Source organism: Papilio xuthus, unplaced genomic scaffold (genome assembly GCF_000836235.2).
Source record: "Papilio xuthus unplaced genomic scaffold, Pxut_1.1 DF827680.1, whole genome shotgun sequence".
Lineage (NCBI taxonomy): Eukaryota > Metazoa > Arthropoda > Insecta > Lepidoptera > Papilionidae > Papilio > Papilio xuthus.
Window position 1 is genome coordinate 100,789 of NW_013530969.1, and position 67,494 is coordinate 168,282.

A 67,494-nucleotide genomic window follows, 5' to 3' on the forward strand; every position below is an offset into this window, starting at 1 on the left:
ACTAGTAAATCAAATACATGACATTACAACACTATATGTCACTAGCGTGCTCCGCGTGTTGCGCTCGATATTTTGTAGACCAAGAAACAACATTGTGATCATGTACCACATCATGAGTTTGAGTTGTGTGGTGTTGGATTCGAGTGGTGAGCGCCCGGGCGTGTTGCAGGCGTGGTGGCTCGGGACGCGGTGCTCGTGTACCGCTACGAAGACACCGCGCCCGACGCCGACCTCACCATCTCCCTCCTTTGCAAAGTTCATTTAGGAAAAGGTACATCGATGTGGTGTTCACCGAATGTAACGCTAATCATATCTGTCACACGTGCAACGACATCGCATGCTCTTGTATTTTCTACCACGTCCATATCATTGCGTAGTAATCATCAGTCAATAACCAATGTCTTCGGTAGCGCTTTTAATTGTGTCCACATTGATAAGACGCGATAGTCGTATTGAACGAGCAGATGCTAAAGGGTACTGATAATCTAATCGAGGCATCTTGCCATTAGGTCTCTGATAAAATGTAAACATGGGATTTGTTGTTTGTTGTCGACAGCGTTTGACTACTCGGGGGGTTATTTCAATCCTGTGTTGGCAACGTCGCTGAAGGCGGGATGCGCGGGGCACTCGCTGGCGGAGCACGCGGCGGTGTACTGGGCGGGCGCGGGCGCGGGCGCGGTGCTGGCGCTCTACCTGTACCGAGTACCGGGTGTGCAGCGACTGCTGCGCGGCGCCGGCACAGCCACAGCTAACGGAGACTCCTTCTGGCCGGACAAAGAGGACTAACACGCGCGCAAACTATCCTTAATCAAAGCTAGTCAAATTGTTACGGTTGCAAGGTTTATTGTATTTATAACTATTTATTTTATAAACAACAAGTTCGGAAACCGTTATTTTTGATTTAGGAATTTGCAACGTTCATATTTTAGAACGACGTAAGAATTTCTACCCCATACTGTTTGTACGATTATTTTGTAATAAACTCTAAAAAATTAAGCTAACAAGGAGATTGTTAAAGATAAGAGAAAGTTTTACTCTCAATGGTATGAGTAAGCGATGTTAACATGTCGTGGTATCAATGTACAGATGTCAAATGATAATATAAATGAGGTGCTGTATAGTATACCTATTAGTTGCTAGTTTTATTTTGCTAATACGAGTGTGGAGTGACTGTGAGAGCGCGGAGAATGTGTGGAGTTTGTGTTGGCGGCGCGGCGGCCATCTGATCTATTACTTTGTTGCCGGCGTTTAATTAGTATTTAGCATAAAACCTTATGACCTACATATTTGTTACATTACATGATAATATTTCCTGCTGTTCAAAAATTTTAAGTTTGTGATCTGTAAGTTACAAATCTAGTATTTCAAAATATTATTATTGATAAAAATGTACAAGCTCAGAATATAGGTGTCTGTTAGTTTTCGTACAAATAGAAAAATCAAAATTTAAATAGAGGTAGGAAGCGGGGTGGTGGGGCAGCGAGGGAGCGGGGTGGTGGGGCAGCGCGCAGCGGAGCAGAGTTTTGTTGAGGGACGCCTAAGAATTTGGTTAATTAAAAAGTCTTGTCAAGTTTATGTGGACCTGTTACTGTAGAATTGAGGAACTAATGAAAAAAGACGACGTGTAACACTGTGACACTTCCATTTAAAAAGTTTTTATTACAGTTGATTATACGTAGGTAAGATAAGCAATAAACTTGGCATTTTCATGAAAGGCGTGTAGCTATGTCTGATTTAATTATGTTTGTAAGATAAGATAAATCATAGCAGCAGTGCGGTGATGCGTGAATTTCAGCTCTCAGGTGTAAGCTGTTTCGCTCCGAGTTACATACACAATGCGCACCTCTCCTGTCTGGATATTTGCAATGTTGTGTGAGTACTAGATAAAATGTATATTGAGTTGTCATAGATAAATTATGAAATCACAGTGACAAATGTTCCTTTGCGAGCTCGCGTTAAAGTAAGTGATCACGTCGGCTTCTAATTTTTCCAGTGCAATTGCAAACGGAAGGAATAAAGGGCGCAGTTCCCATAGAGGTCGTTGCCCAGAAAGTGGTGCCGCTGAAGTGGGCGCGGGCGCCAGCGATAATACCCATGATCCCTGACAAGGAGCCCATCATACCGCCCAGCAGGCGCGCTGGAAACGCGGACACGGCGGTGGTGCTTGAAAGAGGTGTGGGAACCAAACAACATTACTCAGACTGGACGGGACACCGACAAGAATTGCGATCACGAAGGTTTCCCGTGGAAGCTGTCCGCGTGTTACCGTGAGACTGGGCGCTTTCTCTCATAAAAATCCTGCCCTTGTACACTGTGCGAGAAGATAACGTTCTGTTGTATTTTGTTATTTTAAAATTAAAGCAATGAAAAGCTAACTCTAGGTTTCCCTCATTCTGGTGCCCAGATTTAAAAATTAGCCTTGGCATGGGCAGACATTGAAGCGTCCCCATTCCAACAAAAACCATTGCAGCAGAGAGGAGGGGAGGGTGCGGGGGCGCGGGGGAGCGCAGGCAATCGGCTCGGTTAATTGAAAATTTGATACAACCACGGTGTTTTTAATTTAGCCGAAGTAATCAAAACTTGTGAGTGCAGAGTACGAGTATAGTGAGCAGGCGGCAGACAGATTGGTCGCGGCTTTATCTAATATCAAACATGACACGTCATTGCAAATACTTTTAGCAAAGTAAAGTATTACATACTCGTACATACATACAAGTCCAAATTTAAATGTGTCAATTATAGATCTGGATAGTAATAAGAATCTTATCATAAATTCTGACTGCGTATTTATATAAAAGCCTTTATATAAAATCCTTGTTGAGCGTTTCATGCAGGTACGTGACGAGCATCACAATATCAAGATTATATATATATATATATATATATATATATATATATATATATATATATATATATATATATATATATATATATATATATATATATATATATAATCTTATACCTATACTTGACAATATGTAATATTTAAAGTAAGTTCAACAGCACGTTGTCAGCTGCACTATGATCACAGACGAATGTGAACAAGTTGGTACAGTTATTTATTTTCCTCACTATTTTGTAGCTCAGTAATAACATAAGCAAATAAGTTCAAACTTAGAAGTACAATTGCTTGTTAACGTTTCCAGGCAGTTTGTAAAAGCTCCTTCCTTCCTCGTTAAATCGAGTAACAGATCAAAATTTATTATACAGGATTACCTTATTCCGACCGCCAATCGCAATTATTTTAATGCCCAAAATAATCAGTTTAATTTAGAATGGGGCAGTTTGTGTCTTCATTATATATGAAACTATAATAGAAATGGAGCAGTACTTAAATACTTGGTAATATTAAAGTTGTTGCTGACAATAAGCTCATGTTATTTCTACAGCAAGACAACAGTATCTAACAAACTTCACTACGTGCAGTACTTGCTTAGTTGTTCAAGTTGTATTAAGTTGCAATTATTGAACGCTAGCGGACGGAGGCGAATTCGATACAAATAAAAAAGCCGCGTTTTTGACTATTTATTTAATTAAACATTAATTTTATTTTGCTATGAAACTTTGTTCTCATTTAATAAAAAAAGTTAATTTTATTTATTATTCATATTGATATTCTAATCAGCCTAACCATATTGTTGTTCAATTATGTCAGTCTTCGAGGCCGCAATTAATTTTTATATACAATTTCTACAAGTTTCAGCACTTAGCCGATTGCGCTGCAGGATTATTCTGATGCAACTGCACATAAAGCTCTGTACTGGTAACTATTGTTTCCTGAATCATTATTCCAGATTAATAGAAAAATGTTTTTCTATCCTCCACTAATGCAGTCTATATAAATTAAATACAGCAATAGAGATTGGCGTCAGTGGCAGCAGTAGCGGTCGCGGAGATGAGCAGCGCGGCAGTGCAGCAATGCTGACGCAGGATTGATTATTTCCGCTCACCCTTGATGACGTCACAACATGTGTATAATCCTGATTTCATCTATTAATTACTCTTTCTTACAAACAACAACCTTATTTCGTTCTCTCCACCTTCTAGTTCCAGCGACTTGTTACCTGCCTACAATTGCCAGATTCTAAGTTTATTTTCATAACATTTTATACGTTTTCAGTTTTAATTGCCTTGAAAACAATTAAATTTAATTGAAAATAACAAAGCGATATTTTTTTGAAATCTAATTGCTTTGGAATTTTTATGTTATTCTCATGGAATTGAGTTTGTAATTTATTAACAGGGAAGTTAATTTAATTGAAATATTTACGACAGGCCGAGGCGGGGAAGCGCGCACACACTTTCGTTGACAATATCACTGTTCTATTGAATTTGCTCCCACTCTTTTTGTTAATTCATTTGTAATTGGAATACGGCGAGTCGTCGTCTTTGCTTCGTCATAGATTTAAAATAACAAATAACGACTTATCACTTATTTATAATCAAATAAAGAAAAAAACTCTAAATTGGTTTAGTATCAGCGTTGTATGACAATGTGATTAAATTATGGAAAACTATACAATTACTGTTACTGTTACCAATACTTGTTATACAAATATAAATGAACGCAACGATAATATTATATTAGATTAGATCGATTTGATCAAAAGTTCGTTTCACAAAATAATTTATTATTTACATACAAACAGCGGCAGCCTTTCAGGTGAACTCGGCATTACACGGCGCATGAACTGTACACTTTGGTAAACACAACGATACAAACCAATCCTATTTTAAAAAATGAACACAAACAGAATGGCAGATAGTTTGACGAGTAGTATTTGTGTAGCGCTGTTTGCGCGCCTCCATATCCACATCTATAAATGTTTTATCTGTGTTTGATTTAATAAAAACTAACTAATATATTAGAATTGATTTATAAACCTATAGAATTATTACATACAGATAGGTGACATATTGAAGATGTAGACGGATGTAAGAATTTGTATGTATAACCTTATGAGCGCAGATTTTTATGATGATTGAATGCAATTGATTGCTGTTACGTCACAGAACATTAAAATGAGATAACGAGCTACATTTTTATTAATTTATATTATAAAAGAAAAGTAAAATATACAAACGTATCAACAAAAACACTTTCAAAAATATTTTGTTTTAACATCTAAGCCTGAAGGTATTTGCAACAGCCGACTATTTCTAAAGCAGATCTATCAAAAGATATATCAAAAGCAACCAGAAACTATTGACTGCACAGTTATATAGTTACACAAATAATCGGCTTATAGATATATTATAATAAAAGTACTAAATAATTGATGATGTTAGGAAGATAACAAATGTAATCTAGATCTATATAAAATAATTTTATTTATACGCGTAACTAAAATGATAATGTTCAATATGCATTAGATACCTGTCATTACCTACCTACATATCGCAACTACCCACATACCGCAACTACCCACATACGTGCAACGGCATAACCGGTGGATTGTTCCACAAAAACAATAGAAAACAATCTCTCAGAGATCGTAACAGACTCGCTGCACACCTGTTCTGTAAAAATCAAATGTCGAGAAATTGAAGTCAAGCCTACGCTGAAGTCTACGACAAGCGCTACGCCCTGCTCTACGCTGGCACGTGTATACTCGTAGCGTGACGTGACTAATTGGATAATAGTAATAAGAAATAATAATGTCAAGAGTTTGCATTATAAAATTTAAACTAAGTTCAGTTTGTTTGTTTGTTAAATTACGAGAGTACTAATAATCAGAGAAATCTTCATTATTTTCAAGGCAACATTTCAAGATGTCTCGGTGTCGATCTATCTTTAATTATTACACAAAATATAATGAAAACGTAAGTCAAATAAAACAGCAATAAAAAAAACATCGAACGCTATATTTCTTAGTCTAGAAACAACATTTAAAATCACCTAAATTACTGCTTAGGGTAAAAGGAACATGTTTAGACCAGGGCGCCGCTAAAACATATCCACAAAAACAAAACAATATTAAATGCTGTCTGTACAGTTCTCTATTTGTTATCTGTTCTGTGAGCACATGGTATTTAAACTAATCTCACTTTTACTATAAAAACAATATAAATTGATTTATGTATAAAAGCAAGATTAGTCTCACATGAAAAGATAATATTGTAATAAAAACCAAACTATGATATGTACAGTTTCTTATAAAATAAAAGTTTAGGAATTTCAAAGACAAAATGAACCAGAAGAAAAACTAATGCAACGTGTGATCGCGTACATTTTACCTTTATTCATTTCGGTGGGTTTAATAGATTTAGTATTTAGTATTGCAGGCAATCATTTTGACAATAATCAATATATGTATATTATGGAAACATACTCGTAATTGCTTGATATATATAATACAACTCATATAATATTTAAATAAACATTAAAGTAGTTTTTACTCCAGCAGTAAAAGTTTTGAGACATTTGCATTAGTTTTGTTGAACATAACTAAATAATAATTGTTTTAAATATATAAATACAACAATGACGTTACACGACTACATAATTAAAGCTAACATTGAATTTAAAGCTTGATATCGACTTGTTCGATACAAAATCAAAAGTTAAATAAATAATATAAATATTAAATATTCATTTGTAAAATTTAATTTACTCACTACACAATTAGAACCATAACGTTGTCTTTACGACGGATTGTTAGCGTTTTATGGTGGGTTTCCACTGCCGCAAGACATGTACAAAAACATTGCTGTCATTACTTTATTATATTTGTTAATGACAATGTGATTTGTCAGTGGTGTCAAAAAATGTACACATATAATAAGTAGGAATCAATTCGTAAAAGAAACATAATACACTTTAGGTCGATGTGTTAGACTTATTTGTATACACGTTTTCATATTACAAACATTAATGTTGTTCACTAGTTACATTATAACATGTCACAATTAGATAACTGATGAGTGCAGCGAGCTGACGGCGCGCTATTCACATTCTATGTCTTCTGAAGCTCGACTTGTTGTTGACTTTGCAGTTTAGGGGATTCTGTCCATTTTATACAAAATTCCAGTACAGCGAGGAGATATGGACTGGATACATTACTTTGTACAATCATCAAAAGAACGATTGCCCAAATAACATTTTTATATCTAAAGAAGTTTTTTTTTGTTATAAAATGTACAATAAAGTGACACACAGTTAAACAGCGAGCTAGCAAACAATGCAAGCGACACCGAGCGTTAAGAAACGTACAAAACTACAGCAACAGCACGTGGACGTGGCTGTCCGCCAGTGGACCTCCTTTGTTATAATAAATATGTATGTATGTGTGTAGTATTGTCCCTCGTTGTGCATACACTTACATATAATACGATACATTACGTATTGCTATCACAACTGCTTCCTCTCCAAACCCCCGCCCTCTTATTTACAAAACTAACTTGGTCCTACCAAAACAAATGTGACGAAATTTGCAATTTTAAACATTTCACAGTACACATATAATATACACATATTGTATCCTCGCAACGCGACTTCAATAGAAAATATTACTTATTGTATATGAAAACACATATATTTGTACGCAATATAAATTGTCTTTACAATTAAGTATACACTGTAAATACCATCTTAACATCTAGAAACCGTCCGCGTGGCTCGCTGCGTGTACGAGCCTTTCTCTCTCTAAATTTAAGTGTATCACAGGCTCGCGCGCGCCCCTGACCACGCTGCAATACTCCTTGTCGACGACATGTCCCTGCCGTGTCCTAGTCGCGCTAGTCAAACGAACTTTGTTCCACTTTCAATTACACTATAGCGGCCAAATGCTTCAAATAAATTAACTAATTAACTAATAAAGTTTTCAGATATTTGAAACATCATCATCACCAAATTTGAGCTTTTGAGTCGATTAATGTACTATAAAGTGTCACTTTAGTACTCATTTAACCATCGACAGTTCGGGGAGACATCTCCGCAGGACATGGAAAGTGTTGTGCAAGACGCGGCGTGTGTAAACTACAGGTCGTGCGGCCACCGCGGGGGGTGGCCGGCCGCGGATCACATGACGCAGCAACTGCGCGCGCGTCCCTTCAGCTCGGCCTTCAGATCGCGCTTGCTCTTGCTGCGACCCACTTGCTTCTGCACACATAATAATAATCACAGATTACCATCGCATCAAGTAAATTTATTGCTTACTAAACATTACGGCTGAAGGTGTTCCGAACGTGTGTGTGTATGTACCTGCTGCTTGTTGAGCTTGCCGAGTGCGGCGAGCGCCGCTACCTCGAACGCGTCGCGCACACCCTTGCCAGACGCGCGTGCTGACGTTTCCACGTATGTCGTTGCGCCCAACTGCCGCGCCACCGACAGCGCCTGTCACATTTTATCATTAAAATATCTATTACACCAACAAATTGTTCATTTGCAAAAAATCATATCAACCATTTTTGTGCAATTTCAATTAAATTTGCTGTGTATAGAGGGCACCCTTTCGCTGGCTGGAGGCAAGTGAAGGCTTACCTCCTCGCTGGTGACGGGGCGCGTGCGCAGCTTGGAGAGCACGGTGAGGGTCTCCTTGTCGTGGCGCAGGTCCGCCTTGCAGCCACACAACAACACCGGGGCACCCCCTGCGCCCGCCGCGCCTCCCGCACCCGGCGGACCACCGTGCGTTCGCACCTCGCGATACCACTGAGGATAAAAGTAAGTACCTACATGTAGAAATGATGTCGAAGTTATATGATTGTACTATTGAGATTTATGGTATTTTTTTAAATTAGTGGAAATAGTAAGTAAAGTGCAAGCGCATAGTTTGCGTGTGCCGTACCTTGGCAGCGGCGTTGTGCAGGGAGTCGGGCTCTGCTATGTTGAAGCAAAGCATGAACACTTTGGCGTCTTGGTACGCCAGAGGGCGCACTGTGTCGTACGCCGTTGTTCCTGTGTGCAGGGAAATCACTTACACATTAGAATATGGGCTACTTTGCTGCTATTATGAGGCCCCTAAGAATCTACAATATGCCTTGAAAATAAGAAAAACATCTTGTAATAGCAATTATAACAGCAGAGACGCGGCATCATTACAAAAGTAAAAACGTCCGCTTTGTACACTATAAATAGTGGTGGGAGCAAGTTCCGCGACCGCAGACTGCGGCCGGTGCAGCTTCAGCCGGTGTAGAGTTGCCGCCGTGTTATATTTCAATATCTTGTACTACTTTTATTAATTACACGCAAAATAGATGCAAATCATCTTCTGAGTGGTCATCACTCAGAACATTCGGGCTGGATTATTACAACTTTACATATTTCTTCCAAAAACTCAACTTGAATATGTTAAGATTGTTGGCGAGGGCGTTGGTGGTTACCTGAGGTGTCCCACACAGAAAAGTTGACCCTGCAGTCGGCTACTGTGCACGTGTACGCGTACTTCTCGAAGCCTGTCGGCGTGTACGCCTGGAACAATAAGCCAACAAATACTTCATTTATACTGCTTTGTATGTTATTATACAATTAAAGAAACAAGCAACATTACTCGCTCACAGTATTTAACTGGAAACGCTGCAATTTCGGTGTCAGATGTATCTAAGATTTTGTAGGTTGGTAGACTCAGCCCACTCGCACTAGGAACTACCTGAATGGAGGGGCGCGGCGCGGCGCGGCGGGGCGGCCCCGGCCTGGCTCACCGGCAACAATAGCGAAGTATTAGCAAACTGCTCTGTTATTGCGTATTATCGTTACTGTTAATAAATCAACTGTAAACTGCGGCGCAATCTAAACGCTGAAGCGGAAACGGTTTATTTTTCAATGTTTCCGAGTTTTAAAATTTAATTAGACAGTTTCACGTTTCCGGAGCTGAATATAAATATATTCTAAGAATTGTCGGGACGTAATGCTACTTTTAATATAACATTTCATTTTAATTCAAAGCGAAAAAGCGAGTATTAAATTCCCAGAATTTTGTGCAAATTAATGTAATTAATAAGACTTCAGAATAATCATAATGTTCTCAATTGCAGTTCAATTAAGTTGAACTTGAAGTGTTATTTATTAATTTAATAATAATTTCATTGCGTACCAAATGAAATTAGACATTTATTTATTAGTCATAATATTTGTGTTAAATTACTCCAATGATGAAATAAACTAGGGATTTAATTTGTGACCTAGGTCATTAACCGCATGACCTGTAGGCCTTCGCCCGTGCCTTGGCCCGTGTGAGAAGGCTGTAAGTGCATTGCCCTGTAGTCGTCTGTAGCCCGTAGCCTGCCATCTAGCGGCTTCTTGTTACATTCACAAGATGTATGCCCTCACTGATCTTACTAAAAACTTTTTTCCCAATGACATTTCAAGTGACTCGCACAAACTATTGCATTAATATTGTGTCATAAAGAACAAGTGCATACGTAAAAACCACCATTATTTAAGGGTTCCAATTAATAATCTTTATATTTTTTCTAAAACAGCTTTGCTTCAGTTTCCAACAAATAGATAAAAAGTTGTGCTTAAAATACTACAACGACATGAAAAATAAAACAAGCTTTTTTTCAAGCACATGCAGAAAGTTTGCAATTTACAACAAAATGTACAACAAAGTGTAAACACAACAAAGTTTGAACACAAAGGAAATGGAGACAAAAATTGAGCGCAGAGTGAAAGAAGCGACGCTAACATGAGCCGAACAATCTGATCTGAAACAATGTCGACTCAACGCTCCGTCTCACTTCATATTTTTTACCCTGCCCGTGAGCCTGAATTTAATTAAAATAATAAATTAAAAACTTGCAGACATCGTGTCCCAGTTAATTTTGAGATCCATGTACACGACGCTGTCGTCACGCGCTAACATAGAAACTTAACTGAGCTGTAAGCGGAATGCGCTCAACTTTGGTTACATGTAAGCAGGTTAAGTGATGTAAACGCTCGCTACCAATGTTTGACGTAAACTACATTTTGGCGCATCAACGGACGAGTGTGCATCATGATGGCGGGAAAAGAGATGATGATGTGCGTTTTAAAGTATTCATGTGGTGCTTTAGTGCAGATATTTGGCTATATTACGCTTTCCTATTTTTTATTATTTTCTTTCTATTTTTTTTTCAAGAACATTTTTCTTTTCATATACATCTACATATATAATATATATAACGGTCATCGATTGGGAATACTTTACAACTTATTGGACGATCATCTAAATGTAATGCTGTGTATTTACGACTTACGTTACAGATGTGCACCAAAACAAGCGAGAGAGTTAATAATAATGGTCGCGACCACACGTGGCGGACGCGACGTGGGTCTTCCGCCACCGTATTCTGTCGAATTCGCCACACGGCGCGCTCGTTATACTTTGGTATGAAATTAAAATAAAGATGATTTACATTGCGCTAGAATAAGTACCTACGATGTCCTCTTTCAACACGCTGTTTGTAAGGTAAATGTGTGTGAGTCGACTGTAACATTTATTTTGGCGCCTTGGCGTATAAGTGGTAGTAGTGGCTGACCTCGAGGAAGGTCTCGGAGACGAGACGCTGCACGAGCGCGGTCTTGCCGCACTGCGAATCGCCCACGAGCACCAGCTTGACCTCTTCATGCGCGGGGGGCGTGCCGACGTCGCCGCCCTCGCTGCCCTTCTTGCCGGACCACATCGCGGCCTACGCTCTACGCCCGGCACCCTGATGCAGCTCTCTTCTGATCTGTGGACAAGTTGTACAATTTTAATAGACTGGCAGGAAGGCATATTTACAGTTTTTGATAACTAGTAGAGAATAACTTTTGCTTTTTAGTAAAGAATAAAATTCTCGATGGAAGTGATTGGCAGCATTAGCAAGATCAGTCGGTAATGAACAATTTTATACAAGTCCGGAATAAAATACTCTTAGTAAGTCTTAAAGGTTTTATTTTTCAATAAATCTGCAGGTTTCGGCTGGTTCTTTTAGTACTGATGTTTTCATTAAGTTCTCGAATTCACTTCGTCGCTGCCTCCTCCTTCACCTCCATCCAATATTAAAGTAAAAGGAATTCAATTTATTTTAAAAATTTCTTCCCTGTAAAATGAGTGTACTGCTATTACGAGACTCTTTAGGTTTTATTTCAAGTTCTGTCGTGATTTCTTTAAAAGCTCTTGAAATGTATATAACGTCCACATCGCAGCGGCTTGCACTTACACCGTCACTGAAATAGTTGCCATAAAAAGCTTCACTTTCTTAACGTAATAAACCCAGCCAAAGTATTATAAAATTAAATATGCAATACTTAACTATTGTTTGTCTGCAGTTTGTTTATTATGAATTATAGTCGCAACATAAATTGCTTTACTTTAAGTATGTTTGTGTGATTTTCTATATTAAAATTCCTATTACATATATTTTTAATCAACCCTAACATAATAATGGTTATAATTACAATTTGAACAATAAATATCGCTTTAAAAATTAAACGGCTTTCAAAAATGTTCAGAGTTGATGACGATTAAAATTTAATCGCGTACAATGAGTGCGGTGATGCATACAGTTGAGGTTGGGGGGGGGGAGGTGGGTGTTAGGGGAATTTGATAGGTTTACTTCAATATGATTGCAACGCTGAGTGCTGCTGCAGAATGGACTCGCAATTGTTTACGAGCGACAGCAGCGCCGCACAAACTGTCGCACAACGAACTAACACGCAGCCAGCCTGCCGGCTTCTTATTGAATGGAATTGGGACACGCGCTGTTCCAATCCCTATTTAAAATACATAAATGTCGTGTCATCGACACTTTGTGAGAACTTTTCACTCGCGTAACACAATGACAATTCATCAAACATTCAATGAGCTTGAAAATTAGTATATTTTTATTATTATCAGTTCAGGGAGAGCTTCAGATTTAGTAATACTTTAGGGCTTCTTTGAAGAAATCAAAATACGAAATTATAATCTAGGAATATAACTATATATTATTATTAATTTAAAATTGTAATGGCGTTTTCATCGTCCAGATTCAAGAGATATTGTGTTAATACAGAGTAAGTAAATATTATAATTAAATTTTACGATTGAATTAAATCATATTTATAGTCTAAATGATATGTAGTCTGTGCGATGGTGCGGCTGGCTGGTGGATCGCACGCCGCGACAGTTGGCGACGTTTAAAACAACGTGTGACAGCCCGCTGACGTCCGCAGCGCTCCGCTCCGCACACTTACAATCACAAATAACAAAACCAACAAAACTTTACATCTCACGATGGACTTGAGCGAGGACGCTATCAAGGCGGAGGTGAGCAATTTCGTGTCCAGCCTGCAGCGGCTGCTGCCCAAGAAGAAAGACATTATCGTCCTCGAGCCCGCGAAGACGAACCAGACGCGACTGAGCGAGGTGCACGCCGAGGCCAAGAGCGTCTTCCCCAAGTGCTTCGTCGGCGCCCGGTTGGTCGTGCTGCGGCAGGTACTCGATAAAGTGAAGCTGCTGCAGGAGTACAACTACGGCAAGACGCGGGAGACGTACCAGAGCTACAAGCGATACCTCAACAAGGAGTCGGAGCCCAAGTTCGTCGGGGACGGGCTGGTGGTGGATGCGAGTGGATCCGCCACCGCCACATACACGGAGCGCATGGACGGGGCATGTACGCTCCGCCTCACCTCCAGGATCCGCGACTTGGTGGCATCCGAGACCGAGGTGGAGCTGGAACGTGAGGGCGAGCGCTCGGTCGCCTCCTTCACTTTCAAGATGAACGACATGGAACCGAACACACTGCGCACGGTGACGCAGTGGATGTACCAACTGCGGCCCGAGCTCAGCGTGGGCACAGAGCTCAGCTTTAAGCCGCTCGCGTGCCCCGCACTGCCGGAGCTGTCACTGAGTGCGCGCTATCGCGGACCCTCCTACTGTGTGTCCTCAACGGTCACCAAACTGGGGTTCCAGGTGTGCCTGTTCAAGAGACTGGCGGCAGACCTGCGGCTCGCGGGCGTGGTGAGTGAGGGCCGAGCGGGCGCGCCGCTCACGGCCGCGCTGGCGCTGCACAAGGCGTACGAGGGGTGCGAGCTGAAGATCTTCGTGGACAGCCAGCGCTGCGGCGGGTTCACGGTGCAGAAGGAGGTGTATGTGCGTGACGCGCAGGAGGAGGAGCGCGTGCTTCGGCTGGTGGGCAGCGCGCTGCTCGACGGCCAGCGCCGGCTGCGGCTCGGCTTCGGATTCAACTTGAACTTTTAAATTTTTTGCGACGTCCAATTTTAAATGGAAATTTTAGTCATCGGATATAGGACGGCGTAGGATGTAAAGTTTTTGTAGCTTTATTTTTTGTAAATAAGTATACATAATTTAGTTATGGTTTTATGGTAATCATTTGTCCTGTTTTATATGTTCATTAAATTTAGATAACTTTGTCAATTTTAATTTAACGATCGTGTTTATATTTTTTTATTTCCATTACAATGAAATTTTCAAAGATGTAAGCTATTGGCAATCATTATAGCTAAACGTTTTCTTTAATCCTGTACCTACTTGTGAAGGGTGTAAGGCGATCGCCGCGCCGGAAACGGACACGCTTATCTAATGAAATAGTTCCTTGTTAATTTTATCTGAAAAAATATTAAAGTGTCTAAAAAGTGCGATCACTTTGTATTCGCCCGGCGTTCGCGTTTATATGAGTGTAGCGGTTGCGGCGGGGTGGCGGGGTGGCGGGGGAGAGTAGTGAACTTTTCGTACAGATCAGGAGCTACTGCGGACAGATTAGGGCTGCTATACGTAGCCGATCATTCAGGGGCACTCAGGGTATGCATTATGTTACTTTGCGTCTCGCATAGGTAAATACTTAAAAATGTGTTAGTGGGTCCGTGATGAAGTTGGGAAAACAAGTCGAAACGAGTCCAATGAAGTGGCGACAGGTCACAGAGTAATTAACACACGTGTGCCATGAGGACTCTGCTAATCTTACCCAAATAAACACGATCCCGCTTATTGTAAAGGATTTCTAACACAATTTGCGAAAGGTTGTACTCGCAAAATGGCCCCGACTCCCATAAACATGGACCGTTCCTATAATACGCTGTCGCAATTTAAATTCAAATTGACGTAAAGAGGATTTTTATGGTAATTTCAATTTTCATGTGTTTGCCTGTAGCAGTTTATAGCTCTGACCCTTGACTCGGGTTATGTTGAAGGAAACGTGAAGCGGAGACCATTGCAAAATAAAACATCACAAATTCCCTCTTGTACACTTTAAAAAACACCCTTTTAAGTACAATTTTATGAAAACAAAATCTTTACATAAAATTCTTATTAGATATTGAGAACTGAGGTAATTAACTTTTTCCCAGATTTTGTCGATTGCATGAAATGTAAATATTTTTTTGTTTATTTATGCGTAATAATTTTAAAGCAACTAAAGTGAACAACAAAGTCATCTCTAAGGTTTAACCTTTTCGTTATTTCTATTGAATTTAATATTCCAATCTGCAAAGAACACTATATTATCTTAGAACTAAAATTTATTCTGTCCCTAAAGATATATAAAAGGACGCTCGCTGAATTTATTTAAAAATTCTATCTCACGGACAAATTGGTGCGGCTTTGTCGCGGACTCGTCTGCAAATTATATTATAAAGTTATTCAATAGATGTCGCTGACTTACTTAAGAATACTTTTAAACGTTTTAAAAGCTTTCTTAAAGATACAATTGTATGTACATAGTTCTGTTCATGTTGAATAATGTTGTAAGACTTTAGCCGAATATTTTTTATGTTGAATATAGCGCATGGCGAGGAACGACGGCAAAATGTTACAACAGGATGAACAGAGTTATAAAAAAACAATTCAACGTAATTAGGAGATTTCATTATAATTTATTGAAGAAAAAAAGGTTATTTTATGGACGGCATCTAGTCAAAGTTTATTGAAAAACTGGAGTCAACTTTCACTAAGCTTTTTCAGCTTGTTTCTCATAATAAAACAAGTAACACTTCGTTTGTTTCTCATAAAATTAAGTTAAAAAATATATCATCTGTAAAAGATGTCGAGTGTTAAGATCAATGTTAAAGTTAACTCGGCTGCATCGTTAGCTAATGCGCCTTCATTTTGTGTTGGTGCAAGTTTAGTCGGAGGAAGTGGTCCATCTTGTTGGCGGCGAGTGCACAGATTATGTTGTGATCGGATAAGCACAGAGCACCGAACACGAGAGCCGTGGGACAAAAAGCGAGCGGTGAGTGTACGCTGCGCTGGATTCTGCGCTGGACGCTAATGTTCACTGAACTGGAAACCTATGATATCATCGAGGCTGTCAGATGTTCCACAGTACTTTGAAGGACTTAACATCGAGTGCATTGATGTTCACTTCGCTGTGAAGATAAGATTAAAGATCAATTGATAGAGAGAGTGTTATTATACTAAAATTACTTTATTTATGAGACGATTTTAAAAGAGCATTAATTAAAGCACTGATACTTATCATAAATGTATATAGTAAAGAGGCTGCTGTTAGGAAACAATAAACTTGTGTGTATATTGAGAATTGTTGAGTTTTCAAGTATTGCCTAAGAAGATAATAAATATTGTCAGTTTTTGTTATTATTATAATATTAATAGAAAACATTTATTTTCGGTACTCTCTTTTCTATCGCTTTGAATATTCAAAAGCTATCTGACTATATAACATACACATGACATACTATATATGTATGTACATACGGAGGCACATTAAAGTTGTACATATTGTTTGTGTACGATGGTCAGACCGGATGTCTGCTGATGCGACTGCTACATACATACATACATGATTTATTATTATGTAAAGAGGACGCGCTCAATGTTTCTCATATTTAAAAAAAAAAACATTTAAAAAAGGATTTTTGGGAATTAATATGTACCTTAAAAGTATTTTAATAGGATTAAAAGATCATTCGGTTTGTTATTTTAATAAAGAACAAAAGTCTCGGTGGCTATTGAATTTCCTTGAAGAATTCGGTAAAAGATATTCAATGGGCGGGGTGGATGTTGAGGCACTTTGTAAGTATCTGAAACTTGGCCCCGCTCAGCTCTGTCTCTCAATGTTTACTTAACTTTGTTAGCGAGAGCTTCATTTAATGGCTGTTCAATAACAAAGCTTGAATTAGGATAAAGTTAGCAACACTCATCATACACAATACATCTCAATACTCTTATGATAATTAACTGTGTGTAGAGCAAACATTTCAGTTCAAACAATTATTACACTAACATAAGTGTAATTTAATGTCTTCACTGTGTGTCATTTATTTGAGTATTTAGAGTTTTAATTTAACTCAGCTATGACTATAAAGTACATTTAAAGCGGCAACTTTTGCAGCAGTCGTCGTTTCATTTATTGTGTGGCGCATTACTCGTGCATACACTCGCTACAACTTTTCCGTTTGCCCACTAATTTATTGTCGCGGCGTTTCAACTGAAACTATGTAATGTTTCAGTATAGATTAATGTTGTTAATTGTTCTTTATTTAATAAATTGTTACGACAGTTGCTATGTTTTCAGCCATTCATTTAAAAACTTTGCAAAATTATGTAAAAATCAATCGTCGCTAAATTATCGTATTAGTTCAGTTGGTTTTAGTTTTACTCTTATATTTAGTTTATTATACATGTAGTAGGTTATAAAGTCCCCAGAAGGTAAATACGAAACTTCTTGTATGTATTCAGAAGACCCTTTTTTATCATTTCCATTTGAAGTGTTTCGAAAGGTTTTCCCCATTATCGGTGACATTTGATCGCGGAAAATATTATTTGAAGTGTTTCCGAAAGAGACGCGGAGATATTCAATGTATTTATAGCTTACAAGGTAATAGAAGAATTTGTTTTTTGTATAAACTGTTACAATGTCTGTGTGTGGATCAATTGTAGAGCAGATGTTGATACTGAGATAAATTTGTCGTTGGTAACATCGCTCATTGGAAGGTCGCTTAAATGCTAGTAGCGCAATAGATAGGCAGCACTGCACTGAGCGACGTGTGAGGCAGCCTCAGCACAGAGTAAGTATCACAGAGCGCTGTCTACAAGCAATTACAGCCGCCATAATGCTTTAACGGTCCTTAAGCCGTATATTGCCGCGGACCAAGACATCATTGATATGGCGACACATGCACACCATTGTGAACCTTGTGACGTTCACTATAAGTATACGGTTTGTCAGCGGAGAAAGTGATTGGAGTAACGTCCTATAATTGATGATCGACAGAGTAGTAGTTACAATGCCTACCTCACAAATAGCAATTTCCTCTGAACCTTTTTGTCCGAGTGAGCGAGTGAATGGGACTTGAGATACGAGCCAATGTTCAATTACGTTTATTGCTTCTTTTCAACATTGAAATAATTTAGCTATTAATAGAAGTCGAGTGAGTAGAGAGCACATTATGTGGATTATTTCCTCTTTTTGAATTCAATAAAGTATCATTTTCTACAAATCAAAGGATAGATATATATTTTAATTCCATAGTTACAAGTCGCGGGTAACCGTTTATATTAAAAAAGTGCAATAAATATTTAATATCTATTTTAAAATACTATTATAAAAGTGTTAAGCTAAAACAATACGTAATATACATCTCCATATTATTAAGGCAAATGTTTGGGGATAACTAAATTGCAAGCCTTGGGGTATCCGATAGCCCCCGGCTGATACTCGATGCAATTTCAAAGTTGTAGAATAACTTGTCCTAAACTGCTAGTGACCCGTACGCCGCCGCCGCCGCCGCCGCCGCCGCCGCCCCCGCCCTCACAGAATGTCTCCACTTAACTTAATTAGCTTTAATTAAATACTGGAATGGTATTGTTGTTATCAGTAACAGTTGCTGTACAAACAAAACTTTGTTTTTAATATAACTTTAACAAAGTTCTCGATTAACAACGCTTCATCTTTCGACTCACAAAAGAGACCGGAGCAAGAACCGGTAATGATAAAATTGAATATTATATGTAAAAACATAATTTATCTGTATATTAACGTGAAGTTTAAAGTTTAGATTTTAAATAAATGTTTTAGAAAGGCAGATTGAACCTTACAGCTGTTTGTTTTGCAATCCGTCAAACTTTCGCACTTTAGAAGATAATTGTTTGATCAACTTTCCAATAACATGCGTCAACCTTTCCTTATTCAATTTATTGTATTTTCATGTTGAAACAATTTAATGGTTGAGAATATTATCATGTTTATGGTAAGCTCGAGTGACTGCAGTTCACTGCGCGGCCACGGTGATGTATACCTAGAACAAAGAGAAATTGAAATTAAATTTAATGTTCTAATTTACATTTATATGTAAACTAGAGTTTTGTTTACATAAAAATGTAAAACAGTCGTTATAGTAAGTTATTGTGCTCAATAATATTCCGGAGACGGCAACACAAATTGTGCACTGATTTACATTTGCTAAGAAAATGGCGGCATGCAAGTCAACTGTTATTGAGTGAACGTTTTCAAATAATGCCGAGTTTAAGCAACATTAACTTACTTTACACTATAAGTTGTCTGTTATATGTATACGTCATTTAATATTTTTTTTAATTCAATTTTAAATCCAAACTAGACGGAAATTCAGCATTGAATAAATTGCAACCTAATTTGATCGTACAAACATATTGTAGTGCACGCAGATTCAATTGGGATACAAAACAACATAAATAGCAATTTTACTCTTTGTTATTCGTATTAATATAGCAAACAGTAGATATAAGTATTATGATTTGCAAACAATACAATGAAATAGCAACAAAGAGCCCCGCAATTAACTACATTTTCAGTAAAATTTCACTGCGAGTAATAATTCATTGCAACTCCAGGGAATAATATTGTTATTCTCTGCAATTCTAACAAGGAATACTCTTGACGAGCGCAATACATTTCTCCGACGGACCATTTCTCCGACACAAAAATTGAAGCAAGTCTCAAAGTTTACTAAGTTTACTGCGCCTCGGCCACTCCTCGTCTCTCTTCCTGTCCGCAGATCGCCGCCAAACACGAATAATGCTCGCGAAATATTTAACGGAGCCTATTTCGTAATTCATCGCGCAAAGTAATTCCGTGTTAGATTTATTGCCAAAAGTTTGGTCTCGAGAGCTACGCTTTTTTGTAAAGAAACCGAATTGTATGAACCAACTTTTTAATATTCCTGCATAAATCAAAAGATGAAAAACTGTAATTGAAAACAAAATCAGATACTTTTAAGCTTATCTTATCTTGAATTTCTATCCAATTATAGGCAACGTACGTACTGATTCAACTCTCAGGAGAAACATTCGTATCTCATTTCCCCATAAATGTATTTAACGACATGATCTAATATCAGCTGTCGACTAATTTAATATTGTTAATTATTATTACATGCTCAGAATAAGCACTTCTCTACGTATTGCCAAAATGTGGAGGGAAACAATTCCATTTCTAGTCGAGCTATTGTAGCCATTACATTTATTTTCACCGAGAACACACACACACACACAGATTGTTTTTACAAACATCAACTCTATAGGGTTTTATTATTCGTAACACAGCAAAATAAGCAATATAAAGTTGACAGGTTGCACTGTGACAAGTTACAGTTGGGTTCGCGGGGCGGCGCTAGCGGCGCGGCGAGTATCTCTACAATGACATTGACGTGATGGACTGCATTGAAACGAAATTTTGTTATTTTCGCGGTTTTAAATGCAAATTAATGTGATGTTAATCTTGTATATTATATTATATTACTGTTAATACAAATAACATAGGTACATAAGTGAAAGGTAACGATATAGTACATCTCTCTGACAATCATTATTATTGTGTAAGCAATTGTTCTTGATATATTTCTTTAAAATACAGCTCTTTGGCTAGATGATTTGTAGAGTCAAACAAACTATATTACAATGTTTTATAGATATATATTTGCCGCAATATATCTCAACTATCGACCATCTATGTAATGTTTATTGCTTATAGAAAGCGTTGGAAGTGTTCCAATGGAACACAATTTGTTCCACAACATGGGAGGCGATACTTTGCAGCTTTATACTTTCACGTTTTCTTCACGTGAATCAACTTCAAAAGTCGTAAACTTTAACCTAACTTTGACTACTATTCGTAATGATGTAGGTAAACAGAATATTGGCAGAAAACAGACAATCATGTGTGAGTTAAGCCGTTCTTAATTAGTTTTTAAAAATGTGTAACGAACATTTAAATAATTTTATTTTATTCGTTAAATAGCATTAATGTAAATACCATGTCTTCATAACAATTTAGCACGACCGAGTAGATGTTGAATTAAAGGAGATCGTTCTAAAATTGTCCTGTTTCTACACAAAGTATATATTTATAAGTCTGTAGACAGGATAAACATTCTCGAAGGCAAGCAATGGGATCTCTGAACATGTCAAATTGTCTCTATTATGCATTCCAGCCGCGACGTCGATAAAATGCGACGATCGAATCAGTAGCTCGAGCTTCCAGCTAAAAGCTTACAAAGACCGAGCTTCAATCGCATTGGATGTCGTTTTGATTTTTATCTTTCTAAAGCTATACCTTGTTACCTCTAAATGTTTGAGCGACAATAGTCTGATAGCTTAGCTTCAGGATTGTTCACATGCTTAATAAGAAATAATAATCACCCAACACCCGCTGAGAGACAGTACCTTTTGAGATTAGTAGAAGAAAAAAATCCAGTATTCGGCGATTGAAATAGACAATCCTTCTACATAATCTGTGTCTTAGCTCCAAGCGTCAAGCGAAGAAAAATTATTTCAAAACTTGCATTAAAAACTAATCTCCGACCTTTGGGATGACAATTAATAGTTAAGGAAAGCTACCAGTTGATAAAAACATCTTGAGTATTAGTTACCTACCATGGTAGAGTATTAGTTAAATTTTTGCATGAAACGTAGTATTAGCAGATTCCACTTTGTGTTTTATGAATTCTTTGTTTGGGGCCAGGCAGTAAATAGAAGAGGGTACGTTTTATAGTCTGTTCACAAGTTAAGCGGTTTGTCGGCTTCTTGCTTAATAAAATAAAGATGTATGTCGGAAGATTGTGTCCGGACACTGATTTACTCGTAATATACTTGTGTTACTTGTTTACATACGAGATGTCGATGTTTATTGAATCTACTGACACATTATTTTGTACTAGTTCTTGCCCACGACTTAAATATTGGATTTTCAATACAGACATTTGACGTTAATATATTAATCATTTTATGTAAGACTGTCTGACTGTCTCTATCAAATATAATTGAATTTTTAGAAAATTTTCTTTTATTTTTATAAAACATACACCACCACTTCACATGACAACGAAATGTATCAAAACTGTTCTCACATAGAAACGTATTTTATTTTCAATTTTCTCTCAACTCCCAGCATGCTGCATAATCCAGTCTCCGCTTTGAGAAAATCAATTTACTTACAAAGTTGTCTGATTTATATTAATAGTGGAAGATCAACTTAATGTTTATATTATCTCCACTTAATATATTTTGCAAAAATCATTTTGACTTCAGTTAAATGTTTGTTTTTGCAGACGATTCATAATTATTCTCTCAGAATTTAAACAAGTGAAATACGCTGCATTGGATTTTTCACTTCACGTTTATATTTTTATAAGTTTAATAACAACATATAATCATAGAATGAAGCATCTGTTATATAGAAACAAAACAGCTTTATATATATAATATAGGATCAAAATGAAACTGAGAAACACTTCTGGAAGAGGGAGAGTGGGACATGGCAAGTAGCCCAAGTTCACAGAATGTAACACAGAGAAGTAACACTGAGCTGAATGTTGCATTGAGAGCAATCCTGTGGACGGAGATATTCTAAAATATCTGTAAGCTATGAATCATTGCAATACTTTTGTAAGCAAATTTACAGGTTTTTCATTGACTTGAATTTAATATAATTACCACATATTAATATAACAATATTTGTATTATAATTACAACTAAAAAGCACTAATTTATTTCAGTGCATTAAAGTAAACGTAATCTTTGTGAACAACATTATGATATAAAATTGCGTAGTTTATATAAACTGATACACTTTTATGTTTAATATATTTTGATGGTAACAATAAGTCGTCATCCCTCGGGAGCGCAATGTCGAACAGGCTCGTTAAACTGAGCCACAGTACGTAACTAAATAAAGGATTGGCGCGTATACATAAGTGTATATCGTAAAAGCTAAGTCTGTTCAGTGGAGGCGCGATAGGCTTGAGGAGATGCGATGTACTCGTACATATAGCTACAATAAAACTGATAATAAAATAAAGCTGAGCGCGAAACAATGCCGCTTACGTCCGATTTCCGATTCATAAAGTTTGTGTGTCGGCGGCGCTGTCCGATGTTGCGACAACAAGACAACTTCTAAGTTACGTTCACGTTGTGTTCGGTTCATTGAATCTGAAAAAGATACGAAGAATATACCAGAACGTAAGAGGAAGACAAGTTAAGACTTAAGCCTTTATTTTCTAGTAATTATTTATAATGCGACAAATGTACTCTACATTTTACAAAGGCTTAAGAAGGCCAGACAACGCGATATAGTTAAAATTTGCGTTATTTGTGGGTGTTGCAACGAGAGCTGTGTTGTGAAAGGCCGTATGTCGTATGAGCCACATCCAGTGGTCATTAATGACTTGTAAAATTATCAGCTAAGCGAGTGCTTAATGCGGCGTGTAGAGATGCGCGCTCGTCCCAGGATGCTCAAGTTGCACGCGGCGGAGGTCCCTTTTGCTATTTCAATGGTTCTCTAATAAAACTTGTCTTTTAAAACTTATTAATTCAAATTCAAATAACTCTTAGTCACCTTAATATAATCAAGTGCACAGCTACCGAAAGTGTTAAGTAACGAAACTAAGTTGCTAACTTGAATACTCTTATTGCATCTGGGAGAGAAAGAGACAATCGGACGATTGTGGCGGAACATTTCAGCAGCGAGGGCCGCGTCCCGTTGCTTGTGCATTAAAATGAGTTCTCTCCGGCAGCACTAGTTACATTGTAGTTGGGCTGCATCTTCGTTAGCTCTGTAGCCGCGACTGCAACTCCTTCTTTGTTCCCGCTTTTTATTTTAATTAAAACTTTTCTTAAGACAAGGAAGTCAATTGTGTGCTTTGTGTTCAAAATGGTTGATAATCTAATTAATTGTATGTTTTCACTTGTTATTTTAGAAAGTTTTGTTTGTGCCATGAAGAATATTTTGTATCAGATATGTACATTTTACAGTGACGTCTGATGCATGACATATTTTAGCAGCACAATGCTCTCATTTTTTAAAACAGTCTATTCACAAATCTTTTTAATGATGCTCTCGCATACTTTACATCTGTGCAACTGCAGTCGCAGTCGCAGCAGAACAATCTGGAGCGGAGCGATTACATTGTGACAGGAGACATTGTACCAGCAGCTACTGCTAGGTAACATCACATCGCTTGCAATGAACCACATACCCATATAAAGTGGTTTTACAAATTCATGTCGTATGTTAGTTTGTTTGATTTTAGAGCGTTCGTTGTGTATACAGTTAGTTATTAATGTTATAATTTATACCAATGTGTTGTATGTTTTATATTTTCAAAACAAAAGTGTGTGAAGTGTTAACGTAGATAATATTACAAGTGAACTAGTGTTCGCTGGAGGGCGCTGGCAGCGAGACCGCGACACCGCGAGACCGAGCGCGCAGACTTAAACTCAAGTCTTTAATTAAACACAAGATCTGATAAACTTCGCCTTTTGTTATAATACATAAAGTATTACAACTGAGCATCTTCTTTGTTAAATAATTTACTTTGAATAGTTAGTCTGTTTATATATTTACTTAATATCATTATTGCATTTAATTTAAAGTCAATTATATTAATTTTTCTTTTGTACACCTATATCCTAAAACGTTATCAGACACCATTGCGTCCCGGAGGCCTAATTTAGTCCTCTTTCCCTTCGCACCTTTTTCCTTATAAGGAAAGGATGGGAAGTGGAAGTGGACTTTCCGGATGAGAGGATGCATGGAACCTTTCCAATATATTTTCTTTCTGTGCATCCTCTCCTCCGTCGATTAAAGGTAGGCAACGCATATGCAATTGCGTATGTCTATGGGCAACGGTCACTTCGCTATTTCAGCGATTTCAGGTAGCCGCTCGCTCGTTTGCCACCTTATGATATAAAAAATTTAAAAAAACAACCATTTAAAATATGCACTACTTGTAAATATACATGTTAAAATAAATGCAATAATGTTAAAAAGAAAATGTCTTCCATTTAAAAAAATAGCTAAGGTCTTGCAGTTTTAAAAGCTAAAGAATGTAGACAATATACAAGCGCATAGCGCAAGTGAATACCTGTGTATGTACTAGTTCATTTAAATACGTATTTTTCTGAACACAGTTCAGCGTCGCGTCGCCTGACAGCGAGTCGCTGCCTCTGTGCGGAGGAAATAAATCATTTAGGCTTTATCACGGCTCACAGCGCGGCCGCCGGTAACTAGGGCTTATGCACCTGATGGCTGAGCTTACGTGGAAGCAAGATTTGGCGCCAGGGGTGTCAAACATTTTTGTGTAAAAGTTCCAGTTTAGATGAGCGCACAAGCGCTCTTGAATTCGAAGCCGCGACGACTCGACTCAATTTCTGACGGACGATGCGGCGACACTAATTGGCCGACTGCCGAGGCGGGCGGAGGCTTGACTTTGCCGCTCAAGAGACCTATCGGTGTCAACAAGCCAATGCAATATCAATGAAAAGAAAATGAAGCCAGCATCTCGGTGAGATATCTTTTGATATGACATGATACTTCAACTAAAGTATAAATGCAGGAAAGATAAAGTAATGTATCGATACTATTAAATGCACGACATAAAAAACAAATAAACATCCTTTGTATGTATTACTTAATAATATTAGAAGTAGAAAGAACCCTATGATATTCAACAAATTGCCTAGCACTTGAGGTAGTTGCAGTAAGTGGCCGCGCACAGCACAAGTTGGCTTCCTGTAACGAGGGATTTCACTTAGCCTCATTACTGATGTAAAGACGTCGCAGTGCATTTTAACTTTAACATATTCTTCAAGAAAATTATAATATTATATATTTATTCGTTTTCAAAATAGTAAACTAATTTCAATAATTTTCCGTATGTTTCGTGACATATGTATAATACATATATTTGATGCATAAGACAAATTGAGACAAATTAATATACTTCATAATTACTTATTCGTTTATTGTTAAAAATCATATTTATTTGGTAAACACATCAAGATGTTACAACAAGATAGATGTAATAACACAAAAGAACCTTAATCATTCACATAAATGTTATAAAGAGAGGAAAATCATTCTTGGCAAATATTTGGAATATAGCACGATGTCAGAAGCAATTCATAAAACATACAATGAACGAAAAATAGTTAATAAGCGCATTAAATTACTAAATTATAATATAATTACCACAGGAAAGCTAGTTCTCTAAAAACAAAAAAAAATACCGCAACATTGTAAGCATTTTTTTCCAGAATATATTTAATTTATTTTCTGAAAGCGGAGGTATAAAGTATGCTCCTACATTACGAGGCAAGTTATTATTTTTTGAAATAAGAGTTAACTGCGCTACTTAACCTGAATTATAATATAATGGAAAAACCCTTTCCAACTCCCCGAGATAAATATGTTAATATCTTGAGCAAAAATAAAAGGAAAGAAAGCATAAAGTTAGACAAAGATCGACGCGCCTTTGTAAATCACCAGACTTCTTTCAGCTTTTTATATATATTTCTCATTGTTAATGTTGTTCCTTTTTTGTGATATTTTAATAGTAATCTTATTTGGTTTTGAAATGATTTTGTGTAACATTTGATGGATGTGGTATTTGTGTCAGCAATTCATTTAACTATCAGAACTATTGTGTGTGACTTCATCGCACGACAAAGTGCCAATAAAAGGTGTAGTAAAATAGAGCTGAACAGTCGCTATCACTTTAATGTCATCTCTTTCGAATCATAAAGTTTACCTCATCCTTATACTGTCCAATTACTTAAGGATTTTTGCTTACGTTTCGTTTAATGCAATTTAATCATTTTCCACATTAATGTATAATATATAAAACATAATCGAAGTTCATTTCGTCTTTCTCGGACACGTGTACTTTAAATGTAATTAAGTAAACTGTGATTTAAACACGTGTCAGAGTTATCAAGACTGATTAACACTTACTGCAAAGAAATGTAATCAAGTAATAAATGGGCCGGTAAATGCACATTTTAGTTGAAATTTTATATTTATTACGAGGAAGAAGGAGCAATTTCTTTCAAGGGCTTTTCATGAATAGCATTCCGTAGAGATGCTTAGTTAATTCTAATAGCTACGTGATACGCCTATTCCGATAAAAAGAAGCTCGACGATTTAATTTTCATAATGTAGTTGTTCGTATTCAAAAAATGTCGCATAAAGCTGTAGTATCGTTAAGTTGGTCCTACAATTACATTAATAAGCATTTAAACCTGCGACCCCCCCCCCCCCGCCACCTCGCCATTTGACAATAGAGATATCTCGCCGCGTCTGTAATTGCTGTTCCAATTACTAACGATCTAATTAATGCAAATTTATCTTAGGCATTTAATGATCGCAGAGTCATTTGGCGAAGTTAAATTAAAAAGAAATCATAAATTATGCAGATCTAATAAATAAAGTAAAACATTCCCTCTCTCTGGTCAATGACATATAAATATATAATATTGTAAACAAGTTTATATTGTCGCTCAAAACTTTAGTATTACTTTGTATTTTATTATTTCAATTCTGAACAATACACACACACACACACACACACACACACAAGAAGTTACGTACATACGTACGTTGAACCGGACACAAGCTCGGTGTTTAATAATGCTACAACATAGTCTAAAAACAAATTTATATCTCAATAGTTTGCTTTTGTCATTAGCTGGAGAATTATTAAACATACATAATTTGTGTGCTAACTAATTTGCCGCATAAATCGAGTACTAATTGTGTTTACATTGTGTCGCGACTCATTACCTCCGCCATCGCGCCGCTGTACACGTTCACTACTCGTACATTACACATGCTGTATATTTACATTACCAAATTATTGTCTAGTTAAAAACACAATTTTTGCAAGCAAAAATCTGCGTGAGCACAACACAATGTTTCAATTAAAGGATAGATCTTGTAAGTAATAAACTGTTGTTGTTGGCCTCACTTCAAACCAACGGTAGTTGATGTCAGCGGCTAAAAACTTTAGTATCTTTAATTCACTCATCAAATACTGAGCAGTTATTTTCTCATGAATACAAATTCTGTGATCTGAAGAATCCAGATACTTTAAGATGACGTACCTTTGTTGTGATTACATCAATGACTCGAACAACTTACATTATTATATTGAATATTCTTGCAAACACAAGACAAAGCGATTATATTATAAACAGCAACACAAATACCGTAGTAAGTGGTTCAACGGCATGCAATTAGTGTTGTAGAGAATGCATAATAAAAACCATTGCTTTTTTTATCCGGAGCTCGTGTTAAGGTGCAGTTCCTGTTGCCAGTTTCACATCCGCACTAACATTGCCGTCGTACTCATGGTGAAAGTTGTAGCCTTACAGAACATCGGACAATCGGACTTAATATATCAGACTACAAAGTTCTGTCATTGCGATGCTGTGTTTGCTAATAGAGGTAGATTTGTGTGACAGAGACACGGCTGATGTCATCATCAATCACATCGATGTGTTATCACTTATCAGACGGACCCAGCCACGCATCGCTTTATTTGTGTGTCATAAAACTCACTTTCAATATGTAGATATATTCTGATCGGGCACAAGATGAACGTTGTCCTGTACAGTGCGGAGAAGAGATTTCTTATATCTTCTTTGGCTTTGCGTATGGTATGAGTATAATATTTTTATTTAAAGAACACAAAATTAATTTATCCGACCTTCATAAATCAAAACCTAATATTTTATCATACCTATAATAAACACCGAGTTTAATTGAATAGAAAAATCATAGCCGTTTTATTTTATAAAACGTAATGTATCGAAAACATGTGCCTAAATATATATTTTACCTTTGCGTAAAAAAACTTGATGGATGACATTGTGAGCGCTATTGATGTAGCGACGCCGACACCAACGTCCTGTGCCGATACATTTCGCTGGAGAAACAATTTCTCAAGCGACGACCAGATCTATGAAATTCGCCTGAGCACCGAAGATAAAGGCAATATTCTGAGATTGTTTATTTTACATATATTGAATTTTGCTTGTCAAAGCGTTTACATCGAAACAAACTATAAAGTTGTGTTGCTTCGTATTTTTAATAAGTTTTATTTTATGTACATGATTCAATTTTACTTTTGCAACTTAAATATTATGTTCAATACATAGTAATATCAAGAATACTTTCAATGTATAAGAATAGTAATTTTGTCTGCTAATGTCGGAAAAATGAGCGTTTTCCAGTATACAATACGAAATCCTTTTTAAATCGACCTCAGCGCCAGATTTTACACCTCCGAGATACTTAAATTATAACTGAATATTCCAATGTTCCAATAAGTCGGAAACTATAATAAATACTTTCATTTCAAATTAATTATTTCCAAAATTAAAGTTTTAGTATATTTATAGAGATTTTAATCTAATAAGCCTTCGGCATACATATAAGTATGAACGAAGGAATTTGTGAAGTACATACAAAATTCTACACAAAGCGACTACTAAGAATTTCTTATTAGTAATTCCAAGTTCGAAACTTGTTAAGTTTCTGAAACAACTTGTATATTACACGGAACATTTTCTGAACACTTTGGTGTTTAAATATAAAGTTTTAAGACGGAGTCGCCAAAAATGTCTTAATAATGTGAAGGTTAATGGGAAGGTAAGGACTGGGACTGGAGACAGACGTGACCTGTGACGTGGAGCTTCGCTGATAACAATCGACGAGGAAATATATTAAAGTTTTATCGCAAAAGATCGAAGTATACACTTCATACGCCTCGTCACGTTACGTCAATTACCTTTTGTTTTGTCTAAAAAAAAGTTAGCGCTGTAATCTTAATATTATCTGAATCTCTAAACTTAAACTGACGTTCCAAAGTATATTTGAATAAAGTTTGTTTATCTACGGCACTTAACTGTAATAATACTGTTGCCAAGATTTGTAAGGAAGTTGTTGTAACGTATTTACGGACATTTTGATAAATACAGATTTACTCACAACAAACAAACAAACAAACGAAAGAAAAAAGTTTCTATACAAAGAAAGTTAGTTACATAGATATGTCGTCGGGGTGTGCGGGGGAGGTGGCGAGCGGTGAGGGGGACGAGACGGCTCAGAGGAAAGTGACAGTCTCCTAAGTGACATTAAATCATCGCATTCAAGTTCGCCGGAGCACATCAAACGAAATATTTCTTTCTTCTATTAACTTACGATTTATCTATCATTGTGTGAGTGTACGAAAAGCTTTTTGCCGCACGTTTTATGAAATAAATCGAAAATAAATAAAATTTCCCTTGAATTTTGTCTAGACGCGAGTAGACAATAAGCATTTTGCATGAAGACATTACAAGAAAATAAACTTCAGACGCTGATTAATGGAATAGTAAATGAAGTATTAGATTAACTAGAATGTACACCGCAACGTGCTTGTGACGAAAAAACGTATTGCTTTTTATAACTTACATGTGTAGATATCACTTTGGTGTAAATGTTTTCATACACTTGTTGCCAAACTCTAAGGTAGTCCACAGTAGCGGGAGTGCGGGCCAGGGCGGGGTGCGGCGGAGCGGGGCGGGTCGGGGCGCTGTCTATGCGACCTACATTTGTTTTCCCTTTGTCTCGATGTGAACGTATTCGGAGCCTTTAATATGAGCTAAGCGATGTATTGATAGCTTTATGAAGGTCCGCGATAACACACACGATAAACACCAACAGAATACTGTATCCGGTACTTACGCCTTTATTTTTAAACATGATGCATATATTTGTAGCAATGTTTTGAAAAAGAATAACAAACTTAAGTTCGGGACGAGAAGTAAAATTAAACAAAAAAGTTAAGTTTTAATTTGGAATCTGAACAATATATAGAAGTAGCAATATGTACAAATTGCGTACATAAATCGCTCCAGTCCGCACCCCGCCCCCGCCCCCGATCCCCACTTCTACCCTCTAATATATTGCCCCAGAGAATTGATACAAATCTACGAGTTAATTGCGAAGGACGTTCTCCGACAATTTTTAAAAGAGTAGACAAAACCTGCAGCAGTGGAACTGTGCGGATAAAAAACCAATATCTGTCTTATTTTCATCCCCTACAATAGGACATATTCTATAATATCAAATAAGAAGCAATGTAAGAGCCAATTAAATTTTTTATCATTTATTTAGTATACAATAAAAGTATTGTAAGGATTTACATAACAACATGTGCATTATGAACGTATTACATTATAAATATTATTGTGCGCACAGACTAGAGAGAGAGGGAGCACAGAGAGTGGCGGCCGCTCTGTGCTGCTTGCTCTGTGCAATCATGTCGTGTTACGTCCAAGTAATAACGTTTTACGCACAATTTGAGCGCATTTGGTATGTTAATGCGGCAGCGGGTCTCGTTAAATCAACATTATATCACTAAAGTGTACCTTTATTTACATTTTATATATATATTTACATATATATATATTGATGAAATATATTTGTCGAGTAAAAAAGAAAGATAAGTTGGTGAAAATATATTTAAAATTACCAAGATCATACAACATAACCAACAAATAGTTTAATGTCTTCTGGTCACCATCACTTACAAACTTTATACTGAAATGTGATATACCAATGCCTAGCTTTATTTATTTAAATATAATTTCATCAGTATAGTAGATTTCCTTGTGAAACATAACTGGTGCATACGATATGTACACAAGGCAATAACAACAAGCTCTTACCGAACAGAGGCGCACTTCCGCACACAACATCGAAAGCCTTTCTAACTAATGAAACTAATATAATTCTCGCGTGTGGATCTTACATGCAAATGGCGCGAGATGAGGTCCATTTACCTATTAAGATATGTCTATGTATTATCAAGATAAACACATACCTGTTTATGTATAACTGTGATAAAGTCATGTTATTTTTATTATTATTATACATAAATGGATAAATATTTCACAGGTATAGTCTAATATTTATGTTGACGTTTATATATTATATAATGTAAACACACAGATATTAATGTATTATAATAAATCAACAGATGTCACCGCACCGGCACCGGCATTCACCTTGTTTTGTTCTGACACAAAGTTAATCAATTGCTACATAGAGAAGTTGTAAACGTAAACAAATGAATAAGTTTTGCCGGAGCGTACCTACGTTATATTATATGAAATAAATAGAACGAGATTATTGTTTAAGAAATCTTTCTGACATGCTTTGTTCATTTTAACACAAATATCAAAAATAAACTCAAACATGTACTATATTTAACCGAAGTATTTTACAATAAAACGTGCATAAAATAAACATGTATTGTCTCTCCTAAATAAAACAATAAACAGCAGAGTTGCAAATGTCAACAAATCACATCAGCTAATTGTGTCTGTGTTCCTGTCATGTTCAAACGATAATCCTTAAATTTTTTTAAACAAAAAAATGGAAGCGTTAATGAAGAAATCTATACAATCAATAAAACTAGAGTGTCTGTATGTCAAATTGGAAAAATCATACTTCGTGAAAACGCATGTGTTGCTGAAAATGAAATTTTTATAATTTTTGTCTACCTGTCGGCAAATCCGCTCTTTTCCAGGTAATCTCCGATACGACTGAACCGATTTTACGGGATTTTCACTGGGAGCATTTTTTTAAATTCCGCGCTGATGATGTCGCGGTCAACAGCTTGTATTAATATATACCTAGAAGTTCTTTTAAAGGAAACTTTAGATTGTAATTGTTATTTAAAAAAATAGAAATTAAAAAGTAAACTACACAACAAAAAGACAATAACGAAATAAGTAATAGACGTAGAAAATAGTTTATTTGCGAGGATCGATCTCGCCGTTTGTCAAATACTTCCGACTTGCGGCTTTCTCCTCGCTCCGGCTCATTCTCCGACTTCCCGGCTCACAGCGTCCCCTGGCGAGCGGCGAGCGCTACTGCCTTTCTTCTCTTTATTTCATATTGCTTGTATATATAACAAATATTCCGTGCATGCAGACCATGCATAGCGTGCACTTTTATATTTAAAACTACGGAGTTGTAAATCATACACAACATGTCTAGCTATTGGCATTCTTATTAATAAACGAAAGACTCCGTCCGCACCGCATTAAAATAAAAGTATTAAGATTATTTCTACATTTACGGCAAATTTCATAGGGATCCGTGATCCGAAGCCTCCATCCATCCATACATTTAAACATTAGCATTTATAATGTTTGTAATATAAATGTTATCCAGTAACTTCGATTAGTGCAATAGGTTCCATTAACTCCGAACAATAGTTTTTAATTGAAAATCTTAACGATATGTCCTTTTTTGCAGCATAATCAATAATTTAATGTGTTTACGCGTTAAATATAATTAATGCACATAACATAATTCATCAGATAGACAGGACACGATGGCACTGGGCAAACGTAACCTGACACATTGACACCTACACACCTACAGTGTCATATTCAATGACACCTCGCTCTGCACTATAAAACAAATAGGACATTATGTTACTGAGAAATTACAATAAGGATGAGATTTCTTACAAAGAGAAAAATATAATATTAATACAAAAGTTAACTTATGGTTTAGTTTTGATCTAGTCTTGTTTTATAAAGGTTGTTTTGATCGTCTACTTACATATGTTTGTATCTTTTGGGTCAAAGTTTGGTATTAAAATTAATTTAACTCGGGTTATAAAATAAAATGGACGAGCGAAATAGTTTTGTTCAGCGTTATAGTTACAAATCCTCTAGTTTATATTTAAAGTAAAATTAAAGTTTAAACAGAACAGAACAGTTGGTTGTGAAAGCATTTAGTAATCAGAAATCCAATTCAAAAGCGAGCGGCGACTGAATTAAAAATGTCGAAGATTTTCAGCTTCCTTTGTGTTGTGCACAAAGGAGGTCGCCTCCTGCCTCCTGCCTGCTGCCTGCTGCCTGCTGCAGCACCCTCTATGATAATGCTGACCTGACACAACTTACTGCTGCTACGTTAAATGTTATTCCATCAGCAAATCGCTGAACAAATATGTCGAAACAAAAATTACTCCTTATCTTGTTTTTTCTCTCAAACATCTTACGAGTTAAAGAAACGTAATATGAATGTTGTGATTTATAAAAAGTTTTGATTAAATAAAATATTATTTTAAAGAAATAACTTTGTTGTATTGAAGATTTTATTATAAACAGAATTGAAAATGAGACGATATCGCACGGCTGACAGCCTAAAAAGAGAATAATTGTTTTTCAATATTTTAATGAAATTAATAAGAAAGGGAAGCTCGGTATAAACTCGTCGGGTTCAATGTTCTGATGTTTGTTAAATCAATTAGTTATTTTAATTGCGTTTGTTTGTAACTTAATTGAAATTTGGTTCTCTGTTTATTAAATTTTAGTCGATGGAATTATTTTTATTGATTTTATATTAAATGAGCTTAACTTTGTTAACGATTTTGCTTTCGACACTACATTTCCTTGTGTCCTGAGATACAACATGAAGACCCAAATAAAATACCTAAATACCTATTGTAAATTAGTTATTAGTGAAGTTTAGTAAAATCCCGAAAGTTCTGCATCACCCCTAGCGTGGAATTATGAAAACTTGAGCAGAGTTTGTAGTACCGACAGTGTCCACTCGCGTGCGTGTGAGGCGGGGAGGGCAGCACTGGCGCTCGCCACGACACCTAACTTTTAATTGGCTGTATAACTTTAGACCAGGGATACGCTCCTAAAGCTTGTTGTTACCACGCGGGGACTTTTCCTTTTGTCCAAACAAATAATTACGTATTTTTGAAGAAAAATAAGTTTTATTTATTATTGAAGAAATACAATTTTCTGTTAAAACTGGTGAAAATTAAAATAATTTAGTTCAGACAACATACCTGTATTTAGTTTTCAGAATTTACTGCTGTCTTCAAAAATGTCGAGCGCAATACCTAAAAGAAAAAATAAATATCAGTTATTTCAACGATGAATGTGTACAATATGTGAAATTGATATCTTTCATAAGATTCGTAATTTGCGTGATATTTCACGCGCTGACAATAATCCATTTCTCGAAAGTCGAACAAACTTTTACAATGATCACTTTTCTTTGTGAAATTTATCTCTTTACAAATGTTCCGGACGCAAACTGAACGAAGTGAACCTCTTCTCCTCTACATACATTAAATCATTTTAATTTTGACTTAGAATTGTTATACTTCTTAATAAGTAATAATTTAAACATTATTTATTGGTTCACCCTTGAGAGTAAACAAATTGAATTTTAATATAAAAACTTTAAAATCTTTACTATAAAACTTTAACTTCAACACGACTTTAGTCTTTGGCCTCATTTAGTATATCTTATTACACATTCTTTAAATTGTTATTTCTTAAGTTATGTTTGTTTTCATTTTTCAACATATTAAACAATACAAAACTTTGTTTATTGTCTTGAACAATGACGTCACCATGAAATGCAATGGAATTTCCCACTTACAAACAATGACACTAAATATAACAACATGTACAATAAATATAATAACAAATCTATTATGTATCAGTATAACATCGCTTCCCACAACATCAAAATAACAATAATTCTTTTGTAAATATATTCTTTTATTTGGGAACATAATATTATAACGCTAATTTTGATTAAAATTTTATAAGGCGCTTATATTCATTTAAGATGCAGAATATGGTGATGTATTTTATTGCGTATTATTTAAAACTTATTCAAACCAAAAGCCACTGTTGATGTCCGTAGAGAATGGTTAAAATAGTGAGAAGACAATTTTGTTCTCCAAAAAGTTTCTACAAGAGCAAAAAAGTCATAATAGTATGACAAACATAAAAAACTTGGAAGGGAATTTCAAAGTCGTGAACAATATCAAAAATGTACATTAACTTTAAGAGGCGTTATTATACTTCAGGCGACAGCTTTAATTATTGTGATTATATAAAATTACAGAAGTCGTTTCGAGCAAAGGCCTATTTAAACATACGCACATGCCTCATTTGCGGCGATCATTACAAACTGAATTAGTACACCCTCGTTTTTGTTTAAATAAACATAATACCACTGATGAGGTCATTAATTTAAAATCTAATTTGTGCGCTCTCTTATTAAATTCATTTGTCACAAACTACACTAAATTATTAATTTAAATCACAAAGTGGCGTTATATAAAGTACTGGCAGTCTCGACAATTATAGCTTTAGAATTTCAGTTTTTGCTGAACTGTGCACATGCCACAAGTAAGGCAAGCAGGCCTAAACAAGCGGACTGGATTGGTGTTTTTTCCGAGTTACTTTTACGTAAATGATTGCTACCATTGAATTACTTTTTGTTTTGTAACGTTTCAAATATAACTAACATTTACATCTATGGTTATATAGAAATGCACTCGTTAGGTTGTGTTAATAATAAGAACGTTAAAACATTTTAGGTAGAGGAATTAATGAATGTACCCGTGACATATACTCGACTCGTTGTATTAAAACGGGAAAGGTTTCTAAAAAACAAACAGCCACTTCCAAAAAGTACTAGAAGCGAGACGGTTGAACTCCCTTCAATGTTAACGACGCTTAGTTCTAACGAGCATTTAACTATGAAAGCACTATGAGCTTTTAATGAACGAAGAAAGTTCACCGGAAACAAAGAATAGTCTGTTAGATGTAAAAGTTTCCAAGTCCGACGAGAAATTTCACTTTGCAACTAATTGAGCGCTAAGTTACGGCTAAGTTACAAGCGCTTTGTCATTTTAAATTCAATTACCAACAAAGACATAATTGACTGAGAATTCATTTGCTTTGAGCGTCCGCCATCTTGAAGATTGATTTGATAAATTTAAAAGCTATACATATTTGTACCTAACTTATAATATCGATAAGGAAGATATTTTCTATGACAAGACAGAATAAAACTTTATCTACAATACAATACAAAAGATTGTTACATGTAGCAGATGGTAACAAAGTAACACGGAGGTTGCACAAAACAGCCTACAGCGTATTTGTGCGTGGTACGAGCTATAAAGATCCGCCCCCGCACCCCCACACTGACCGCGCGCAGTGCAGGCGCGAGCGAGGCTGTGCTGGGACGATGCATCAGAAGTGGCAGATGTCATGAAATAAACAGCGCGTCTCGGGAATTGTAGCCTGAGACAGTCACAGCGCACATAACAAACGCTTTATTACCTTCAAGAATAAAGTACAATTGTAAAATAAATAAATAATATCCCAGTAAAAATTAAGCATTATAATAAGGTTTATGCTAATTCTAATTTATACAACTGATGACATCAAAACTCGCAACAACAAACGATACTCCAAGGTAAAGCCAAGGTAAAGAACACCAACACAGAAAAATGTTAATGACATAGAGCATAAACACATATTTTTAAAACGTATTCTTCGTGGGTCTTGTATTATATTTTTAAATAAACGTTTAAGAAATAACTGAAGAATACTCGTATATATATGGTAGTAAGAGCGAGTTTGTATAAAGATTTCTCAAAACAAGTAATGTTGTCTATCTCCAGCAGAAGGTCATCTCAAGTGAAAATTTTCCGACGGACAAACATTATATGTAACTTTTATTGCTTAAGTTAAATTGCTTTTTCTTTGTAATATCCAGCGTCTGGACCAACTGGAGCGATAACTACGTGATAATTATATTGAGAAGGTCATCGGGGTCGAGAAATTGTATACTTTATACTTTACTTGTATATAAGAGCGTTTAGGTGACGCAACAAGCGGTCCAACCCACTGTATTCAAAATACAAGTATATCTTCACAGCACTGAGGTAAAAGGTATTCCGTCAAAAGATATTATTCGACAGGGGATTGGAACCGACTACAATGAATTATTAAAGCGGCACCTCCTTGCGGCGGGCGGTCGTGTGTTTACTTAAATTGCAGCCAACTTGAAGTAGCATATTAGATTAATGTTCTGTGTCGTGTTTGCAACAGGCAAAGTCATCTACGTTAAGTAAACAAACGTGGAATAAGACGCGAAGCGCATGCAGCTTCAAACATTCAAGTTGCAGTTTGCAGAATGCAGCGTGCAGTTTGCAGCATGCAGTGTGGCCACTCCAGACCTCCTCATCGCAGAAAGCAGTCTCTATTAAATATTTAAAGCATTTTCCAGCTTTTCTTTGTTTCGGTAAGACTCTCGACCCGGTATCGCTCGACATTCGGATGACGCTAACGGTACACATACCTAAAACTAATTTAAAATCTTGTAAAATATGTAAAAGAGTAAGCTCTAAAGTCTCTGTTTTTCTTTGCATTTTGCATTTTTCTTAATATATAAAGTAGAAAAGAATAAAAAAACCTCAGAATAGATTTCCAGATATGCCGTTGCCATATACAGGTCAATATTGTGTTGCCATCTATCTTCCTTGTCAACGACTACCCTGGAACTACTTGTTGCTTTTATTAAATCAAGATGTCAACACCACCACGTGTCCTAAGAAGCTTTATTCGTAGTACAACATAGACTCATTCCTAAGTAGTTTTTCCTCGGCGAGAAGAATGACAAATTAGTTAAATCATATAAGTGTATACTTCTTAACTATTTTATATCCATTATTATAACTTTCTGTCAGATATTATTCAGTGTAAATAAAGAAATAAAAAAGATTTATAGTGATAGTAAAGACATAACAATAAAACGTCAACAGCGACCTCTGACGTACAAATGTTGCAGCGCAGAGATAACCACAATGAAAGAGTAAAAAAAAACTTTTGAAATGTTAGAGAGACCCGCAACAGCCTTCGTTAGTGTGTTTCCGATACAAAAACAAAATACAAATAGGTAGAAAGTTTGCCGAGCGACGGGTGTGCGCGCTGCTGCTGCAGCTATACTCGTTCATGTACACAGTTTGTGCTGGAGATGTTCAATAGTTACGTGAAAAAGCTATTGACTTTTATTCATTTTAAAACCGTTCTCTGCATATGAACTAAGAACTATGCAAGAAAACAAAACTATATCTGTAATTCAGAGGGAAGAGAGGAATTGTTAAAAAAATAATTTACTGAAGCAATAAAATTAAATGAAATGCTCGAATAAGTAATGTGAAAAGTTAACTAAAGCGAGTTCAAACAGGCAACTGGATAAAGTGGAATAATTTTGTTGGCAAAGTCATGAACGGGCGCCGTTGTCTTAAACATTGGACTGTTAATTTAGTTAATTGGCAGCCGAAGTATCGCAGCCCACTCGGCACCACTCGCCACCACTCGGCATCACTTCGCAATCTCCTCGCCGGCTCATTAATTTCCCTTTCTCTTGAATCCAAAATTGTTTAATATCGACAGACTACAGTTTGATATTGAACTTTGATAATGAATAACTCGACTTCTCAGAGCAAAGATCATTCGAGTAGATCGTCTTTATCACAACTATATTATAATTTGGATAACTTGGCGTTAAACATATATTTTACAAACATGTAAAACATACGACTTAGTGACAATATTAATAAACATTTACGCACACAACTACAACCTACGACGACCCTTAAATACGTAAATAAATTATTACGTTGCACATTTCGCAAAAAGCGTTCGCCATGCATTCTTGGCGTCAAAAGTGAGGGGGAAGTTAACGTTGTGTTGGAAGCTAACCGTCTCGTCGGCAGCTGCATCCTACCTTAAATGTCAACAAAGTGTAAAGACATAACGATTTGCGCACTTGATAAGGTCAACGCTTTCTTTTGAACCCTGCACCTTTTTTTAAACTGTCACATGAATATACTAACTGGTCACTCAGAGTTTTGATTTATCCCATTATTGTTTTTAATTCCGCGCGGACAAAGACACGGGCAACTTCTATCTCGTATAAATAAATGTAGTTAAGATGAAGGTATAGATAAAGTGTTATATTTAGCTGTGTTAGGAACGATCATCGATAACAACACAAAAGTACTGCGTAACATTTCCGGTGTCGTTTGATCGAAGTACAATGACATACAATGTGCCGTGTCGGCGCTCGTACTCACTTTAACTAACCATTTGTATGCCTTACTTTGTCGCTGACACCAGATAACATGTGTACTCTGTAGCCTACGTACATTCGCGCACAAATGGAATTCGACTTAATTGCTTAATTACTTTTGCAAATCAGTAAATCAAACTTAAGGTGTGTGTATATCAATTTTTGTTAAGTTTATTAGATCGCTAAAGTTGACAAAAGAAAAGAAATGAAGATAGTGAAATTAATCAACTCATCCGTGCTACTGCTTTTTAATTTCGAAAACTGATTCTCCCTGTTATTTATTTTAAACGATGACATTTATAAAGACATGTAGTAATGAAACAATGTGTAATAGAACATGAGTAAGATATTTTGTACGTGAGTGTAGGCGCGCAACGTGCAGCTATGTATGTATGTATGTATGTATAATACTATATATGTGAGAGGCGTAGTTAATGTCTGTATGTCATATAGTTTTTAGAGGCGCACACGACCGGAATAGCTACAATGTATGTTTGATGGCTGTCATTATGACGACGGTTATGTAATCTTTATGTGAAGCGAACCAAGTCAGTATCTCGTGCATGTCTTGCATTGGTTATTTATAATATTGCATTGTAATTTTTTGCACAATGTTAAGGTTACTTTATCAAAAAAGTGTCATTAACGAAGCTTAGATAAGTATGTGTGAGTGGTTCTACGTTGTGGTTGCGCGGAAAATTATAAACTTGTTCAAACAAAACTTGTTCCAGCAAAACCATGAGTACTAACACATTGATATTGAATTATACTCTCACGGATATAAAGTCAAACACAACAATCTAAAAAGGAACAACTAAAATAAGTTGTAAAGTGCACAAGGGTTGCAATTGTCGTTTTATCCTGTGTACTGAGAACTAGCTGTAACTAGCTGTACTGTGGTTATTTTTTCTAGTACTAATCACTACTGTGGTGCAACAGTAAAACATCACGAAGATCAACAGCAAGGCACTCCGCGTGTCATTACACATTGGACACACATCGCAGTAATTGTACAACGCAGTTACAACTACTGCATTGTCATCATCGAATAATAGAGAAAATAACTACGCAACTGTTTTCTCTCTGTATTAAATCAAAGTTTTCTAACATAAATTATTAACGTTTCTTAAAGTGTACTTCACTAAAAGACTGTGGTTAAACCTAACTATATGGACATATTTAAGAAATATAAAGTCCTGGGTAAGCTAAGCTGTTGTTATAAATAGACCGAGTATGTTTAACGTTACGCGTAGTTGAGTTAATCTCGTGATCTCAGTGAAGTCGGAGCGAGGTTCGCGATCGCTAAATCAAGATAAATATTTGCGTTTATACTGAAGTTTGTACTTATATTGACATGAATGTCGGTTCATGTTTACTAATGCGTAAACTTTGCGTATGTACATGTAAGTTATATTTAATTTAAGATAATTATTAGAAATATCAATGTGAACGATATCTTCATATTAATACTTCATTGAGAAATGCAATCAACGTTCATTACTATAATTAAAGTTGATACCGATTGAAGGGGCGACGTGAGTGAGGTGGTGGCGGAGGAGATGGCAGGGGGGGGAGGAGGTGTCCATTGATGCGTTTGCACAGATAGCGGTCACATACCGCACCTTGTACATTGTATATGGTCTCGTATGTAAATATCTGAGTAAACACCCTTTCTAAATACACATGAATTTAAATTTGTACTTTCTATTTAGAAATGGCTTATTACTTTGGATATTGATTTACATAAAATTGGGTTATTTTTTTTTGTGTCTTGTATTCAACATCAAATTATTTTTAATTCAAATTACAATAATTCTAATATTTTAAAGCGACTTTTTGACTAACATCGTCCCTAAAATGATATCTAATTGAGTTAAATGATTGTGAACAATTTGATAATTAAATAAGCTATAATAATATAAATGAATTAAAAGCCACAACAGCATACACATTGTGTACATGATACGTTTGATGCGGGATAAATTAAATGAATCATCCCGCGGCTGAATGTTATGTTATACTGTCAGCTCTGACCGGCCGGTGGCGCGGTGCGGCGCGGCGTGGCGCTTCTACAAATGAATGAATGAATGTGGACTCATGTTTATATTGTTAACGATCTATTGGTAGGTTTTTATGTGATACTTGCCCTTTCGCAATCTTTAAAGTGTCATACAGCATCTTTCCCATGGTCCGAGGAAATCATTTTGTTCAAAAAAGAACTACGTGTTCTCTATTAGATCCTGAGAACTAATTTTAATTATGAGTAGCCTTAACCAGCCCTGTTTTATACATTTAAGGGAGTCTCCATAAATGTATATTAAGTAATACCTCGCCGTACTTTTATTTTTAATTACTACTTCGAATCTGTCGCCGCACTTGATACTTACGCCTTATAAAGTTGCATGTGAACGGACGCGATTAAACGAGTTTTTTTTTGTTGTAATGAGAATTAAGTACGTTAAGGTTTCAGTATTCGAAATAACACATAAATTACAACATGAATTCGATTAAATTAAATAAGCCTTTAATAAGTAGTTTCGTCTACTTGCAATCATTTAATATTTTAAATTACACATACGAAATTAAGTAAATACAGTACAATTGTGCGTCATTGTCAGTTATAAAAATAGAACAGATATTGTGGCCTTTTTGATGATTGATAATTCTTTGCATTACTGGGAAGGTTGCCTGCAGTTCAATATCAGTGGATGTTGAGTCAGTGAGCTTGTGTGACGACACGACAGCGCCCCCCGGCGGTACAACCTGTCTCTGCGGACTTCTAGTTTATGTTAAAGTTTATATATGTCAACTGGTACCGTTGCTCAATATATTGTTTTGCTGCAGTTTAGTCACAATACTGAATTAGTCATTCACTCTCCTTCATTTTGCAAATTTAAGTTTAGACTGAGGTTGAGCAAGTTTCTGTCTGAAGTGTGTAAAACAATCAAATCAATCGCGAGGCGCCACAATTCTCTTCTAAGTTCAAACGGTCACCGCGCGTCAGTCGCTGGGCGCCATACAAATCCCTTGCAAAACATCGCCAATGACTACTCCCAACATTTTATTTGTCGCGAAGGCCAACTAAATGATGTCAGTGCCGATTAAAATTTATTCGTCTTTCGTCTTTCGGACTTGTCACACTGCCCTCCGCCTAATCTGTACGCAATATACAATGAAGGCTAAGTTTTAATTTGTTTGTAATAAACTATCAAAAGACATTGTGAAGAGAGAGAGAGAGAGACTTTGTCAAGAGTGAGATGTATGTATCTCATTTAAATCTTCAAAGTAAACAGAAGCCAATAAATAAAGCTCTTCAAAACACAAACAACTAATAAATTAACTAAATGTATTTTAAGATTTCCAAATGAAAGTAGACCGTGCAGCAACTTAGTACTAGGCGCTCATAAATCAATCTTAGTACATATATTGTCGGTGTCGGTAAGGCGCGCGGCGCAGTGCGCGCATCCCCCAGCAAACACTCTGTACAACATACGGCGTGTTTATTCTACCCTCCGTACGGTGCGGCGTGTCTCATGTTGTGCGTTTTGTTTGTACTCGAGGGAACTCGCTTCAACTTAGTTAATTTGAGTCTTCATTCCAATGTATATTTATAATATTTAAGACTAACTTTTGTTTTTAAAATTTTATCCGCGCGGAAATGTTTTTTTTTCCATTGACCAACATAGATAACGATGTTTACTCAAGATTAATTATTTTTTACTTTAACAACGTGTTTATACTAGTACAAAACTTTTACATAAGGAAAGATATAAAAGTCAATCTTTCTTTGTGTAAAGTTCAAATCGCAGTAGGTAGGTGGGGTTGAGTAAACAAAGTGTGCATGCTCAGCATTCCATGACGCTGTGTTAGAGCATACATTAGCGCTGTGTGACAACATTTGGTCGTTGGTGTGAGATACGGCGCGGCGGCGGCGGCGGCGGCGGCGGGGGCGGCGGCGATACGACACCGATAGCGGCCGAGCAAATGTTTGCTCCGAAGAAATGCATGCGCATATCCCAATGGAGATTCAGTTCCAAATATTCAACAAAGTACGTTTCTGTTTATTTTGCGATGAGCGATGTATTTTTCTTTTTAAATATTCCTTCTTCTTTTGCTATATTGTGGTAAAGTTTAAATGTAAACATTGCATGATACAAGAACGAGCACATCATACGTGGAACAAACATCTTTATGACTCATTGTTTGCGTCATAAGCACAGATTATTACAATTATTAAGATTATGGAGTGAACCTGAAATCATTTTAACTCTGCTATGAATGATTACGAAAAAGTTAAAAAGATTTTGGGTAAAAAAATTCCATCATCCAGGCAGGTAAAATTTATTTGATTGGCACACTTAAATATAAAGGTAGGAGAGATACGATTTGCGGAGTTGTTAATACCATTTATCAATTAAAACTTTATCAGACGATAAGTTTCGCAGTCGCAGAACAAATATTTGCTTGGAACGTAACTCGTAGACTCCGGCGGCGAGGCGGGCGGCGGGCGGCGGCGGTTAGTTATCTTATCTAAATTACTTCAAAATATATCAGCAGCTCGTAACGCGAACACATAACTCACTCAGCTACCTATTGTTCATTCAAATTTGCTTACAAACATTTTCTGTCATCTCTTCTATATGATATTTATACGTTAATTTAAAACAATATAACAATTGTTTGCAGTTTTATCAAAATATTTGTAAATTCTTTTAAAATATTATTTATATAATATACGCAACTTATAATACTTTTTAATAGTTAAGCAATAATATATACTTTCCAATAACTTGCAATGTTTGGCTCCATAAGACGCAGCTTGCGCTAAAGTGGCGTCACAAAAACTAATGGTAAGAAAGTGTGGGAGCAGGAGTATTGCTCGGGGCGGGGGACCATGTCGGCAACAACAACGGCAGCATGTCGCACAACAACTACAAACTAATGTACTCCCCCACCCCCCACCCCCTCGCCCCTCTACAACTTTGTTGTGTACTATGTCATAAGACAAACTTCACTATTGCTACATATTGCTGACTTTTGGTAATAAATAAACATCCCATATCACCTGAAGATTCCATCAAACCTACACTATTTTATAATAATTTCATTGAAATCATACATTACTTTATTCTGTCTGACTGTGAGTGTGCAATTAACATATTTGCATTATTAAAATGATTGTTAAATATCGAGGTAATTTTTCAACATTTTTTCATTTAAACCAAACACCTCTTATCTCATTAAAACTTAAGCCTCGCCTCGTGATCTTCCCTGCCTCGAGCCTGCCCACAACTGCCGCTCGCAAAAGGTGACATCAATTCGAGGAAATTACACAATTGGACAATTTTGCGGACTCTTCGTACATATTTATAGTACGGAATGCATTTGAGAATGAATTTTTAGTCGTGAGATTGTTTTTGCTTTATATGACACTAGCAGTAGCTCACGACTCCGGCCGCACTGAATGAAAACTAACTTAATTAGAAGCCTATTTGTACTTCCATACTATGTTCTACATCTATTCCAAATTTAGCAAGATCCGTTCATCCGTTCTAGATAACTTCTAACAAACATACATCCATCCATCTGTCTAAACTTAAGCATTTATAATATTGTAAATTTTCAAAACTGAACGTGAGTATTACATTCCAGATTTTAGGAAGCCCACTATTATTTAACTTCCCAAGCGTGTAGCAGCGGGATTATAATCTAATTGTACGCAATTATTAAAAAGCTTTAACTCGTTAAAATTTTAAACAAAATTATAAAAGTGTTGTCAGGATTTATTGTATGTAATAGCAGAGAAGAGGCGATATATTTCACAGCAAAATGACACGCGTTGTGTTCTGTCTCTGCTCGTTACCCGCACGCGGCGCGGCTGTACACTGCGGAACACAAATAATGCTACTATTTATTACTCGTTACCTTTTACACTTTAAAATATTTTTAACTGTTATCCAAATTCGTAATACATTTTAAAAATTAAAACTAAAGTAATTCATTTTAAAATTAGCAGCAGATTTTCATTGTGGTAAAAGTTTTAAACAGAAGTAAGTCTTTTTTAAACGTGTCTGTATGTATTTTTGTTTTGTATTGTAAGTTGAAGAAATATTGATTTCTAACGCCATCTTTTCGAAAATTAAGAAATCAATAATATATATGCATATAATATCCATTCATAATCTAAATATTAAAAAATGTAATTAGTTTGATTAATAATTTTATATTATAAAAATTATGACAAGGTAAAAATCTTCGTGAGAGCGCCTGAAGCAACGCTCTTGCTAGTATTTTACCAGTGTCTGTTATAATTTCAAAACTCCTTATGATATGTCTCGGTGCGCAACTAATACACGTCTAAACAAATAGTTCAAAAATATTCATCGTATAAACATTGTGATGTGAACGAACTGTAAAAAACGCATCTAGCGAAAGCGGCGGTTTGCTACAGCGATGTTTTACTAATGTATACAGGATGTAGACTCATGATGAAAGCTAAACATACGAGCTTAAACAGAACGAACACAAAATAAGCTAAAAGCCCTTTTTGACTAAAATGCAAATAAACAACGTAACAAATTAGTTTTTTAAACATCTATAAATAAATTATTATAAACATATTTTTCATATTAAAATAGTAATTGTGATTGCAGAAATAACTTTACAGTTTGCAATAAATCAGTCAAATTCCAAAACATTCAAACAAGAAAACTCATTATTCAAAAGTAACAAGTTATATCTGTGTGTATACATATCATTTCTAATTAATACAAGAGTTAGTTAATATCTTCTTACATTAAACAAGTTCTCAAACAATTTAAGATGTTACTAAATGTTCCTAATAACAAATAATATAAAATCAATAGTATGTACTATTTAACAAATTAATTAATACATTTTTATCTCAGATATTAAAGTATTTCTTCATAAGTTTTTTCATAACGTGCCTTATATGCAATGTACGGTAGATTAAACACGTAAGGAAGATTAATGTGACAGCTATGAGGTCAGCGAGCACCACGATAAGTGTTACCCTACGTGACAGGTGACAGGTTACAGGTTAAAGAATCACCATGTATTGATTATGAGTGGCTTCGTTTAGGATGTTTTGACCAGAACACGGCAATGCTTTACTGATAAGGAAATAGGTATACCTTTATGACAAATCTATAAAGAGATTTATAAATAAACATTGCCAAAATGGACGGTAATCCGTGCTTCAATAGTAAAAGATAGTTTTAACAAAAATATTCACTTAATAAAATGCCCTTACTAAGAGTATTACTTATTCCACCAAAATGAAGTTAATTAATAACTAGTTCAATGACCTCAATGAAATATAACTTTGGTGTCGGCATTCGAGATAATATTCGAAGAGCGGCTTCTGGAAACGCCTCAATAACTTCATTGCTCCTGACTTTACAAAACACGATGCATTTTTATGTAAAATTTAAGCTGAACATAATTTAATGTTGTTGTTGAGATAAGAGAGCGCTTACGAACACGTTCGAAAATTTAAAACAACAAGCAGGAAGACATTATAGAAGATTAAAAGCCATGATCGTGCCGCAAGGTTTTGTTGAAATTATTTGGATAACTGCAAGATGTTGTGTAGGTACAAGGGTATCTCCATTTCGTTTAGGAAAAGGAATAGCGGAATTTCTTCTGTGGTTAATACTGAATACGGATCGGTGGACGGAACATAAAAGAAAGTAGACCGGCAACAACCGGCTTTTGTCGTGCGAGCCCTAGATCCAGCGCAGCGAGTGCGACCGGGGCAGCGGCCGGAGCCAAGCGCGCGGGCTAGTCTCGCCGGGCGGCAGGCGGCAGGCGGCAGGAGGCAGGACGCCGCACGCTCACAGCATTCCTCGCATTATTGCGATCCGAATTCCTTCCCACGCCGGACCGGACGAAAAACAGGTTTAAGTTGCATTGCATAGCGAAAGGAAATCACGCGTGTCCGTCTTTCGCAGCTAATTATTAAAATAATATTACAAACCTCGAAGTGATCGCCGCACAACCAGGAGAGGCAAATAACCGCCCACAAATATTAATCACAAACACATATTTATAACTTGCACGAGATAAAACAAAATGTGAAATTTTAACATCGAAATATTCCGAAATCGGAACACGCAGCCGTTAACGCGCGGCTCACTCGAACACAACGTCTACACTACTCGAGCTCCGGCACGACACTGACTCGCTCGAGCGAGGCGAGTGCTAGTGCGAGTGCGAGTGGTGATGGTGAATGCGAGCTGCTTCATTCTCGAATTCTACGCTACGGCCATTCAGGTACGCAAACGAGAAGAACGCACACTAAATAAATCTTTATCGCTCACGCAATAATGGTAATAGTTGTCCGGCTATCGGCCAGTGATAAGGCTGCGTCGATATCAAAGCCGCGTCTAGGATATCTGTGCGAGCGGGACAGCCGGCGACGGTGCAGACAAGAGCGAGCGGGATGGGATGTTTCGCCGTTTAAGATGATTGAACCGTGAAATTCCTACATTCAGTTGTGAGATAAAAGTGCCGACTTCAACAATAGTGCATCTAGGGGAATGCGGTTCACGTTTTTGTCTCACTAATTAGTGGTCGTTAAATAAAGACGGCATATAAATAGTTATATTGAGGAGTAGCAAAATGTGAGGACTCTAGCGCTGTCCCGTGGGAATGAGAAATTGATTGTGTTATTATTGTATCACAACACAAAGCTGATTGCGAGTTATAGCGGAACAAACGGGACATTTCTCAGTTACTTATGATATTTACAATAGTTCCGCGTTGTTGCACACACGCAACACAAAACGGTTACCTCATACCAAAGTCACATCTAAGATACAATAAAGGAATGAAATTATGAAAAATTATTTTATTTTATTTGAAGACTCTGTAATTAAACATTTTTTTTATTTCAGTTGCATTAAAAAAAGAATCCTTTACTGAGCTAAAAATATTCTCAGAAAGACCGCTAATCCATTGTTACAATTACTAACGACAATTAGTTAATTGTCGTCACAAGTTACATGAGAATTAAGAGTGACAAACAAACACAAAACGCGGTCATGTCATGAGAATTGCCTGGTATCTAAGTTAACCTATTTATTAGATAAATAACTCCAACTTAGAACTTAAGACATTATTACAACTAGAAAAACAAACACCGCTCAGGTACAGGCGTCATTCTCGGTTAATTTCATTAATTATTTCTAAAGATTTGAATAACCTAGGTAATTACATGCTTACAATAACAGTTTATATCATATATTGTATGTTATTTGAATCATGTCTCGACTTGTTTATATCATATAGACAGGTCGGTCCGCTAGCTGCCTACCTGTTTTTGTCTCCCGGGACTTGAGCCCAGCCAACAGCTAACAGACGAGCCGCATGTAGACGCGTTAATAGTCCGCTCTTATCTTTTGAAAGAATCCCTCGGTAGTTTTTATGCGAGACAAGAAGTTTTTGTTTAGTTTGACAAACGTTAGCAGGTTCACACGGAATGTTTTTTCTATCTCCGGTTAGAAAGTAAACAGGAATGTTTTAAGTGGTCCCATGACAAGGACTTTCTCGGCGATATTATTTCGGCTCGAGTTAAGTTCAGGAAACGAGCGGGTGTTTTACAGGGAATACAATGAGAAGTACGTACACTCGACGGTAATAAGGAAGTTCATAGATTAGAAATAAGTTAAAAACAACATTAAGAAACATTAGGGTAAAAAACGGCCTTTTGCTATATATTACATAACAACTCGATACCTTGCCGTATAAATCGAAAACTTTTGAATAGCTCATCGAAACTTATCCGCATCCAATATCTCTCGCGAACTATTCATTTCTTATATCAAAAGGCAGTAGTAGTTTAGAGTTCTCCGACTGAAAAGAGGGTAAACAACCGGGTCCCGCTTGCTCATGAAAGAGGAAGCGACCGCCCCCCCCCGCCCTCCTTCCCCGCGATGCAACCCCCCAACCATCTCACAGTTTTAATGAATTTCAACTTCACTATTTTTATTTCTTGTGTGGAATGTTCTAAAGATGTTTTGGTTTTATAAGCTTATACGTAAGGAATTGCTGCTTTGAATCGAAACCATTCGCTGTGAACTTGCTGCGCCGCGGGAACCGTCCATTGATGTGAGTTTTGGAATAAAAGCGATATAAATTATTTCCACTGAGAAGTATATCTAAGCAGTTATTCCAAGAACTCCTTATCTACGCAAAAATTATAAAACATTCATTAATATTTCAGTACTAAAAAGAAAAAAAATCTGTGACAATGTAAATGTAATTAAATACTTATAATAATAATATTTTTATGGCCTTATTTTTACTAACACATCAGGGGGGGGAGGGGGAGGTAAATAAAAATTTTCTTTAATAAATTTTAAGTCCACTAGACTTAAATGGCCGAAACGGCTTTAAACTTAAATTTATAGCAGAGTTGCTTTGACCCGCCTTAATACTGTTCAAAATGTCTTCTGCAAAACCAAATTTATTACTATTTATACTCAAAGCGCTCCATGCTCACTTCTAGATTATTTATTGAACTATTACTTCATCCGGATTATATTTCGACCGCTTTTACAACTAAACTAATCACGAAATAAAACAGAAGCGATTAAATTCCTCTTAAATGCAATATTGTTAATGATATAAAACATATTGCCTTCTGTATTCATCTTTATTATTTAAGCAATCCTTGTTGTAAATTTCTCGTTTCTTTCGATTGAATCGCCTTTTACTTGTCGATGCAATCAACTATTTGTTATGAATACTCTACGGCACTGAAAATTCTCCACCAGCAAAATTCATCACGTAAGACTGACCACAGCGTAGCTTAGTTCAAAAGCGATACAACTGTTTCCTTGTGAACGTCACAGCTCGCTGGCCGGACCCGAATTGATAGAACACTCAACTTTAACAAGGGGCTTAAGTTTCACAGGCAGATACACCTCCCTCCTCCCCCCCTCCCACCACCACCACACCTCGGCAATACAACTTTAGATTAGACGCCCTTTGAAACATTATCGATACCGAATTCAATGATTCACTTTAGTTTAGAAATTGATCCGTTTTCTACAACTATATAATTAATTTTCTTTAAAGGGATTCACTTTGGAATTAGAACTTGTTCATACATTCAACAAGTAACAGCTGCTTGTTATTGGGATATATAAAATATAATTGTGTGCAATAAAATATTGTATAATACATATACACATACATAGACAACTTCATGATTTTATTATTCAGTTGTTATTTAATATTGTAAAATTTATTATTGTACCTAATTTCTTCAGGACATTTTTGATCTGTCATATAAATTGCGTAATATTATATTAAAAAGTTGGATTTTCATCGCATTAAAGTTATTGAGTAATGGTTATTGTTGTTGTGTAACATGTTGCAAATGAGATTCATCTGAGGGACTACTTAAAAGTATTCCTTCAAACTTTGTATGAAACAAATAAAAGGCTATTTAAAGTGGCTCCCTTGCGCTTCAACATGCCAAAGTTGTTTTATTTTTTTCCGCCTATTTTACTGAATACATTTTATGAGAAAGTTTTCTTTCGAGCTGTAGTTTATATAAAGATTAGCTAATGTCTTAAAACGTTCCGCCATAAATTTGCCGTCACAGTTCAAGTCGTAGAGAACGTAGCAGAAAATCTTTCTCCAAATAAATTGGGTGCTTGAAGCTATAATGTAAAAGGTTTCCTTTTATTACATGTACTAGAAATGAAAAGGCAGCTAAAGTTAACATTTAGATTATGTATAATACATAAACATTTTTACTATTATTATTTGCAACAGTATGTAAATAAATCCAAAATTTGGTCTAGTGGCATATCAGATATTTAAACACTATTTAACACACAAAAAGTTGAAAAAAAAATATAAGTAGGACTTTTTTTTAGAAAAGAAATATCATTGCACTGCCCGGGAATCGAACCCGGGTCGCAAGAATGGGAATCTTGCATGATACCACTACACCAGCAGTGCTTGCGTGTGCAACTTTAATTTGTACTTGAATGTTACTTAATCAAGCAAAAACTATTGCATCCTAATTTTAACGGAATAGTATAAATGTACCAATAATTTACTAATAAGTTAATTAAACTAAGTTACATTTGAGATTGTTTTTAAACAATACAAGGTGACCGACTGTTTGAATAAGAAAACTTGTAATTAAAAACTGCTACATGAAAATTAACAAGTTCAGAGACAAAGGGATCTACATTGTGAGACATAAATCTAATTGAAATAATTTTATCAAAGCATTTAATAATGATTTCTGACAATCTTAATGAATCCCTCTCTCTCTTGTCAGATTAAATACAATTTCCAGTAAAACTCTTCCAACTTTATACAAACATCTAAAATATATTTAAAGTAATTATTCATTCAATTAAGTTGAAATGAAACATTTTAAGATTTATGACAGATCCCTTTGAAAAGAACGTTTAAAAGATGTTTTAATATTTCAACTAGTTTGAGACCCACACAAAAGTAATAACTTATTTTTTCATAAGTTTAAAGGTTTTTATTTTCAGTCTTGTGATGAGCTTTGATTTTGTAAAGTGGGTGATCATGTGAGCTCATCAACGCGTCAGAAATAATGATGTTAGGGTACTACTAGATTTCTGTATCATTTATTTCCATTAAATATGAAAGTTAATTACGTGTATGTTTTAAATGTAACAATGTAACAGTCGCTCGATGTATATAGACAATAAATTACAATTATAAATGTGTTGCATCAAAGTTCCGTCAGATGGTGTGATGTATCGATGTGTTGCGCTTTCATCTGCTACACTAAAATGTGTCACAAACGGCACGCAGCATCACTGAAATTATTTCCATAATTAACCTAATGTTTGTTGAAATACTTCATTAATATTATGTTGTGATCCAGTAGGTAGGTACATGGTTTTAGAATACTTTACATCAGTTAGGAATAATCAAATATATACAATTTGATACAAGAACAAAGCAGTCTGTTGTAAAATGCCTAAGAGATGTTTATTATTTGAGTGGACAGGACAATACAGCTCGTAGTTAGGCGTCACGTTTTGTGCTGTTTGGGACGTGACAACATGCGGCCATGTTGACCCTCGCATCATATTAAAGAAGGTTTGATAAGTATTCCAATAAAAATGAATAGTGCCTGACAAAAATGCCAAGTGGTCGAGTACTTATATTATTCACAAATTACAACGCGCATACATACATACATACATACATACCAGCCAACCGGACATTTTATTATTTTTGAGATATATTTATTGAGAAAATAATGAAAATTTTAAATAATTCTAATAATTGTAAACAAGCCGTAGAAGTGCAGTTTCGCAGAATAATTAGGTGCTCGTAGCAAAGAGCTCTACACATTCCAGTTGCTTTCGTCAAAGGAAACATCGCATTCATACAAGTAATTATACTTTTTATACGAATACTGTACAATGTTATCCAGAAAGAAAGAGCAAGCAAAAAGATGAAGCATTTTTCCTTTAAAAAAGTTAGTTTAAGTAAGTTTGATTTCGCGACACATCTAATCTACGAGGTGTTCAAAACTATAAAATATTTCTTATCAAAAGAGGAAACATGACAATAGTTACATGTTATTATTTAAAACAGTGTGCATTTAAAGTTTTATCGCAATGCAAAGTAAAGACAGCTGTAATCACGGCCCCCCCCCCGCGCCGCGCGCCCCGCGCCCCGCGCCCCGCACTCCCGGAACTTAAACTTTATATCCGGATCAGAATTGACAAGTTTTCATTCAATAATTCTTTGAAATTGAACTTTTGGAAACACAAATGTTTGAAATCTTTATTATTTGCATTAAGTAAAATATCATTTATGTAAAAATAATTACTATAGGTATCTGTTTGAATAATATAACGCTGTTTAAAATCCACATTTTATAACAGTTTGATGTAATGTATATGACGTGTATTATGTATTTTAATTGATACAGAGCGGATGTAATATTGTGCGAGCGCTTTGTCTCGCCTCAGTCATTTTAATCAGAACTCGATTTATTTTTGGTATAAATTTGATGCAAACTCCGTGACCCGCCTCTCACTGTGTGTGTGAGTGCGGTTGTTATTGTTATTTATGTAAAAGTTTGGGCACCAACTGTGACAGGTTACGAGATCAGATAAATATGATGAGGGATGTAGACATATGTCTAGTTAAAAATAAAGAAGCGCACTAACAGCATTACCTTTACTTAATAATTGCTGACAATTTATCAATATACATATTCAGTTAATTATTCTTACATTAAAAGTATAAACAAATAAGATTTAGAGAAAGATGTGGACACATCATAAGGAACAGTACATGCGGATAAGTCTGAATGTCAGGAAGGCATTTGTAGTCGCGGCCGTCGTTTCCTGCAGATAGCACGCTTTTACCTACAATACGCAATTTAATTTCTCGTGCAGTACGAAATTATTTTTGCCAATGTGTTTTTTAAGAAATAAGTTAGCGATGAAAATTATTTAGCCAAAATAAGAATTCCACGTTATTGATAAAAAAATAGAACACGAGAAGAGCAATAATAAACACATTAAGAAATATAAGTGAGAAATATGAAATAGAAGTAAATTACTTTAGATTACTCTGAATAAAATTCGATAGAGATGACAGAGTTGCATTTAACCGTAACCTACGTGCTACGTAGCCGCTACGCGTGCCTAGTGCCTATCTTATTAAATTAAGCATTTTTATGACGTGAGTACAAATTTATATACAACATTCAAATACGATTATGATGTTAGCAAAACAAAATGAAGTTTGTGATGTGTATAAGACGCGGGGAATAACAAAGCGCAGAGACTTATTGTTGTTTTGAACGTATATAATTTAAAATATTCGCTATTCGTAGACATTCAGAAGTTTCCGTAACTCTAACTATGCAACTTCGTCTTTGGTCTACTTTACTTTGCATTCAAACTTAATTCCTTGCAGGATAAGTACTTACTTGCATTTTCAAGTTATTATTTTATCTTGCGTATACGTACACGGTCATTGATCACTGCTTATTTCTTTTTTAATTTTCGTTAAATACTTTCTAATTCCAGAAAAGTTTTTAAATCGAACGATCTTAGTTTTTGCCACATCATTTTCGATTTATAAAAGCAATAAGGGACTTGCAACAAAAATGTAGTTGTAAGCACGTTATTGGTAAGTAACCTGTTGTGCTACAAGTTATGTCTGTCGCGGATGACGTGGGGCGGAGGCGGAGCGGAGGCTGTACGCTAAAGCAATATATCACAAATACGAGAGGCTTAGTGTCCGAGTAATTAATAACTATCATCTATCATGTGCACGTCACTTGCATGCGCTCGCTCTTACAAAGCTCATCACTATACTTTCCTTTTTTCACCTACACCTCTTATTGTCTTGACTTACGCCGCGCCCCCTGTTCATAATTTTCCGTTTCCTTTATGGAGTTGTATTCTACCTAAAATAATTACTTTTGCGAAACTTACACAGTGGATGTCAGATTGTGATTACCCAAACAACTATCTGGGACTATTTATTTGTTCATTTTTATCCTTTAGTAGGCTTCATCAGGGTTAAACTTATTATTACGATCGCAGAGGTTGTATCGCATAAGAAGATATCAATGGGTGGGATGCTGTGGTGACGGAGCCAAATATAAGCTTTAGATGACTCTATAATAGTAGCAAGTTTTTAATGAAATAAATAAAAATCCCTTATGTTACTTTCCAACATTCCAGGATTTTAATATCGCGAGGACAAAAGGCCGTGAATAATAAGCTCAATTTATTGTTGCGAGCCTCCATATTAAATATCAAGTGAATTTTATGTCTACCTAAATGTAAATCGGTACATAATATTCATAGCGATATAATATAAAGCCTCTCTTACTGAGTTTTATTATGTTAGAATGGGAATAATTTTCGTGTATTTTTAATTTATTTAAATAGAACGTTGTGATTGATGATGTCCTGTTATTTCATTACTGGGTAACATATACAGAGGACAATGAGAGCAATACGCGTAAAAATAGAATGAGTCAGTAAAGCGGACAGACTGAAACAAATGGTCGGCACTAACAGCTTTCTAAAAAATTGTTTTTCGTCCGCGACGGGCTCGGGCCAGCGCACGCTCTCTCGTCAACTCTGTTCTGATGTTTGTTATTTATTACATTAGTGGTATAAAAGATTTAATAAAATAAATGATCATTTACCAGGCAAACAGTCTGGCTTAGGTTAGAAAAATGTTAGACTTTCAGTACTTTGTTACGGTGTCTGGTTATGTTTTTAGTAGTCCAAGACTACAAAAGTTTACAATAAAAGCCTTTACTTACATATAAAAGCCATGAAATGCGCAATTTTAAAGCGACAAAAACATTAAAACAAGTTGCAATCAAAGCTAAAAGTGTCCGTTCCGGCGGCCATTTTGCTAAGGAAATGGCGTCTGTTTTCGACGCAAAATACTTCCAGCCATTGAGACACCATGAACATTATTTTTTCTTGTTTTTCTGTGTTCCATTTTATATAATATCAGATTAAATCTTTTCACATAGTAAATGTTGTCTTCTTGAAATATCTATAGAATTTAAAATTAATTTCTAAAGTTCTAAGGTAGTCGAGGTCGATAAAGAAAAGGTGTAATTTATTCTCGGGTCCCATTAAAATTTATTACTGGCCAAATAATTTATCCACCTTAATCCTCAATAAAACGAAAGTATTACGTCATTTAGGGAGATGTATTGCAGCGGCACGCGCATTATAAGGCCGTTGAAAATATTAACCTCTTATTATAATCTTGTACAAAAATGAATTGTGAATTTCCTCAACATGACTTAGAATATTTTGGATATGATTCTTTCTGTATGTGTATAGCTTAATGTGATTTGTTTGGGAATCCTCTAGTATTAGTAGTAAGTATAAAGTACAAAAGTAGTTATTATTAACAAAAATAAATACAATACATAATATTTTTAATAAAAAAATGCGAACTCAGAGCTAAACAAATAAGGCGAAAATTAAAAGTCATTTTAGAAATGAACTCCGGGTCCTAATTTGGAAATAAGCGCGATCCGTAACAAATGCAACATTGTACGAGTATATGTTTAAATATAAATATTAAAGTCGGTGGAAATAATAATTTTCGGGTTCAAGTTGTAAGCTCCTTATTATTGGGGCCGAGGTCCCGCGGGACGGCCCTCATTATAAAACATCGTCGCGGGCTCCCGGCCTCCAGCATCCAACCTCCAGCCTCGCGACCAAATTCACAATAAAATGTAATTTTATCAAAGCGACAGCTGCGTCTGGTAATTACTTTTCGACGGAAAATGTTTGAAAGAAATCCCTACATATTTTACATAAACTCCAGAATATATAGTTTAATGTTCACTTGCTGTGATATCATCTAGTCAACAAGAAAGGCTTTTCCGTGTTGTTCTCTTAAAATGTTACCGAGATAATGGAAATGCCTAGTGAACATTGTCAATAAGAAAATAAACAAAAAAACGATTCCCGAGTCAGGCTGCCAGAGCGCAACATGATTACATTATGAGTGATTCTAAAGTAGCCAATAAATAAAGCTTTGTTCATAATAAAGTTCTGTATCCCGTATGGTCTAGTGGCTAGGATACCTGGCTCTCACCCAGGAGGCTCGGGTTCGATTCCCGGTACAGGAAGACTTCTTTTAGTATTCTTCATTTGTAAAATTTTGTATCAGTTATTCAGTTTTTTCACTAGAAATTGAGATATATTAAGGGAAGTCGTCAACGAGGTCGTCGCCATGGCAACTGAACGAATGGGGACAAAATTGAAGACGTGAGGGATTATTGAACCTTCGATACAATTTTTCCTTTTGTGAATATGTTCGTGTAAACAATATTTTCTCAGCGTTCTCTGTGAAACTCATGTTATATAAATTGAATAATCATTATGAAAACAAAAATAACTAATTTTACACATTTCTTTGCCCGTATTCAATACAATTAATTTTAAATAAATCAGATTCTTGGTCCATGGTTTATATTATACGTTTACATAGGAAGAACATAATCGTAAACATTAAATTAAAAAAAAATACACTATATTGCCGAAACCCGGGATCGAACCAGGGACCTTTAGATCTTCAGTCTAACGCTCTCCCAACTGAGCTATTTCGGCTGCATCATGCAATGCGAATGTTTAAATAATAATAAATAGCTAAAAGGAGCTAGTAAATAAAATATAGTCTGGAAGTACAAATAGGCTACTAATTGACTTGTTTTAATTCTGCACGGAAGCAGTCGCGCGTACCAACTAGTATAATAAATAAATAGCGAAAGCAAATTATCATTTCATCATTTCATTAGAATTTCATCATCTTATTAAGCACCATATCACAAAAGGTTCTGTAGAGTCGTACGTTGATCACAGCCGAAATAGCTCAGTTGGGAGAGCGTTAGACTGAAGATCTAAAGGTCCCTGGTTCGATCCCGGGTTTCGGCACTGATTCTTGGAACAGATAACAAAATGTTTCTATTTTGTATGTCTAAGTATCAACTGTTAATATATTATTTATTCAGTAAACATTAATTAAATTAACACGAGTTCATCGTAAATGATTTAATATTATATTTTGCTCGTTGCAGAAATTAAAAACTGAACTGCTCGGCATCGCGGCGCTCCCGGCGCTCCGGCCACTCCCGCGGGATCTCGTTAGTATTTCTATTGCTGCGACAGCTTAACTGAAAAATGCTACTTTTTACACTGACAACAATTTAATCGTTATACTTTCCTTTGATATTTTGCACCTTTGTGATCCCTAGTCATATCTATATTAAGCATAAATAAGTTAACTTTAGTCAAATCTAAGCATGTTTGCGCAGCTTTGCTGCTGTTATAGCTGTTTGAACATAATTATATGATACTTCCTGGTTGTATGATCTCGTAATTACTAACGCTAAAATATAGCTGCGGTGTTGTGAAGCGAGCTAATGGGTTTTACAGAGAAGATGATTTAGGTTTACGATAACAATAAATTCTCTGTTAAAAATTACTGCTCACACAAAAAAATAGCGCTGAAAATTAATTAGTTTGGTCATTGATATGTAAACCAATCTTAAAAACAGGGAATTCCATCTAGTGATATCTACCTAGATTCAAGTTATATATATCTGACGAAGTACCTCAACATTAGCACGTTACATCAATACGTTATCTTTTGGCACATTAAGTAGAGATCAGTAAGTTTTATTGCAGTTGAGGCGCGGCGATGTGAAGTGTTACGCAATGTAAGTGCGCTAATACAAGAACAATAGCAGCCTGGGAACATACGGAGTAACCTTTATTAAAACTATATCAGATGCGCACAAATCATTGTATTCTACTTACGAACATTTCATTGGCTATTGTTATCTATTTACCCCATACTAAAACATCACGTAGCTTTTTCGTTTTCATCGCCTTTTACTCGCGAGGATAATCTACAATTATACTACTAAGTTACTAACGATTGAAATTTCGGTACCGTCATATTGTCCTACATGTGAGAAACGTATATATAATTATCCTTAATAAGTCACGTTGGAAAAAATGGCATCGAATTTCTGACAAACTAAAAGCCTGCGTAGCGAGTCAGAAAGTCGTTCTACCCCACTTTGTATGCAAATTGGCAAAACATCGGTGGCACGTCCTACATATTTAAGCCAACATATGTAAAAGTAGTAGGACGACTAGAAAAAAATATTATACGTATATAGATAAATTCTAAAATACGTTTTTGAAGAAAACTTAAATCCTCAATTGATAAATAATATATATAGGACATCGTGATTTCAATGTGGTTCTGTTGTAAAGTTCCTTAGCCTCATAAATAGTGATCGTATCACGAAAGTTAATTTGCCGTGAAAAGAAGCTTTAACGTTATTTTACGGTCAAACACTCATTGCAAAAAGTACGGGCCATTAGCTGCCGATAAACTTTATCTATTCCAAGCAGACGAAATCAATAACATGACCGAGCTGCGGCGAAAGCAAAAAACTTTTAACTACATTGAAACAATGAAGTTTGCACAAAATTTTACGAAAATGAGCGATTAAACACTAAAAACAATGATAGGTATAAAGAAAATTTATGACAAAAACCTTATATATTAATACAAAGAAGTAGTGAAAAAACATGAAATTACAAACAAAATAAATAAAGAAGATATAATCATAGATAATCTTTAATAATGTAGATATGTAATGTTGTAACGCGAGCGAATGTCTCCGCAGCTCGGCGCGACACGACGCAACGCGACGCGTCAACCTCCCACCTCAACAAGTGGCTTCTGATCGCCTTCCTCTGTGTTACTTATCGCTCGTATCACTTGCAAATGTTCCCCGAATTTGCTGCTCAGTAAATTGGATACGGGATACAATATATTTGGAAATAATGCCAACATTGACGCGTTTCTTCCCACCAATTCACACACATTTTCTTTCATTGTAACGATATAAATTCGCTGTTTCTCTCCATACCTATTACTAAAACACTTTTTTATGATGTAGACCACAAATTATTGCATTTAAGTAAAATGACACTGGGAAATCTAAACATTAGTCATTTTTAAAATATCTAAAAATCTTAAATGGCATAAAACACGTCTAAAGACCGGTACCTCGCTATAAAAACTCTTCAGCTGATTAAGTAGAAAATATCAGTATGTTCATTGTTGTGCAACAATATGAACGTGGTGTGAACAAGGGCGCGGCTCAACGCGGTGGTAAACCCGCGCTGTGGCGCCGGGACACGCGCGGCCAGTAGACGTAATGTAGTACCTACTGTTATGTTCTATTTATTTAATTCTACTAATATTACATTCAGGCAATGAGGCATAATATTTTATTATTCAAGCCCTTTCAACAATTTATTATTTAACATACAAACGAGCTCTGTTAGTAATATCGAGCCGAAAGACCTTGGAATCGTATATTTTTATATGTTGAAGGAGGAACAAGACACGGCTGTATTTAATTTCATAGCAATAGAATTCTCAATCTATGAGCGACTTGAAAAACCGCAACCATATCAAAAAATGTTAAAGAATTTTGCATCTTGTGATGTAGCCGAAATAGCTCAGTTGGGAGAGCGTTAGACTGAAGATCTAAAGGTCCCTGGTTCGATCCCGGGTTTCGGCAATCTTTTTGCACATATTTGGAAAAATAAAATATAATTTGCCTTTAAAAGAAAATCTCAAAGTTTTTATCGTAACTAATAAAGACTTGTAGATGTGCAGACAGATAAAGACAAAAATGAATGTTTGCCGAAACCCGGGATCGAACCAGGGACCTTTAGATCTTCAGTCTAACGCTCTCCCAACTGAGCTATTTCGGCTATGATCAACATTTCCTAACTACGTAAGAGAGGTGCTTATTACTTGGAACATTCAGATGACGATTATTGTGTTGTAGCTTTTATGAAATGCACAAGTTCCTATAAATATATTTACTAGACTTACTTATTCTTACTTTGTTACTTTCGTTAACCAAAGCTAGTGTGGGTAACAAAATTAAAAGTCATCTATACAATTCATAAAATAGGAATGCTTGTATGTTATATCGAGAAAAAAAAACTCATTTCTTGTGTACACTACTTATAACCAATATACATTTTTAAAATTATTGTCTGTCTGTCCGTGTGTCCACAAACTCGTGGTTATCTACAAAAACCGGGTAATCTACAAAGCGGCTGGACCGATTTTGACGCAACTTTTTGAGGAAGGTAGCTTATGTGTGCGGGAGTAACTTAAGCTATTTTTTTTATTTCTGTGCTAACGAAGTGATACGATGTAAGTAGAGTTCATCAATAGCTTAACACTGCATATATTTATTTCAGCATATTTTACAAAATAATGATCGTTTTCAGAGTGGATACTGCAATAACTGCGCTGTTCATACAACGAGCGAGATATGTAAGTGATCACAAACGCAACAGTTATTGTCCTCCCGATTCGTTATTCACACAAATGGCATATTTACAGTAATACATATGTTGTGAGAGATACGCCGCGCTGCCGCCCCGCCGCCGCGCCGCAGCCGCGCCGCCTCCGCGCCGCGCTGCCGGCAAACTTCATTATTATTGTTGTTACTGGTTGTATACTGTCTTATCATTGGCTATTTTTGTAATTGCTAGAGAGCAATCAACATTTTTGATTGATAGTTTGGTTTTATTAAATACAATACTTTAACATTTTAACTTCTTTAATCTATTATCGAATGATGAATATTAAATGTTCTGTGAAGAACCCTGGGTCCCACGTGTAGTCTTTCAATCCCATGTCAGAATTATGAACAAAGGACAAGTTAGTATTTCTTGGAAATATTTTTTTTACTCCCTCATGTCCTTGGCAATGCTTTTAATTAAGTGCTGTATACTTCAACAACTTTTTTTTATCAAATTTGACTTTTTGTGTTATTTTTATAGGAGTCGTTGCATTTGCAAAGCAAGGTCGGAGTCTGGCACGTTTAATGTCAAATTAAAGGTCATATAGTATGCTAAAAATATATTTGTGTTATATAATAATTTATTTATTTATAAAGTATGCATATTTGTTTCAAAACAATGTAATTAAATACATTTTTCATATTTAGTTTTGAGTGCGATAGTCCTATATTATCCCACAATGTTTACTGTGACTTGTGCTACATTTTATTAAGAAACTGTTACTCTTTCAGATACGGACTTTGGCACAGTTATTTCAAATTATTTCTAGAAGTGTTGTCTGTCGTAAAAATTATATTTTATACTAAAAACAATAAAAGCTATAGATTATGACAATGATATGAAAATCCTTTATTATAATATAGCTTCATCGTCGCACCAGATACATTAATTTTACCTAACTATCAGCTTTGGTTTGGGGTCGTTGTCATCATGGAGCTTACTTACTTAGTTATCTGCTCTAACGCCGTCTGAGACCTCGTAACTATTCCAATAACGGACTTTAAGTGAAAACTTTGCGATATAAATCTAAATTCTTTGGTAAGGCCTGAAGGTCTGTGTAGCGAGAAATGACATTTATATAGCAAGATTATCGTAATAACGGACCCCGCTGTAAGGTCCGTGAATATTAGAGTGGCGGCGTAATGGCCGCTCGTAGGATTTATTGCTAACATTACCACTTTATTCATGATTGCTGTTGACATTTTGTTATAAATTAAAAAGTAATTAGTAACTTAACATTTCATCTAACGCTTTGCTCATAACTCAATTGTCCCTAAACAATTTTTTAGAGTTTGAATGAGTCCTTAATCGGTTTAGTTTGAAAAAAAAAATGGAAAAGCAGTATCATATATAGTAGTTATACATTCGGTTCACAATATTATCGTGTCAGGTAAACATTAACATATTGGTTCAAGCCGGTTCGTATTCCAACCTTAATTATCTAGTTTGGCCTCACGCCTGCTTCAATGAACAAAGATACGAGAAAATTACACTGAGTAATGAATCCTATAATTATATAACTACATTTATACATATAACAATGTTCATATAAACTGCAAAAAAACCTGATTATCGTGAGATAGTGTTTCACAGATTGACTGCAGTCGGCAACGGTCGCGCATAGCGGGCAACGCGTGCCTCTGCCCCTTGCTCGGTTAAATAGTTTTTGTATAGAAGTAAAGAACAGATAAAGTTTGACAACGCGACGGCCGCGTCTTTACTCAATACATAAAATACAATTAACCAGTGACTTTGGGAATTGATATTTGATAAATGACGTAATGTAAGTATTTAATAAAAATTATTGCTAATTTATATCTAATATATATAGAAAAATGTAACGCTATAGAGAACACTTTAACATACATCTTGCAATTAAATATTTATTTATTCAAAATGTACACAAAATGTCAGTTAAACACAATGTAAACAAAAGTATCTGACATAACAATAAGCCTTATTATATTAACAATAAGATAATGCTTAGTCTACATTTCTTAATGAATATTCGTAGTAAGTTAACTATGTAGTAGCAAAGGGCTTCCTTGTAATAAGTACGTTAAATATCAAGGCAAGACGCGGCTTCGCAATAAAAAGACACAAACTGGTCCAAACTACTTTGTTTTTTAGCGTTTAAAAAAAATCATTTTCGTTTTAATAAATTCTGCAAACAATAAGATGTGAAAAAATAAATAAGAAAAATACTCAAATATATATTTTAATGGGCGTAAACATAATTTATGTTATATATAATAAAAAGTTGTTTTTGTAAGTAGATGGCGACTTATAAGTATTCACTACTCACTGTGGAATTCCGAGACCAAAACCTCGTTTAAAACATATTGTTATCTCTGTTTTGTCAAACATAATGACAGAGATGACGATATGTTTTTTACAGATATTTTCGTCTCGGATAGTCGAATAAAGGCGAGTACACAACAGCCGGCATATATTTTTTAGTTTATAAGGAAAAATAGGATTAGATTTGAGTATTTAACATTTAATTATTTTACTAGCTGAATCCAGCATGTCCTTAAAGGTCAAAGTCAACTGATGTCAAAGTCTAAATAACATTAAATGTCATAGTGTAAGCAAAAAGTTTTAATAAACCTAAACATATACATATGTCATTTGTTTATATTTATGTTGCTTCTGTAGCGTTCAAAGAACATCCCTTCAATCATATCTTGTCCAGTGATGTAACATAAGAAAAACATAAAAGTTAAATTATGTTTTGTGTTATTTAATCACATTTATTTAAATAATTTACTAAACCTCTGACGTAATCAATGACAAATTGCGAAATCAGTATATGGTACTGTAAAAGCACAAACTTCAGTAAGTCTACAATTAAATTGCTTTTACTAGAAGTCTATCTTCTGTGTAGTCGTGATATTTAACCGGTCAAGCCGGCTGATTCGTGCAGCAGATATTATTGGTGGCCTCCGCCAATGTTAAAGTTCTAGATTATCTTCATTCAACAAATGTGATCAAAACGTGACCCGATATTTTGTAATTAACTATTTTAAAATCTTAATAACGAAATTTGTTCCAGTACATATAAAAAGACGAACGGAGAAATGAAGATGACAACACCAAGTCTTGTAACACCGGCGTGTGTACTGGCGACCCTGCTGCTCTGGACGACAGCCTCCTCAGGTAATCTTGGTTTAAGCAGATTTTTAGCAACCATCAGAATATTAGCGCTTCGTGAATTAATTGTCAACCGCCATTTGTTTAAAGTGAAAAACTAGGTTTTTTAATAAGAAGTTTCACTTGTAGTTACTGTTGTTTTTCTCTCTGCGATATGCGAAAGCTTGTCCATGTTTCTTCCAATGGATCCCATAAATTATCGAATGATTATAAGAAGTGCTCCCCGTTTCGTAGCACTATATGGCAACCATGACTCCTATATTTGTATAGCAAAAGCTTATATCCTAACCAAAGTTATTAATATTCTAAGTGAGTTTCGCGATCGGTTGAAGCTCGTGTAGAAAAGTTTACGTGTTTGAGTTTACTTTTGAGCGCGCGGTATCGTATAACGTCTACTGACACGTGCTCTGTGCGAACTTAGAACATGACTTTGATAATAAGGATAGAAAATTTAACTTACCAGCCTTGTGCGAACCACAATGATGAGTTATGTGTCCATCAAACTAACATGGTCGGTAGGAGTGTTCATCTCGAACCTGTCGGAGGCGTGCTACCGCTGCTTATGCTACGTGTCGACGGAGTGCAACACCGCGCACGGCTGCACCGGCGGCTACTGTGGACCCTTCAACATCTCCCGCGTGTACTGGAGCGACGCCGGCCGTGTCACCCTGCTTGACGACGATCCCCAGAGGAATCATGGTCAGTATATCGCCTACCAATGTTTCTCTTTTATAATTATATTCAGTATTCAAGTATAATATAATTTATATAATCTTGTGTTTTCGGCAGCGTGGGAGGACTGCGCTAGAAATTACATCTGCGCCAAGAGAATCGTCGAAGGATACCTGCAAAAATATGGAAAGGTAGTATTATAAAAAGAAAATCAATTCCATAGAGATCTTCTATAGTGTGAACTACTGAACCGATTTGGACGAGTGAGGGTCAATGAGAATAGTTAATAGTTTCATGCATTAATGCTTGCAGGACTGCAACAGCGACGGAGTGACGGACTGCTTTGACTTCATGATGATAAACGGCAACGGGGGAAACGGCTGCACCTCGCCACTCAGTAAGACGGAAAACGGCCGTCGCTGGCTGCGCCGGTACCAAGACTGCCAGCTCGTCATCAAAGCCTGACCACTTGCAGTGGCAGAGCGTAGTGATTATGTCAAGTTCTAATTAAAACCAACATTAATTACACTGCTTTTATTTTTTATTGTTGTTAACGTTACATTTATTTATATGGACTCCACATATGCGTTAATCATATAAATAAGAATGGATTTTTGAAATTCCTATGTAGATTAATTAGTGCATAGTTGTTGGGTCGTGTTTTGAAGTCGTTATAACCCGTGTGAGTGGATGCACACAGCATCCTCCCCGCCCCGCCTCTCGCTACCCTCACCCCCCTCCCTCGCCCACAGACACCGGGCTCACATTTCCGACGCATACTCTGCGACTTATGAAAATCCCTTTGTTGTGAGGCACCAAGCGTGAAAATCTGCATCCGGCAAACATCCCTCGAACATCCCCCGAACACGGTAAGCCTCGTTGTACCTACTTAACATATATTAAGTTTGGAATTAATAATTATTTATAGATATGCGATATGCTGTAAAACATATTTTAATAATAAGTATTTTATAACTCACAATGAACAATTATAATATCAATTATATTTTATCAACTAATAAAAAAAATTGCCATTGTCAAAAATTGATCATTTTTAAAAATGATAAGTAAACTATTACACTACATGAGTGCCACGTGGTAGAAGTAAGAGATATTAACAATAAGTACAACATAATAACATTTATATATTAATTAATTCCTCCCGCGATAATCGACAGCATTACAAACAAACAGAACACTCTCTGCTGTGTTTGAACACCGCTTTACAAACATTTCATTACGCTTTAAAATTATTTATATTATATTCATTCAGATGCTACACTGTAAGCTAAAAATTCTTGTTAAAATACGTGTCCGTCGGTATGTAACTGATATTTGTAACTTAAGCTGGCAGCCATTCTTATGTTTGTAACAAATATGATTGTAATAAGTACATTTACCTTAAACAAAAATATATTCAAAACGAACCATTTAATAAGAGTTCATCAGTTAAATGTCGCTTAGGTAACGATGCTATTGCTACTAGGAGTTGGTTATACAACGGCGGGCTACGTCCTGTCAGTTTGCATGTCATAAGGTTCATTACATGCCACGTGATCCCGCC

The 67,494-nt window shown here is 35.8% G+C and overlaps 5 protein-coding genes and 6 non-coding genes across 13 annotated transcripts in view; 7 read left to right on the forward strand and 4 right to left on the reverse strand.

Annotated features, from left to right (window-relative positions):
• Positions 1 to 1,132, forward strand: part of AQP (aquaporin) — a 4,612-nt gene extending 3,480 nt beyond the window's left edge. The window contains exons 7-8 of one of the 2 annotated variants that reach the window (XM_013311304.1): positions 170 to 271; positions 557 to 1,132. In XM_013311304.1, the coding sequence (XP_013166758.1) occupies positions 170 to 271; positions 557 to 786 (332 nt within the window). In that variant the 3' untranslated portion in view covers positions 787 to 1,132. The remainder of the gene's footprint in view (positions 1 to 169; positions 272 to 556) is intronic. The other variant, XM_013311305.1, reaches the window with a different exon arrangement.
• Positions 1,133 to 1,772: 640 nt separating this feature from the next.
• On the forward strand, positions 1,773 to 2,384 carry LOC106117172 (uncharacterized). The gene is made up of 2 exons (XM_013311309.1): positions 1,773 to 1,872; positions 1,994 to 2,384. Exons 1-2 carry the CDS (start codon positions 1,836 to 1,838, stop codon positions 2,269 to 2,271), a joined length of 315 nt encoding a protein of 104 aa, XP_013166763.1. The 5' UTR covers positions 1,773 to 1,835; the 3' UTR covers positions 2,272 to 2,384.
• A 4,226-nt stretch (positions 2,385 to 6,610) lies between these two features.
• LOC106117170 (GTP-binding protein RHO1) lies at positions 6,611 to 48,397 on the reverse strand. Of its 2 annotated transcripts, XM_013311306.1 has the most exons (8): positions 48,143 to 48,396; positions 35,039 to 35,092; positions 11,458 to 11,649; positions 9,322 to 9,409; positions 8,787 to 8,896; positions 8,483 to 8,650; positions 8,204 to 8,335; positions 6,611 to 8,101 (listed from the first exon to the last, which is right to left on the reverse strand). In XM_013311306.1, exons 3-8 carry the CDS (start codon positions 11,599 to 11,601, stop codon positions 8,021 to 8,023), a joined length of 723 nt encoding a protein of 240 aa, XP_013166760.1. In that variant the 5' UTR covers positions 11,602 to 11,649; positions 35,039 to 35,092; positions 48,143 to 48,396; the 3' UTR covers positions 6,611 to 8,020. The 2 variants fall into 2 exon arrangements, with proteins under 2 accessions (XP_013166760.1, XP_013166761.1); XM_013311307.1 differs by lacking the exon at positions 35,039 to 35,092 and having other exon boundaries at positions 48,143 to 48,397.
• LOC106116899 (mitochondrial import receptor subunit TOM40 homolog) lies at positions 13,176 to 14,141 on the forward strand. The gene has a single exon (XM_013310958.1). It carries the CDS (start codon positions 13,176 to 13,178, stop codon positions 14,139 to 14,141), a length of 966 nt encoding a protein of 321 aa, XP_013166412.1.
• A 3,672-nt stretch (positions 48,398 to 52,069) lies between the features above and the next one.
• On the reverse strand, positions 52,070 to 52,140 carry TRNAG-CCC (transfer RNA glycine (anticodon CCC)). Its single transcript has one exon. It is a non-coding gene; the product is annotated as a tRNA-Gly (tRNA).
• A 5,608-nt stretch (positions 52,141 to 57,748) lies between these two features.
• TRNAE-CUC (transfer RNA glutamic acid (anticodon CUC)) lies at positions 57,749 to 57,820 on the forward strand. The gene has a single exon. It is a non-coding gene; the product is annotated as a tRNA-Glu (tRNA).
• A 408-nt stretch (positions 57,821 to 58,228) lies between these two features.
• On the reverse strand, positions 58,229 to 58,301 carry TRNAF-GAA (transfer RNA phenylalanine (anticodon GAA)). The gene has a single exon. It is a non-coding gene; the product is annotated as a tRNA-Phe (tRNA).
• Positions 58,302 to 58,552: 251 nt separating this feature from the next.
• TRNAF-GAA (transfer RNA phenylalanine (anticodon GAA)) lies at positions 58,553 to 58,625 on the forward strand. Its single transcript has one exon. It is a non-coding gene; the product is annotated as a tRNA-Phe (tRNA).
• Positions 58,626 to 61,227: 2,602 nt separating this feature from the next.
• Positions 61,228 to 61,300, forward strand: TRNAF-GAA (transfer RNA phenylalanine (anticodon GAA)). Its single transcript has one exon. It is a non-coding gene; the product is annotated as a tRNA-Phe (tRNA).
• A 123-nt stretch (positions 61,301 to 61,423) lies between these two features.
• On the reverse strand, positions 61,424 to 61,496 carry TRNAF-GAA (transfer RNA phenylalanine (anticodon GAA)). Its single transcript has one exon. It is a non-coding gene; the product is annotated as a tRNA-Phe (tRNA).
• A 2,203-nt stretch (positions 61,497 to 63,699) lies between these two features.
• Positions 63,700 to 66,458, forward strand: LOC106117059 (lysozyme 2). Its single transcript, XM_013311132.1, has 5 exons — positions 63,700 to 63,888; positions 65,161 to 65,264; positions 65,778 to 65,957; positions 66,048 to 66,121; positions 66,243 to 66,458. The coding sequence occupies exons 2-5, from the start codon at positions 65,186 to 65,188 to the stop codon at positions 66,393 to 66,395; spliced, it is 486 nt and encodes a 161-aa protein (XP_013166586.1). The 5' UTR covers positions 63,700 to 63,888; positions 65,161 to 65,185; the 3' UTR covers positions 66,396 to 66,458.
• The last annotated feature ends 1,036 nt before the right edge of the window (positions 66,459 to 67,494 follow it).

What these genes read in the sequence shown, in the direction of transcription:
- LOC106117172 (XM_013311309.1), top strand. Translation starts at nt 1,836, where the DNA reads ATGCGCACCTCTCCTGTCTGGATATTTGCAATGTTGT. An exon ending in CTGGATATTTGCAATGTTGT is followed by an intron (nt 1,873 to 1,993) that starts GTGAGTACTAGA and finishes TAATTTTTCCAG; the next exon opens with TGCAATTGCAAACGGAAGGA.
- LOC106117059 (XM_013311132.1), top strand. Translation starts at nt 65,186, where the DNA reads ATGAAGATGACAACACCAAGTCTTGTAACACCGGCGTGTGTACTGGCG. An exon ending in CTGGACGACAGCCTCCTCAG is followed by an intron (nt 65,265 to 65,777) that starts GTAATCTTGGTT and finishes CATGGTCGGTAG; the next exon opens with GAGTGTTCATCTCGAACCTG. An exon ending in ACCTGCAAAAATATGGAAAG is followed by an intron (nt 66,122 to 66,242) that starts GTAGTATTATAA and finishes TAATGCTTGCAG; the next exon opens with GACTGCAACAGCGACGGAGT.
- LOC106116899 (XM_013310958.1), top strand. Translation starts at nt 13,176, where the DNA reads ATGGACTTGAGCGAGGACGCTATCAAGGCGGAGGTGAGCAATTTCGTG.
- LOC106117170 (XM_013311307.1), bottom strand. Translation starts at nt 11,601, where the DNA reads ATGTGGTCCGGCAAGAAGGGCAGCGAGGGCGGCGACGTCGGCACGCCC. An exon ending in TCTCCGAGACCTTCCTCGAG is followed by an intron (nt 9,410 to 11,457) that starts GTCAGCCACTAC and finishes TTATTGTTCCAG; the next exon opens with GCGTACACGCCGACAGGCTT. An exon ending in TGCACAACGCCGCTGCCAAG is followed by an intron (nt 8,651 to 8,786) that starts GTACGGCACACG and finishes TTTTATCCTCAG; the next exon opens with TGGTATCGCGAGGTGCGAAC.